The 69,791-nt window shown below is 37.8% G+C and overlaps 8 protein-coding genes across 12 annotated transcripts; 5 read left to right on the forward strand and 3 right to left on the reverse strand.

The window, feature by feature from the left end:
- The first annotated feature begins 1,141 nt into the window (after positions 1-1,141).
- LOC122057491 (pentatricopeptide repeat-containing protein At1g26900, mitochondrial) lies at positions 1,142-3,435 on the forward strand. The gene has a single exon (XM_042619608.1). It carries the CDS (start codon positions 1,250-1,252, stop codon positions 3,005-3,007), a length of 1,758 nt encoding a protein of 585 aa, XP_042475542.1. The 5' UTR covers positions 1,142-1,249; the 3' UTR covers positions 3,008-3,435.
- A 138-nt stretch (positions 3,436-3,573) lies between these two features.
- Positions 3,574-9,479, reverse strand: LOC122057492 (probable receptor-like protein kinase At5g18500). Its single transcript, XM_042619609.1, has 8 exons — positions 8,938-9,479; positions 8,021-8,695; positions 7,811-7,915; positions 7,132-7,254; positions 6,873-7,043; positions 6,580-6,709; positions 4,673-4,885; positions 3,574-4,081 (listed from the first exon to the last, which is right to left on the reverse strand). Exons 2-8 carry the CDS (start codon positions 8,668-8,670, stop codon positions 3,956-3,958), a joined length of 1,518 nt encoding a protein of 505 aa, XP_042475543.1. The 5' UTR covers positions 8,671-8,695; positions 8,938-9,479; the 3' UTR covers positions 3,574-3,955.
- Positions 9,480-14,970: 5,491 nt separating this feature from the next.
- LOC122058087 (serine/threonine-protein kinase haspin homolog) lies at positions 14,971-26,292 on the forward strand. 3 transcript variants are annotated; one of them, XM_042620542.1, is made up of 15 exons: positions 14,974-15,188; positions 15,331-15,445; positions 15,574-15,651; positions 16,545-16,641; positions 17,054-17,565; positions 23,157-23,280; positions 23,440-23,549; positions 23,879-23,990; positions 24,366-24,458; positions 24,543-24,604; positions 24,711-24,841; positions 24,935-25,005; positions 25,094-25,146; positions 25,612-25,678; positions 25,868-26,292. In XM_042620542.1, the coding sequence occupies exons 1-15, from the start codon at positions 15,173-15,175 to the stop codon at positions 26,012-26,014; spliced, it is 1,788 nt and encodes a 595-aa protein (XP_042476476.1). In that variant the 5' UTR covers positions 14,974-15,172; the 3' UTR covers positions 26,015-26,292. The 3 variants fall into 3 exon arrangements, with proteins under 3 accessions (XP_042476477.1, XP_042476476.1, XP_042476479.1); XM_042620545.1 differs by having other exon boundaries at positions 15,170-15,188; positions 15,331-15,449; XM_042620543.1 differs by lacking the exon at positions 24,366-24,458 and having other exon boundaries at positions 14,971-15,188.
- A 992-nt stretch (positions 26,293-27,284) lies between these two features.
- On the forward strand, positions 27,285-30,198 carry LOC122058086 (endochitinase A1-like). The gene is made up of 4 exons (XM_042620541.1): positions 27,285-27,559; positions 27,893-29,401; positions 29,516-29,573; positions 29,672-30,198. Exons 1-4 carry the CDS (start codon positions 27,487-27,489, stop codon positions 29,895-29,897), a joined length of 1,866 nt encoding a protein of 621 aa, XP_042476475.1. The 5' UTR covers positions 27,285-27,486; the 3' UTR covers positions 29,898-30,198.
- Positions 30,199-30,477: 279 nt separating this feature from the next.
- On the reverse strand, positions 30,478-36,801 carry LOC122058088 (nuclear envelope-associated protein 2-like). Of its 2 annotated transcripts, XM_042620546.1 has the most exons (7): positions 36,064-36,793; positions 35,146-35,381; positions 34,926-35,033; positions 33,682-33,723; positions 32,396-32,857; positions 32,183-32,284; positions 30,478-30,979 (listed from the first exon to the last, which is right to left on the reverse strand). In XM_042620546.1, the coding sequence occupies exons 2-7, from the start codon at positions 35,332-35,334 to the stop codon at positions 30,812-30,814; spliced, it is 1,071 nt and encodes a 356-aa protein (XP_042476480.1). In that variant the 5' UTR covers positions 35,335-35,381; positions 36,064-36,793; the 3' UTR covers positions 30,478-30,811. The 2 variants fall into 2 exon arrangements, with proteins under 2 accessions (XP_042476480.1, XP_042476481.1); XM_042620547.1 differs by lacking the exon at positions 33,682-33,723 and having other exon boundaries at positions 36,064-36,801.
- A 6,241-nt stretch (positions 36,802-43,042) lies between these two features.
- On the reverse strand, positions 43,043-49,656 carry LOC122057102 (novel plant SNARE 13-like). Its single transcript, XM_042619108.1, has 10 exons — positions 49,227-49,656; positions 47,326-47,418; positions 46,988-47,081; positions 46,838-46,875; positions 46,061-46,158; positions 44,472-44,551; positions 44,330-44,386; positions 44,124-44,216; positions 43,963-44,037; positions 43,043-43,493 (listed from the first exon to the last, which is right to left on the reverse strand). The coding sequence occupies exons 1-10, from the start codon at positions 49,301-49,303 to the stop codon at positions 43,395-43,397; spliced, it is 804 nt and encodes a 267-aa protein (XP_042475042.1). The 5' UTR covers positions 49,304-49,656; the 3' UTR covers positions 43,043-43,394.
- A 6,526-nt stretch (positions 49,657-56,182) lies between these two features.
- Positions 56,183-56,593, forward strand: LOC122056937 (acidic leucine-rich nuclear phosphoprotein 32 family member E-like). The gene has a single exon (XM_042618902.1). It carries the CDS (start codon positions 56,183-56,185, stop codon positions 56,591-56,593), a length of 411 nt encoding a protein of 136 aa, XP_042474836.1.
- A 2,630-nt stretch (positions 56,594-59,223) lies between these two features.
- Positions 59,224-66,989, forward strand: LOC122058206 (pyruvate dehydrogenase (acetyl-transferring) kinase, mitochondrial-like). Of its 2 annotated transcripts, none has more exons than XM_042620764.1 (6): positions 59,224-59,657; positions 60,729-60,987; positions 61,132-61,312; positions 62,600-62,747; positions 63,304-63,517; positions 66,737-66,989. In XM_042620764.1, the coding sequence occupies exons 1-6, from the start codon at positions 59,409-59,411 to the stop codon at positions 66,793-66,795; spliced, it is 1,110 nt and encodes a 369-aa protein (XP_042476698.1). In that variant the 5' UTR covers positions 59,224-59,408; the 3' UTR covers positions 66,796-66,989. The 2 variants fall into 2 exon arrangements, with proteins under 2 accessions (XP_042476698.1, XP_042476699.1); XM_042620765.1 differs by lacking the exon at positions 59,224-59,657 and adding an exon at positions 60,462-60,584.
- Positions 66,990-69,791: the final 2,802 nt, after the last annotated feature.

A 69,791-nucleotide genomic window follows, 5' to 3' on the forward strand; every position in this document is an offset into this window, starting at 1 on the left:
CTTGACTTAACAAGGTCCATACTTACATATACCAATCCCTCAACTTAAAGAGCTCCTTCATGCAACTCATGCTCCTTATTAAAAGAACTCTTAATACACAACAATGTTTTTACTGCTGAATGTATGGACTTTAGTGTTACGAGGAACTCACAAGAAGTAGAAGCACAAAGAATGCTACAAAGACCATGCAAAGCATGTTCCTTAAGTCGATTGGTTGACTCAAGATTCATACCGATGGCCTTAGGAGATCTTTTTTTAATATTTTAGGCTAATAAGATAAAAATCATAATCAAACAATGATTTTTTTATGTATCAATTTCTCTTTTTATTTATTTATTTATTTATTTTCTTTTGTTGGCTTCCAAACATAGCCTTAGATATCAAAGCTATTTTTGATACATTCACATCTAACCAAAGATCTTGTATAGTTCCAGCTCATGATTTTCTTTCTAACAAAGAAAAAAATCTCATACTCTTTTTGAGAGATTAATTATATCAAAATCATCAATTAGCCACCAAAATTGGATAGGAGAAAAAACTTATTCCTTTCAAGTTTAAAAAATGAAAAATTAAATTAAATTTGATGATTTTTTTCTTATATTTTCAAATAATCAATTTTTTTCAATGATAATTGACTCTCTAAAAGAACCTTTTTTTCATATATTATTTGACTTGTTGATTGATAAAAAATATCTAAAGAAAAAAGAAACCTAAAAGGCAACATGGTCTCTACACCAAGGCTTAGAGAGTGGTGAATTGACCCATAATTCATAATAGCAGAAATCTCACCCTATTTTTGTTCCACATACGCTCCTATTAGACCTCCCATTGGCAAGCCTTGCCGCCTTTCAGGGAACCTTCCCCCAAAATCAAATTATTCATATTACTTTATAAATTTTGGCTCTGACAATTAAACCATGGTTTTGAAAAAAAAAGATTAAATGCTTAGAAAAGAATTAAAAGTGACAGAATAAGACAAATGCACCAAAAAAAAAAAAGGCAGAATAAGACAATCGAACCATTGAAATTGGATACAAATCAGATCAAACCAACAAAGAGGGTCAACTTCCAATCAAACCCGGTTTGACCGTCTATCCCGCCCCAGCTCTTAAAACCAAAATTACAGGGCGCAGAAGTGTAGCAGACGAGCATTCGCCTCGCCATTCGCCGAGAAAGTTGGGAGAAATGCACCACAGAGAAACAACAGAGCGATTAGCGATAACCCAAAATTTGTGCAGCAATTGGGCTAATGATATTAACCTTAATTACAACTTTGGTTTGGAGACAACATTCCAGATTCAGGTCCTTCATTCACTGCCAAAAAAATTTCTCCACCGCATCTTTGGATCATGAAAACCTCATTTCTTCACTGAAATCATGCAATCAAACCTCAGAAGCCTCGCAAATCCATGCCCACATGATCAAGACTGGACTCGACGTCGTCCCCTTCACGGTGAGCAAACTTCTTGCCTCTGCTGCACTCCTCGACATAGGCTATGCCGCCTCAATTTTCAAGCAGATCCAGAATCCCAATCTCTTCATGTTCAATACAATGCTGAGAGGTTACTCGATTTGTGAACATGCCCAACAAGCCCTTTTACTCTTCAATTCCATTAGGGCCCTGGGAATTCCGCTAGATCAGTTTTCCTTTATCTCCATTCTCAAATCTTGTGCTCGCGAATTAGCCCTTCAAATGGGCCTAGGGATTCATGCAGTTGTTGTTCGGTGTGGGTACGAGTTCTTGATCAACGTGAGGAACACACTCCTCCATTTCTACTGTGAATGCGGAAGGGCTAGAGATGCCAATCAGTTGTTCGATGAATTGCCTCAAGTAAGAGATTGGGTCTCTTGGAACGTTTTGATGGATGGTTATCTCCATATGTCTCAACCGACTGTAGTAATGGATTTAGTTGCGCAAATGCATATTGCAGGTTTTCAGGTCAGCACCACGACGGTCTTGAGTGGTTTGTCTGCCTGTGGTGAAGCAAGAGATCTCGGAGGAGGAGAATCTCTCCATGGTGTTTGCATCAAGTGTGGATTTTGTGCTGATAAAAAAGTGGTAGCTGCTACCATAACCATGTACTCAAAAAGTGGAAGCATGGATTCTGCGTGGCAGACATTTCAAGGGCTCAGAGAGAAGGATATTGTTTTATGGAATTGCATCATAGACGGGTACGCTAAAAATGGCTTTCAAGAAGAATCCTTTGCTTTGCTACGCCTGATGAAACTTGATCGAGTGAAACCTAATTCGGCCACACTGGCTGGTTTGCTGGGGGCTTGTGCCTCTAAGGGAGCTTTTACCATGGGTCAATCCATCTATGAATATATACAAGAAGAAAGACTGGAGTTGGATGCTGTTCTTGGTACAGCTCTTATAGATATGTTCTCAAAATGTGGGTTATTAGAGAGATCTGTTGATATTTTTCGGAGGATGAAGAGTAAAGATGTGAAAACTTGGACAGCCATGATTGCAGGTTATGGTTTTCATGGCCAGGGTGAAAACGCCATTCGGCTCTTCATTGAGATGGAGCAGGAGGAAGTAAGGCCTACTGATGTCACCTTCCTGACTTTGTTATGCTCTTGCAGCCATGGAGGCCTGGTGGCTGAGGGGAAGGACTTATTTGAGAGGATGGTTCAAACATATGGGTTGTCTCCAAAGATTGAACATTATGGGTGTATGATAGATCTCTTGGGTCGTGCTGGGTTGCTGGGGGAAGCTTTCAAACTGATCAAGTGCTTGCCTGTTGAGAGGGATGCTACAGCTTGGCGTGCATTACTTGCAGCGTGCCGAATCCATGGTAATGTTGAACTGGGGGAAACTGTGAAGAGAGAATTGATCAAGCTTAATGATGAACACCCTACCGATTCAATTCTTCTGTTGAGCACTTATGCCATGGCAGGGAGGTGGTCTGATGTTGGAAGAATGGGATTTGATGAACCAAAGGTGATTCCAAAAGAAATAGGACGCAGTTCAATTGAGGTGGTGGATATTTTCGGTCTGAGCTAGAGAGAATTGTTGACCTCATATCATTTGGAGCTTTACCAACGTTACTCATGCCTCCTACAAAAATATTTGGGTAGGTGATGCGTGAAGGGCAGGAATGCAAGTCCTTAACCTTAGGCACAACTAGAGGTGACCACCACCCTGCAGCACACAGCTTCTGGGTACCCATGAATCCATGATTAAAGCAACACAAGGAATGCCAGTAGATATGTTTGGTTTCTTACGGGCTGTAGAAGGATCAAAGGGTCCAGGCCTCACCAACTCTTCCTGCTGCTTCGTCCTGTGTAAAGCTCATTGAATTATTTAGTTTTAAGTCGGGTTTTGGAGCTTCTTCTTTCCTTCCCCTATAGTCGTTGTTGTAAGTAGTCACCTTTCTTGTCCTATAGAAATTCAAATCAATGAGAAACTTCCATTTGATGGAATATCCATTAGAATGTAGTACAGGGAACTGTTCCCAATGTGATCTAACTGAAAGACCAACCTTGTATGACACGAAATTCGAGGCATAAACTGCTTTTCCCACTTAGTTCTGGACCTAAACACAATAAAGTGAAAGAGCACGCTAAACCTGCTGCAAAATGACTACTGTTTCCTTCAACACCAACAGAAATGCTTATATGTATATATGTATAACACAAAAATTTCATTTTCACAGGAAAATGATTTTATAAGAATCCTCCATGAGCAAACATCTGTACACACCAATGGTGATTTGGGTTCTTCGTTGTAACATCTAGCACACACAAAACAATCTCCTCTCCAAAATCTACGGGTACGAAGAAAGTCGCCCAAGAGCGAACAACAATCCACTTCCACTGCTGATAATCCAGTAGTCCACGTTTCCCTCTTTGTCTGATCTTACACAAGCAAAGCCCAAGAATGGAAGTGGTCAGAGAATGTATGTATCACCTTCTACATATTCCTTGAATTGTCAGATGTTCACTGCTATAATTACATCCGCTTGTTCCTTCTGCTTTCAGATCTGAATTCCAGGTTGTCACTTCTATCAGTGTCAGAATTCTCTCTCTGTGAATCAACCTCTAAGCTCCCCGCTTGACTCCTTCGTTGTCTCCTATCCTGGGAATTTTCAAAACAAATTGATGATCCAGAGCCACTGGATAGAAGCATAACTCAGAACTCTTACTATGCCTGGCCTTTCTAAGGGTGCAGAGCCAAAACAGGAGGCAATGGAACTTTGAACCGTAAGACAAAAGATTAGTTTTTGGGTTTCCCCGTTTTTGAAATGAGCCACCAAGATAAGTGACAAACAAATTCATTTCAGATTACATATGAACTACCCAAAGAGAAAGAAAGGCAAAAATGTAGAATCAACACAATAACAAAGGACAGTATTGATACATGAATCCCAGATATCCATTTAAATGCAAGTATTATACACGTCTGATACAGGCTTGTTTTCTAAAGGCAGACTTTCATCAGGTCTGACATTTGACAAGCCATGTACCAGAATGGGTGATTTTCAAAATTCTGCCCTTTTGTCATTGGATCATTAAATAGACAGATGTTTTAATATTAGGTGGCAACTCACTTCACTTTCTGAAAATGACTTTGGTAAAGATAAAAGCATTGCAGAAACAATTCCCATATGGTGAAACCACTGCTAAATTCCATGGTTTAGGAATTTGAAATATCACATCAGAAGCATACCTCTCGATGTATAGGATATTCCTCTGACTCGAGCATGCGAACAACTTGGCCCATCTTTGGTCTCTTGTGTGAGTCCGGATCGACACACCTTAAAGCAGTCAAAAGGGCTCTTTTGAGGGCCCTAGTTGATGGCCTTTTCTCAATATTTGGGTCCACTACTTCTTCGGAGCGCCTACTGCCAACCATCATCTTGAGCCAGTCGACCAGATTCACCTGCGAGTGCCACCAAATCACATTCAAAGAGATTGAGACATTGACATTCATGAAATGTTAAATAAACTTGTCAAACCAAAGTGAAACCCTGGTTTTTTTCTTTTTTTTTTTTGGGGGGGGGTGGTGGGGTGGTGGGGAGACAACATTATGAAAGGCTCAAGTCTCCAAATCGAGCTTGCATTCTTCCAGTGTGAACTCAAAAAACCCCATAATGATACAACTAATCCATGAAGGTTCAAAGAAGAGAGCTGTTGGAATATACTAATCCAACAAAGATGCGATGGGATATATATACTGTGGAGTTTAATTTCTTTTTCAACCGGGGGAAAACAAACAGGACCTTAATTCCTTCTAGTTAAGTCTGGTGAGGGATTTAATAAATTATCAACAAAATAAAAATCTTAAGACAGGAATGCTGGACAAGAGCTTTTTCATCAAGAAGAGAAAGAGTTTTGAGTTATTTCAGTTAGTTCCTTCAGCGTGCAATCTTGGTAGGATACACCCTCAAAAAGTTATAAAATAAATCAAAAAGGATTTCTTTTTTAAGGGCTTTGCCACTTCTCTCCCCTGCAATGACCCCACTAATCAGGCCACAAACTTAGAGAATGGGTCATGTGAAGTTCTGGCCAAGAAAACCCACAATGCAGAGAATATATCACCATAGCAGTAATATAACACCCCCCCCCCAATATATACAATTTCTGTATGCCCATAAAGCACAGGGTCCCCATTTCCAACTACATTATCATTGGGTTCTAGTTTATTGGGATAGATTGGGTTAATGGTATGGTGATTTGTCTGATAAAAGCAAATGGGTATTCATCTTACAATATCAATAGGGTGCTGCTCAACTTGTGCCTCTGCAGGTGGACTTCATACAAACCTTACCACAAGCATTCCATTTTGGATTTCACACATCCAAAAGTTCTGATCTGCTCAGCGTTGTCGCTTCAACGGCTCCTGCCTAACAACAAGAAGATCTCATGCAACACCTTAACATCACTCAAATCCTTGCGGCTGCAGAGAAACACAGCAACATCAACAGAAATGGCAGTGATTGATTGTTTGCTTTGGTTTCTCCAACAAAGGAAGTCCACAAATCTCACATGTGGACTGTTTTCTCCAGCAAAGACAAGTCTCATCAGTTCCCAGAGAGGAGTCTCTCAGCTAACAGCAACAGGTTTGACCTAACAGAGGCAGTTCTGGAATTTTCCAAAGTCCAAGGGTTTTGGTTGGATTTTGTAACCAGTGGATATGCATGCAGCTGATAATGGGGCAGTGTCAAACGTGGGAAGCAAGCATGGTTGAAAGTACAATTGTCTGTGTACATGCATGTATAGAAACTGATCTGAGCATTAGCCAGAGGCCGATCAGAAGGAAGCAAAATGCTTTCCTTAGAGAGGTAAACCATCTATTGCTTGTGGTTCAGAAAGTAAATCAATGGGGTTCAAAGTAGCTAATAGTGAACCAGCATTAAAAATGAACTTGGATTCATCATAAATTTCATGAAATAACTGAACTTGTAAAAATGCCTAAAATGCAGAAAAGTCATCAAGATCAAGTGAAATAAAAAATTTCAAATAATTATGATTATTGTTCATAAAATATTCCATAAATCCAATTGCAGAAGCATACATATATGGCTGCTGAACAACAAAATCCTGTAAAACTACCTCCACAGCCTTTTGACATACCTCATGGGCAGGGCGACCATAGTCCACAGGATCTCTTCCAGTAATTGCTTCCAAAAGTAAGACCCCAAAGCTATAAATGTCACTCTTTTCATTCAAAAGGCCCGAATTTGCATACTCTGGAGCCACATATCTAGAAAATTAAAGGAAAATATGTGTGAGAGAGAGAGAGAAATTTGTTCCTCTACTCACAGCATTCACAACTTCTCCATTGAATTTTAAAAACATTGAAATTCATCCAAAAAAATATCAGAAAGAGCTGACAAGCATAATTGCATAAAATATCGACTACATACCCGAATGTCCCCATAACTCGGGTCGTGATATGACTTTTCCCGGCACCCAGTAGCTTAGCCAACCCAAAATCAGATACCTTGGCATTGAAGTCATCATCAATCAATATATTGCTGGACTTGATGTCCCTATGCACCACTTTTGGCTCAATAGCTTCATGCAAATAAGCAAGCCTGTAGCAAAAATGGAGCTATTAAAAAAAAAAAAATTAAATGTAAGGAAATTAATTCCACAAATGCATATATGAATGAATCAACTTACGCTTTAGCAGTGCCAAGGAGAACCTTCATTCGGGCTTCCCAAGTAAGATACCCATGCTGGCGCATAGCTCCATGAAGCCATTGCTCTAAATTCCCATTGTTGACATACTCATAAACCAATAACCTATACAATTTAAAACAAAGTAACCAGAATCATTCCCAGACCAAACACTCACACAGACATATCTGTAGGTGAATTCATTTATTTTGCAGAAAATATTGTTTTGCATTCTTGTCCAAATAGTCTATCAAGTTACAATGAATGTATTGCATGGCGTTCCCTCATATGAGCAGAATTTAGGTACAAAGAGTTCTAGAAAGTTATTCTAGAAAGGCCAAAGTAACATCAGTACATAGTTCATTCTCCTAGGTATTTAACTAAACTAGGAGATGTTGCTATATAATAGTCTTATTGTGGTGGATATGTATCCATGAAATCATAAATGATATTTTAAGACAATAGTAGTATAGTACATACAAAAGCTTCCTGGTCCATGCAGTCACGAAACGGGTTGAAGAAACAAAGGCACTTCATGGACATAAAAATATCCTCGCTACCATATATCATATAACATGCATATACAAATATACATATTGAGGTCGAGAGATGGACAGACAGATCAAAAGGTATACCACGAATGCTGGCCATGTTCCTCAAAAGCATGGAAAAAGTATCATACCTGTGAGTGCCTTCAACACAGTAACCCAGTAGCCGAACTAAATTTTTGTGTCGCACCTGGCCTATAGCTTCCACTTCCACTCCAAATTCCCTCTCTGCTTGGCCTCTATAGGAAAGTATCCAATAAGTTATATTTGCTACGCATGATTTGAAATAAGAAATAAGGAACACAATGCAATTGGGAATACAGAAATATGTTCTTTCAACTTACAGATTGTTTAGGAGTTTCTTCACTGCCACTGGAGTCCCATTTATCAGTTGGCCCTGGTAGACAACTCCATAACCACCCTCGCCAATGACATTTTCCTTTGAAAATCTGTCGGTTGCGAGCTCTAGATCCCTCAGTGTAAACCAGTGGCCCCAACCCAGGTGAGAGAATTCAGGCAGACCAGTTAGAGGTGATGGAGCAGTCATGGGATTCGAAGAAGACTGTCTGTGGACAAAATGTGTTCCAGAATTCCTTTCTTCTCCAGATTGAAATCCAGCACCGTCTTTCTCCACATGATGAAATGAGCCCAATTGACTGCTATTATCTCCATTCTTTGTTTTGGCCACACCCAAATGAACCAAAACCTTATCTGCCTCTTTATCACTGGATTTATCATCAACAGTGGGGATAATCCCTTCATGGTTTGCTACTTGATCTACCCTAATCTCTTTGATTTCCTTTGAAACAGCTGGGATTTGGCTAAGGGGAAGCCTATTGCTGGACCTTCTGGATTTCCTCCGTAAAATAAGACAAAAGGATAGCACGGATAAAATGATTACAATAAATACACCCACACCTATCGCAATTAAAACCCAAACCCTGAGACCAAAAATAACCGTTTTCTTGGTTAGCTCAGCAGTAAGATTTGCCATTTCTCCTTCACCGACGGCGAGAAACCTACAAGACAGAACACAATAAAACTGACATTAGAACTGGTCTGAGCTTCCACTCTTCTCCCTTCGACCAAAACAAACCCAGGAGTTTAAGAAGGTGAACAAAATTTGATTCAATTTGAAGAAATTCTGTTTCTTCAAATTCTTCCCCAAAATAAACAACCAAAGTAACCCATTTCCGATATCCAGTCATAAAATATTTTCCTAAAGCAAACCTGAATGTCAAAAATCAAAGTATTCTCATACCTGCGACGGGATTCACAAGAAAAGGTTCCACGGCCCAGATCTCTGAACCCTCTTCTCCACAACTAATCCCAAGGGCAAATAACTGAACCACCTTAACGCCAGATCTCTAATCATAAAAATGCAGGAACCCACGTTGAGAGAAGCCCAAAGGAAGTCCAAATCAACCTCATTGTGAAAAACACCAGATAAATATGCAATTATGTTGGGTTTCCCATCCAGGTTTTCTGTATTCTGTAGTAATGGGTCTTTGAATCTAAGCTCAAGGGGAGCTTTCTGATACCACACCTCCTCCAACCTGAAAAGGCTAACCCTAACGCCAGATGACAACAATAATACGCTACTTTTGCGGAAGAAGGTATTTGCAGAAAATACTGGGACATGGAATTCAGGGTTCGTAGTGGGTTAGGGTGAGGTGAGGGATAATAAGAAGTTATGGAGTTATCAGCGGTAGGTGACAGACAGAGAGAAAGATGCCTCACGCTTACAAACAGTGAAACGGAAGCATGGAATTGGAAGTTTTCTTGGGTTTTTCTTTAATAAATGTCTCCGTTTTGATCATGACTGGTTATCAGGAATTTATAATTTTGAGAAGAAAAAAAAATAACCATTATAACTATTTGAAGTTCACTGTGAATTTCCTTTTTTTTTTTTCTAGTTTTTCAAATTTGGAATTTGATCTAATCTGAATTATCTTATAGAAGTAGCTAACAATAATAATAGATGTGTGAAACGATGAAGTTAAGACAAATTTGGATCATTGCTGGTGACGACTAAGGAATGTAATCCATAGTAACAATTCTCAACATGGTCGGTAGTCAAAGAAACAGACTGGACACCAAAATCTCTCACCGTCTGAAAAATTCACTAGTGCCCTTATCCTTCCTTTGAATTGCGAAAGTACCCTTTCATAAATTTGCAATATTAAAAAAAAAAAGGGATGAAGGCATGCTGCGAGTTCACGCTCGCATTGTCTACATCAGTATGGAGGCCAACGAGGAGGAGTGCAAGGGTATCAATAGGAGGTGGATATTTTATATTTTACAAGTGTAAGATTGTTATCTGTACCGTTCTTCTAACTTTCAAAATCTTAAATTTGGTAGTTTCAAAACATTTATAATTACGATTGGCTCAATCGATCCAATTAAATTTTTTTAAATGATTGTTAAGATTAATAAAAAATTGATCCCAATAAACCTTACCCCTAGTTTTCATTTAGGGATCAATTGATCTAGACGGGTCAGAGCTAGACTGATTCCGATTTGAATTTGCTAATCCAATCCCAATTTACCTAATTATTTTCTACTGAAGTATTGACTAAACTCAAATGTATAACTTATACTAATCTTTCATTTTTTTTATTTAATCTAATCCATTTTTCATAAATCTATTTATTCAATTACAATCATTTTTTGGAACAAGAGTGTTATCATAGTTTGTTTTTTACTTCATATATAGCTTTTGTGAATGTGACGGAATTGTTTTTAATTCTTTGGATACAATCACTATGTTATGATGAATGTTTACCATTGCAAAAGAAGAAGAAAATGGAATTTCGTTTCAAGATATGAATTGAGAAAGGGTGATGAATTGAACCTTTAAAGTGAGATTATTTTTTTTTTTTCAATTTTTTGAAATGAAATCTTTTCCAAATGTATATGTCATGGTTCTTTATTATGATAGTTACAACTATCTACTATTCACCATTTTAGTCACTTATCTACACAATAGAAGGCATTAGACTTATTGATATGGCAATCTTTACGTATGTGATTCTTTTTTTTTTTTCGTAAAATATTAGATTTATTGAATAAAAACATCATTGAGGGAGGGGAGGATTACAACTATCACAGTACAAAGTAAGATGGGCGAAAGGAGGAGGGGGAGAGTGATTCCAAATAAGAAAAAACCTATGAGAGGAACCAAAAGATGTGAATGCATCGGTTACCGAGTTGGCTTGACGATACACATGATGATACTGCACCTCCTCAAAATTGTTGCTTAGTTGAAGGCAATTCGAAATGACATGTGAAATCCTCCAAGGTATGGAATTGTTGAGTCCTTTAGAGATATTAACTATTAGTAAACAATCACTATCAACGATAATGCGAGTGGTCCTCTTGGCAAGAGCAATTTGAAGAGCAGTGCGTTTAGCAATGACCTTCGCTATAAAAGCATATGTGATGCCCACATACTCAGCAAATCCAACTAGAAAGCTTCCAGTATGGTCTCTAAAGACCCCACCGCTACCATGGTTACGTGGAGCTCCAATAGAAGAACCATTTGGGTTGATTTTAATGGAAGGGTATGGCAATAGAGACCAGGCAACGTGAAAAGTGTCTTAAAGCATATGTGATGCCCACAGATGTGATTCACATGAGTGACAAATGAGATTATTCCATGGGTTGTGCTTTGATTCTATGTGGGCCCTAATCCTTCAAGGTTACCAAGGAAGCTTTGATTTGATTTGATCTAACAATGGATGATCTGATTATTTAAGCAAAATAAATCCGGATTCATCCCTATCTAATTCAATTGACACCAAAAATGCATGTGTAATATATTTTATACATTAATGATATCCATATAGTTATGTTATTTTTCTTCAAGACTTATTGTTTTAAGTTAGGGTTACCAGTTACACCTAAAAAAAAAAAGTTTCCAGGGTTTCAATGAAATGAAGTTAGTCAGGTGGCAAAATTAAATTTATGAAATCCATATGAATAAAAAGATTTGGATTGTTGAAACTTGAAACTTCAATTAAATTTACTATTGTTTTTAATGAAAGATAATTTATTTATAATAAAAAAGTATAAAATATATGGATAGACGACAATGTTTGCTACCTTCCATTTGTTTGGGGTAGAAATCGTCTGAAATTCTTATCTCGTACAATTCCATACAATTCCACCCTAAACGGCTGACACGTGTAAATATTCTATATCTACGGTTCAGATTAATCCACCCTAATACAATGTTAATCAACCATAATACAATCATAATACAATCTGAACCGTAGATATAGAATATTTACACGTGTCAGCCATTTAGGGTGGAATTGCATGGAATTGTACAAGATGGGAATTTCAGACGATTTCTACCCATTTGTTTGATGCAAATATTCCCTGATACCTTTTATAACAAGTCATAACAATTATGATATTTTTATTATTATCATTATTTTGGAGGGGGATAGAAATTATTATAATGATTCATGTACATTGTAATTAGATTATTAAAGGTACCAAAAGAGAGAGAGAGAGAGAGAGAGAGAGAGAGATTCTTTCTATATCATATGAATTTATTAGAGATGGTAGATAGGCAATTGGTAGGGGCAATGACACATTCTCACATCTTCGGCTTGGATGTGATCTCTATTTTAGATGATGGGTAGGGTTTCAAAATTCTTAAGAATGATATCATTCATATGAGATTTACATGGAGTCATATATTCATAATAGGAGAGAGAGAGAGAGTGTTGACTGTGTCAACGTAGGCTCACTCTATTGATTATTATGCAAGAAGGGCATATTACTCTTCCTTTATTGTATATGCTACAATGTGGTTCCAATAAGAAATTGCTGACTCACAATATTTTTGGATAGTTGCATATATTAAGTTGCCTCTTTCCTCCGATAACTTGTAAAAAGAACAATATGATCCAATGGTGGGTTAAGATGTTGTCCGCTACTACTCGAATACAAAATGTTCATTTAAAGGAGGGAGGAGTTATTTGACCAAGCAGCATAGGAGAGCACTAACGGGGTTCAACAAAACAATATCGTTTGTTGAAGAATAACAATATCATTTCATGTTATGAGTAGAAAGATATACATAAAAGTACCAGCATACCCTACCTCAATGATTTAGTAATCAATATTGGACCAAACCCGATAGTAGCTTAATTACAAGTTAATAATGAAAATTTTGATAAGATCAAAATGGATTGAACCGAAAGATATTTTTCCAGCTAGGTTTCAAGTTGTCCTTATAACATATTTTGAACATAATCAACCCATTAACACCCATATTTCCTTGCTATATCTTTAAAAACCCAAGGGAGTAGCGCAGTTGGTGAGCAACGAACTTGGTACGAGTCGTAAACTCAGACGTCTTGAGTTCGACTCCCACTAGGCACACCGCACACCTTGGGCCACTCACACGGGAGTGTTTAGTGCGGATTAGTCAGGCCAAAGGCCTGAATACCCGTCATTAGCGAGAGAAAGAAAGAAAAAAAAACCTATATTTATTCTATTGACTTGTCGTATAAGATATCAATATATATTTTTTGCATGTCAACCTCTCTTTAATTTACAGGAAAAACAAATAATTACAAAATCAAAAGTGTTATGCCTGAGCTATAATTATATTTTTTATTATTATTTATAGGTTGGGGATCGCTATCTAATTCTGTAGCTACTATACCAACATGTGGACCAATTAGTGGAGGTGAATTGACATTCAACCAAGGGACAAAATAGTCTTTCTCCACCATTATATTTTAACGTCGGGGGCAGACAACTGGGTAATGATATTTTTCTCTTTATTTTATTTAATTTTTATGTGAGTAGAGAAAAATAAAATAGTGGAATAATTGTCGGCAATCTTCCTTTTATATGTTTTTTAAACATGTTAATTGCTATCAAGAAAATTTGGGTTGGACCCACCAAGATGAATATATGATTATGTGTTTCAGAAAGGGCCGTTTGGATGTTTAATCTTCACAATGGCTTATTGCGTTTATAACTTTATACTCCAACGACCATTGACTCCATGGAGTCACGGACACAATGATTTGAATATTAGAAGATTAGCGCGATTTCTGGGCCATTTGCAATGATAATAGTTTTGGGTTAGGTCAACTAATTAAATATTATTCGTAATTTTTTCTTTTTAATATCATAATGCTAAAGAAGAAAATGATATAATCAGATAAAATTTAACCAATGGTTCATGTCCGAGAAGAATCTCTAAATAATAACTAAAATAGAACCAATTTTCTAGCTTGCACATGCACTCCTAAGTCTTAGCAGAGCCCACTTGAGAAAGATTGAGACATGTCTGGCTTGTTTATTAAATGTGTTGGGCTGAAGTTCGGCCCCATTTACATTCAATGGCATTGGACCCCTGGTGCTTCTGATCATTGGCTTAACTTGATAGAACTCACCCGCGGGTTCTAACTATCATGAGAGAAACTTTTGAGGGAACTATTTGCAAGGTGGTTTGATTAGTCTTTCACCCCTATACCCAAATCAGACGAATGATTTGCACGTTTGTATCACTGCTAGCCTCCACCAGAGTTTCCTCTGGCTTTGCCCCGCTCAGGCATATAGGTGCTCAATCGATTAATAGTCTTACATGTTTAAAGATTGTTTACTCATTTAGACATGTTTAAAGCCAGCTTAAGGCCCATCTAGGGATAAATGTGATTAGTATATCTGACATATAGTTTATAAATGGCAACATGCCTGACTTATGATGACCAATTAGCCCATCCAAAACTAACCCAGGCGATTGACACCCAATTACTAGAGACTATATTATATATCTTAGGCCCCGTTCGTTTAGAGGGGAGTTTGGGGTGGGAATGTCCGACTACTGGGTCCCACATGTTGTAGGGTTAAAGGCAGAAAAAGTAAAGTTGGAAGAAAGTTAGACTTTTCCACCCCAACCTTATTTGGTTTGCACATAACTGAGAGAGAGAGAGAGAGAGAGAGAGAGAGAGAGAGAGAGAGAGAGAGAGAGAGAGAGAGAGAGAGAGGAATGAAAAAATAGTCATTAATTGCAATAACTTTCCATCCCACACTTTGGAATGGGATGGGGTGAAAGGCACATCAGGAGACTGGAAAGCTCATCTCCCAATGTTGTTTAAAGTATTTCCCACCCTATTATATCCAAAGACATGACTTTACTATGCTTTTGACATTTTGGGAAAATAAGTACAACTTTTTAACCCTTTAAATCTCACATCATCAAAATCACCCTAAACAAACGGGCTGTAGAGAAAAGATTTTGGGACAAGAAAAACCCCATCGGACGGTTCACTTCTTCAGTTCTTCCCTGTTACATTTAAAACGGATTTGATTTGGCCGACTAGAGGTACCGAGTAATATTTAATCATTTTCACATATTCTTCCCTCCAAAAATGCATTCAAATCAAGATTTCTCTGACAATCCCTCTAGATCCTGGTGAAGTCTTACGAGTTTCTCTCGTTCAGTTCTCTCTCTCCCTGTGCGCATGGGCACTCAAAGAGGTAGCAAGAACCCTAATTCATTCTCTTCAATCGTTTCTTTTTGGGATTAACTCATGTTTTTTTTTTTTTGTTCAAAATTAATTTTCCACTGACTCTGCTCCATCCGCCGATTCTATGAGTTATTTGTTTTTTCTTTCTCCAGGAGACAATGGCAACGATTTATGGTCAGAAGTTGCAGCTGGTGAAGTTGGAAAACCTCAAGTTGCCGTAATTTACAGAAGACGAAGAGCCGAAACTTCTGGTGTTGATGCACAAATGTAGGTGTGAACCCTTAAGATTCACATTCGTCTGCACAAAGTTCCTCAAAGTGGTGCTTCTCGGAGTTTTATTTTTTTTGATATTTTTTTTATTTTTTTATTTGATTGTCTTTTGGTTTGAATTGTAGAAGCCGATCATACAAGGAGAATCGGCAGAGTTTGGCGCCAGGAAAAAGAATTAGTTGGAATCGTTCACTTTCGACAAGGTTTGCTCTATTTCCTTCTAACTTTCAATGCATGAGATGAACATTTAATACAGAAAATGACTCCTTTCTTCCTTCGTGTTCTTTGCTTCCGGTATCATAGCATAGCACAATAGATGTCACTTTATGACTAGCTCCATCCAATGGAAACGTACCAGAAGCAATATAACACCATTTGATGTAATGTGTAAGCAGAGCAAGTAATAACATTTACTTACTATTTTATAGGATCCCAACAAGGAGACACCTGAAATTTAGTATTAGGATGGCCTCCATCATCGGTGCACCAGTAACCCCATTTTAAGATGGGTTTTGCATATCATATCATGCTGAGTTTTTCCTTATTCTTTTTTAAGAGATTCTAAGATAACATCACAGATTATATTTCTCAGTATCACCTGAAAAATGTGAAAATATTTTTTTTCTATGATATAGATTGTGTACAATACCTGTTTCAGTCTTTGAAATTGGGACCGTGCCTGTTGTGTAAATGAAAGATACTAGGTATTGCACCCATAAGTACTATGTGTGTTTTCGATATTTTGTTTGTTTGTTTGATTGAAATGATTCTTGTTGCTATCCATTTCTTTTTTTGCATGTCGAGGCTTCTAACATTTATATTTGATTCCTTTATTTGTTTGTAATTGAGCTATGTGGGATTTGAGTTTGTAGATTTTTTAGCCATTTTTTGTTTTGTTTTGTTTTGTTTTGTTATGTTATGCAATTAGCTATTTTTCCATATAAAAACCTCTCCTGTTTCATCAACATCCTTGCATTAGATACTTCTAGTTCCTTCTATTTCAGTACATTGTCGGGTTTGCCTTAACTTGTTTGTCAATGTGCCTATATCTCATGGAACCACAGATTCAATCTTATGAATTACTTTGTGTGAACAGAGGGAGAACTAGCGTTGCCATTTCTGCTGATGTGGATTATAGGGGTCAACTAAAAGAAAAAGAAGCAAAGAAGAAACCTAAACAACCTCCTCATAATGTATGATACTGGCTACTCTGTCCTATTTTTACCTTGAATTTTACTGTCAATCTTTATTTTTATCAACTACAGTTCCTGACTATCTGATATGCAAAAAGAAAAAGTATATTATTTTACAAGATTTGACACCCTGTGCTGATGATTTGTATTTTTAGCTAAATCTGTAACTGAACACCTTCTTTTTGTAATTACTTTTCTCCAAAGTTGTGCCTTGTTTCTTAGGTGAAACGTTGCCCAATTACTTTAGTTTCACTTGCACATTAGCCTAAATCATTGGCCATTATGTTTGATTGAAGTTCTAAATTAAAATTTTCAATGATAAATCTATCAGCACAATTTCATGAAAAGACCAGGACACTGGTGTCAATTGATATGATTCTTTTTTCTACTAAACCTTTTTTATGTTTTGCAGAGAAAGATTCCAAAACCTTCTGACTATGGAAAAGAGCGGGCTTATTTTAAAGAGGTTGACTCCTTTGAGTTGTTAGAGGAGAGTCCCTCACCTAAAAACTTCAGTACATGGTCCATGGGCATCCAAAGTGGTCAGGTTATTATACCAGATGTAGCCACAAGATTAAGAAAATGGCTAATCACAAGGCAGCCAACTCACAGTTGTGGGTCTTCTAGTTCACTGATTAAGATATTGGAAACTCCAGGGGTTCATATAGAGTCAACATGTGGTGATGTTTCCAAGTGTTCAAATGAGAAAACCCCTGTTATGATTTCTGCAAAGAAGAACGATATTGAAGCTCTAGAGACGGGTGATGCCAGTTCTGATGATTTAGGAGAAGCAATTACAAAGCTCACTCTGACATCGGATTCTGCATCGGTAGATGGCAATCACCATGACTCTTTCTCCATGCTGTTAAGGTTTTGCAAGCAGTCTTCTCCTTCAACTCTGTCGGATGTTTTCTCCCTGTATTGGTAAGTTCTATTCTTTATGTTACAATCCCAAATACCTTGTAATCAAACCAAAAGAAAGAGAAAAGAAGAGAAGAAGAAGAGAAGAGAGGAGAGAGGTACAACTGAAGGAGACTCCCACAAGATGAGAAGTGACCTGTGATCTTACCAAAATGGTTTGATCGCAGGTTTTCCCTATATTTAATATTATTTCATAAAGAAGAAAGTACAAGAATACCCCAAATCATAACATAATAACCCTAAACCAATACAATGGGCCGATAGGACAGAATTGTCCCTATCGGTCCACGGAAACTAGCACGTCAGTCTCAACACTCCCCCTCAAGCTGGAGCATACACATCACCCATGCTCAGCTTGGTACAACTATTATGAAAACTATGAGCAAATAGTGACTTAGTGTACGTATCAGCCAATTGATCTGACAAAGGAACAAAAGGGGTCTCAATTAGCTTCTTCAGAACAGCATCACGAACAAAGTGGTTGTCCACCTCTATGTGCTTGGTCCTCTCGTGGAAGACCAGATTGCTAGCAATGTACACCGTAGCTTGGTTGTCACAAGACATCTTCATAGGCTTGGTCACTAGAAATCCCAACTCCAAGAGTAAAGACCGTAGCCACATCAACTCAGCAGTGGTATGAGCCATAGCTCTGTATTCTGCTTTTGCACTAGATCGGGCAATGGTAGTCTGCTTCTTACCATGCCAAGTAACCAAATTACCTCTAACAAATGTACAATAACCCGTAGTAGATCTCCGATCACTAGCAGAATCGGCCCAATCAGCATCAGAATAACCAACTAGTTCTATATGTCGATTAGGACGATAGATCAGCCCCTTTCCAGGAGCACCCTTAAGGTAGTGAAGAACATGGACAACAACGTCTCAATATGCTTTATGAGGAGACTGCATGAATTGACTGAGTACTCTAATAGCATAGGAGATGTCAGGACGTGTCACAGTAAGATATATCAACTTGCTAATCAAACTCCTGTATTTATGCACATCCCGGAGAGGTTCACCATCATCAACACCAAACTTCTGGGGAAGATCCATTGGGATATCAACAGGTCTGGAAGCAAGCATACCAGTATCAGATAAAAGGTCCAGTACGTATTTCCTTTGAGATAGACTGATCCATTTTGTTGCATCGGATCACCTTAATCCCAAGAAAATAATGAAGTTGACCCAAGTCTTTGGTCTGAAAGTGTTGCTGAAGAGAAACTTTCACTTCAGAAATTCCTGCCTTATCATTTCCAGTAAGTATAATATCATCAACATAAACTACCAAGACAACCAGTTTATCACCTCTACAACGAACAAAGATAGAATGATCAGAATAACACTAAGAAAATCCACAAGTAACTATGGTAGCATTGAACTTGTCAAACCATGCCCCAGGAGACTGTTTAAGCCCATAGATAGCCTTATTTAAGCGACACACGACCTTTATTCTCCCCCTGAGTAATATAACCAGGAGGTTGCTCCATATATACCTCTTCCTGTAGATCACCATAAGGCATTCTTGATGTCCAACTGAAACAATGGCCAGTAAAAGTTGACAGCAAGAGAAATAAGCAAACGAATAAAGTTCAATCTAGCAACTGGGGAGAAGGTCTTAAAATAATCAACTCCATATGTCTGAGTAAGCCCCTTAGCAACCAGACGGGTTTTCAACCGCTCAACAAAGCCATCAGAGTGATACTTAACAGTGTACACCCAGCGACACTTCATCAAATCCTTACTAGGAGGTAAATCTACTAGACTCTAGGTACCACGACTCAAGAGAGCACCAATTTCTACATCAGTGGCAGCTTTCCACCCAGGGACACATAGGGCATCATTATGGGTGCGGGGAATAGAGTTAGTAGAAAGTGACAGGGCAAGGCCATGAAAGGTAGAGGGAAGATGAGACAAGGAAACAAAGTTATCAATAGGATACACAACCAGAGATTTTTTAGTGCAAGAACATGGCATGCAATTAATCAAGTGACATGCAGTTAAAACACCATCACACAAAAAATGCTTAGGAACATGCATATGAATCATAATAGCTCAGGCAACTTCGAGGAGGTGTCGGTTCTTACGCTCTGCGACCCCATTTTGCTGTGGGGTATAGGCGCAACTACTTTAGTGTATCATCCCACGGTTGGCATAAAAATCAGAAATATCATTTTGAGCATACTCTAAAGCATTATTAGACCAAAAAATCTTAATGAAAATGCCAACTGAGTTTTTATTTCATTATAGAATTGGTAAAACACAGATAAAAATTCAGATCTGTCCTTTAACATGTAAAGCCATGTAAGGCGAGAATGATCATCCACAAAGGTCACAAAATAACGAAAACCAAATTTATCACTAACTCTGCAAGGACCCCATACATCAGAATGGACTAAAGAGAATAAAGACAGACTACGAGACACTGAGCGAGATGGGAATGACACACGGTGATGCTTACCCAACTCACATGCCTCGCATTCTAACCTACGAACAGACTTAAAACTAGGAAATAAAATTTACAACCTAAACAGAGACAAATATCCTAACCGGCAGTGCCATTGGAAAGGGGTCACATCTCCAATAGCAGTAGCAGCAACAGAAATAGGAGAGCCACAGTTGAGGTAATATAAACCATCCTTTTCACGCCCTCTACCAATCGTCTTCCTCGTGTGAAGGTCCTGAAAAACACAGTTAGAGGGAAAGAAGGTTACTGAGCAATTTAATAAACTAGTTAACTGACTCACAGAGAGAAGACTTAATGGAAATTGAGGAACATATAATACAGAAGATAAAGTAAGGGAGGTAGGTGAAATAGTACCATGGCCTAGAACTGGTGTGGAAGCACCGTTGGCAAGAATAATAGAAGTAGAACTGGTACTAGAAGAAAAGGTCTTAAAAAGTGATGACTTACCAGTCATATGGGTAGAAGCACCTGAATCAATGATCCAAGGGGTAGAGGTAGTGGTAAGAAGGGCTGAGGTACCTGCATGAGCTAGGGTGGCAGCGGATGTAAACCCACCATTGGATGTATTAGAGGATGCCTCGAGAGTGTGCAAGTGCTGGAGCAACTGATTGATGTCATCGCGCAGACTAGTAGAGACATCTCCTGAGGAAGATATCAGTTTAGTGTTAGCGGAAGACACTGTGTCAATACTATCATCTGACACTCTATAATTGGGTAATTGGGTTGCCCACTCTGGTTTGCCATGCTTTGCCCAGCAAGTCTCTATAGTATAGTTGGGCTTCCAGCAATAAGTACACTGGCGAGCTGCATAATCAGATTGCTGTCCACTGGAACCTCGATCAGCCGACCCACGACCACATCCACGGTTGGCAAGGAAGGCAGAATTGTCTTTGGAAGACTGATCTGGTTTAGTTGATGAAGTGATACGCTGCAGTCATGAATAGGTGTCATTCAGGGTAGGAATAGTATCGCCTGCTAGTAGATGGCCCATCACTACCTTCAAATCATTGTTCAAACCAGCCAAAAATTTGGAGACGAAGAACTCATTGCACTGAGCCTTCAATTTGTCAATGTCTATGGTCAAGGGCTGGAAAACATTGAGTTCTTCAACCATTTCCCTGGAAGTACTATAATACTCTGAAAGAGATCTGTCAGATTGGCGAAACTGGAACAACTTCTCATAGTTATCATAGATATGGGTCATGTTCTTTTCCTGAGAGTATGTTTCCTTCAAATCATTCCACACTCCCTTTGCAGTAGAGTGAAACATTACATTGGCAGCAACATCTGGTTCCATACTATTCCACAACCAGATTAAAATCAAGGCATTCTCCTTCATTCATTCATTATACGCCTTGTCAGATGATGGAGGAGGATCAGAAGTAGTATACTAAAGTTTATCCTTGGGCATAAGATAAACCTTCATAGATTGAACCCAAAGTAGGTAATTCGAACTTCCCTTGAGCTTGATAGAGGTAATCTGGACATTGACATTGTCCGAAGCAGAAGCAGTAGATATAGGGGTAGTAGATTTGTTCTCAGCCATGAGAACCAAAAGGAAAGTACAATAAATAAAGTCGTAGAGATAACCAAATCACAAAATCAGACATGAACCACACAACTAGCACAGACAACCTTGCAATAAATCGAGTAGAGGCAACCTTGCAATCCAACGGCTTCAGGTCTTCAATTAGGTACTAGAAAAACACAATCCATATGCAAACTAAATCACTTCATGTGATTTACAACATGCTAGATGCAGCAGTAGGTGGCTGCACACCAAAAGACTTCAGCGCAAAACTGAGTTCAGCAGAGAGGAAACTGAACCACCTCGATTTGATTACAGAGGCTCTGATACCATGTTACAATCCTAGATACCTTGTAATCAAACCAAAAGAAAGAGAAAAGAAGAGAAGAAGAAAAGAGAGAAGAGAGAGGTACAACCGAAGGAGACTCCCAAAAGATGAGAAGTGACCTACGATCTTACCAGAATGGTTTGATCGCTGGTTTTCCCTATACTTAATATTATTTCATAAAGAGGAAAGTACAAGAATACCCCATATCATAACACAATAACCCTAAACCAATATAATGGGCCGATAGGACAGAATTGTCCCTATCGGTCCAGGGAAAGTAGTATCGGGATTAGCGTCAGTCTCAATAATTATTATTATTATTGTTTTTTCCGTTTTGAAAAATCACAAAGGTTTACATATGAAAGCTTAGTCTCAAAATGTTTCAATGGTAGGTTCCCTAGTAAGAGTAAAAGGGGTTTTATAACTTCTAACAATGGCTAAATTTGCTAACCCTTTGCCAGACTTTTCTCCAGCCTATTCAATTACACACCACCAAATAATTAGATGATATCCCTCTATCATAAAGTTAATTTGGTAGTAAACATGCTTATATACCTTGAACTTTGTATATGAATTCTATTTCTTCTCTGAAATGGGAGTTCTTTTAAATGTCTTCATGATAGGCTGAGCAGGACAGGGGGTTTTCATTTGAGCCATGTGAGGGGCTGGATTAATAGAGGATTCAACAAATGTTAAGTTTCAGCTCCACCTCAGATATTATACTCCGTGCATTTTCTTTTCCTTGTAATTTCAACAGTCAAGTGTTGACTTGCCGCATGGCAAAGTTGTTCCGGACCGAAATTTGACACATAAGTTTAGGTAGGGTGGGGCTACCTACCTGTGTTATTTGGTGCTATCTTCTGTGAAATGCAGCAGATATGGTGCCTCATTGCCAGTCCTTCTGACCCTCTCTTGAAAAAATATTGCAGTCGTAGCAGTATTAGTAACCATAGCATTGATTACAATGATGATAATGCTGATGATCACAAGTATGAAAACTTTCTTTGTTATTATCAGGACCCCTTCAGCCAGTATTAATTAGATACAACTTTTAGGCATAAGCCTTTTTGGTTGTCACTATTTCACAGTCCACAGCTTGTGCCCCATGAAGGCACTACAAGAATTCTGTATTTCTTTGTGTGATGTTTCAGATGTATTATCTTCTTCTGTTGAATTCAGTATTGCATTAAATGGGCTTAGCTCTCTTACCTTTGTTATTTTGATAGTGATTCTGCGTTGTCTAATGAAAAACTCAAACTTTTTTCTGCGGGCAGTGACCCCAATAGTATAGTTAAGATTGGTGAGGGAACCTATGGAGAAGCTTTCAAGGCTGGTGCAACTGTTTGCAAAATAGTACCATTTGATGGAGATTTAAGAGTGAATGGCGAAGTGCAAAAGGTATCATCTGTTTTCATCTCTCTTGCTCTTGTGTGTTACTTAACAAATGATAGGGACTTGAACCTTTTCCTTTCATCAAATGTATATATATATATATATATATATTTGTTTTTAATTAAGTCTTTTTGTTCTTCAATCATCAATCTTCTTTTGCTGTAGAGAGCGTCGGAATTGCTCGAGGAGGTGGTACTTTCCCGGACTCTTAATAATTTACGAGGACATCATAGCAATGAATTTAATTCATGTACAAGCTTCATAGAAACAATAGAGTACGTCTTACTGTGTAAATCTCTCCAAGTACTTCCACCATGCTGCTGTCTTTTTACAGTTAGTGATGGTTTATATTCTTGTTGCATTCATAGAGTAACAGATAGTAGGTTCAACCTTCCATACTAATAATTCTGAAGAAGATTCCAACAGCAAGGATAATGCAATGGCATTGCCTTCACCATAGTTTTGCATTGCGAATTTAATTGCTTTTGTGAGGATGGTTCTCACTGCATGGGCTACAACTTAGTGCAAGCCATTGTTTTGGTGGCTCACAAATTATTTGATGTTCCCACATAAAAATAACAACTGTTTTCAATAATCTCTGCAGTTTACGTGTATGCCAAGGTGCCTATGATCCTATGCTGATCAGAGCATGGGAAGAGTGGGATGGGAAGCATGGCTCAGAAAATGACCACCCAAAGGAATTTCCGGAGAACCAGGTTCTTGTTCTTTAATCAGCCAGAGTTTTGAATTTGGACAGATGTTAAACAGTTCAGTAGCTGACCAGTTCTTTGCTCATGAGGCTTGGCAACTTGAATTGGCTATGAGCCAGACAAAATTGGACTGGCTCTGTGAATAATATCTTGACTAAAATTGAATACATCGACAAGGTATTATTACAGTGCTTGAATATCGAAAAAAATTCTACAGAATCATGGTAGCAAAATTTTGAACAGGGTACGCACACCCACCCTTAACCTGCACATCACACTGCACATGCACACTCAGATCATATTGGACCCACAAGGAACCATTTCAAAATGTTAGTAATTCGATCCATCTTCTTTATTTGAACCTAAAGAAATTTCTTTCAGTGTTATGTTGTGTTTGTTCTGGCTCATGGAGGTAAGGATCTTGAAAGCTTTGTACTCTTAAACTTTGATGAAGCACGGAGTTTATTAGTTCAGGTGAACAACTGAATTTCTTTCCTTTTCGATTCCTCCTTGCAAATCTTCAACCAGTAAATGATTGACCACCGAATACTTTTGCAGATTACGGCTGCCTTGGCTGTGGCAGAAGCAGCCTATGAATTTGAACATCGAGATCTGCACTGGTCTAATTCCAATCCTTCAAAAACTTCATGTCTCTAAACAATGCAAGTCCATCGTTTTAAATATAAATCCTTATGCGTGAAAACTTACCTTGATAGAGCTTTGCAGGGGGAACATTCTTTTAACTCGTAAGAATGATGCAAGAGTGCAGTTCACTCTCGAGGGAAAGCCAATGTGGGCTCAAACATTTGGATTGACAGTGTCAATAATTGATTTTACTCTCTCTCGAATAAACACTGGTCAAAATCTACTTCATATCCATTACTTTCATGATAGAATGTCTAACTATGAAAATCATTCAGTGTCTGAAATTAATATTTCTTGTTGTGTAGGGGAGTCTATACTTTTTCTGGATCTATCTTCTGACCCACTACTCTTTGAGGGTCCAAAAGGAGATAGTCAGGTAGGCAGAGGCAGAGATAAACACATAAATTTCTTTGCATTTCGAAGTCACATGAATTTCATTCAAACAATTTTTTAAATGTTGGCAGTCAGAAACCTATCGGAAGATGAAGGAAGTAACAGATGAATGTTGGGAGGGCAGGTAATATGATTGTGCTAAATTATGTTTGTATTAAGTCCATGTTTCATGACATGAATTCTGCATCTCACTTACATAAGGCTTTTTGTTTCCAGGTAAGAAGCATGTGAAAGGAAAATGTTCAGATAAATTCTATGTAAATATGAGATTTTAACTGAAACTTTTCCTTTTACATGCATGTTACCTGACAACAAACAACTCTAAATAACAAGCTTGATGACTTTGGTTCTTGTAGATGTATGATGAATAAATCTAATTGTGTTGTCTCGTTTCAAATGCCTAGTTCCTATTTGTTGAAAACTAAAACAAGTTTGACTATTTGCTTGTTCATTGAAAGGAAACATGATTAAAATTGTCAACTGGAAGTTATTTGGTTTCCTATAAAAATATATTTTTTAAGTCAATTATTATGTTACATGTGAAGATTGTTTTGGATTATGGAAACCTGTTATTGTCTTGAAAAAACAGCTATCCAAAGACAAACGTATTATGGTTGCAGTATTTGGTCGACATTTTGCTGTTGAAGAAATCATACGTGAGTTCAGATCAAAGCACTAGTGGTTCACCTTTTGTTCTGTTTGTATTTTCCATTTTTTTTTTTTGGAGGTTGGGGGGTGGGGGGGGGGGTGGGGGAGGGTATTCTACCATCCTCTATATTTTCTCTCACCAGGGCTGCACCAGGGATGAAAGGTATGTGACTGATTGAATTCTATGCTTGGAACAGAAACGAACTTCGAAAGAGGAAAGGGAATTGCGTTCACTAAAGAAACGGCTGAACTCGTATAGCTCAACCGGGGAAGCAATCACCGATGCGTTCTTTGAGGAGTTGTTTGTTAGTGTTGATGATCAGAAAGAGAAAGGCGGCAACTAGTTTATCTAATTTTTTTTTTTTATGCTTATAAGCAGCTCCTGTGAATATACTTGCTAAGATGAGTATTATGTGTAAAGTAGCAAATAGCAAGAAAAAAAGATTCAGGAGTGTTAAGTTTATAGCCTGATAATATTTATCCATTTTAATGTCTTCTCATCAAGCATGACTGATAGATATATTCAGAGAAAAATCGCATGTGGACATGGGTTACCCCAAAGCCTTCTGATTCCCCATATAACTGAGTTCTCTCTCAATAGTTTAAGCTTTTGGGTTGGATATTTCTTGAGGATGATCAACTATTATTTGTTGAGTTGTTCTTGATGATATTGATGAAATTGTATAGGATCTTGTTGAGATCCAAAAAGCTTTTTTAATTGCTCTGTTCTCATGGGTGTTTTAGGAATTCTTAGTGAAACTTAGATGGCTTGATCAGAGAAATTAAAAGAGTTTTCGATCGCTTTCAACATGTGTTAATGAGCTAAGAAAACAACCAGATACGTCGTAAGCAGTAAAGATGAAAGGTATTCAATTTTTAAAACCCATATCTGATTCGAATAGATAATACCACTTTACTCTCTTCCAGAGTCAGGAAGGAGACACTTTCTGAGTCATGAATGTGTTGCTATTGCTCTTAAAGGTGATATAACAAATCACTTTATCAACTATATGACTCAAGTCCATCTCTTTTGGTTGATCTCTCTTGCTTTCCGCACTGAAACTTGGGCAGACGATGGGCGTTTTTTTGATCTTGAAGGAAGCTCATCCATTGTCTTCGGAAATAAAAGGTAAGCTCATGGCTTATGTCGCTGGGACAACACATACCTCTTCCCATGATCCCATCTTCCCATGTATTAATTTAATATTGAAGGAAAATTCTTTCGGAAATCCGAATAGAAAACCTCCACATATGGCTTAAGAACAACTGCATATATGCAGTGTATGGTCCCAAATCCCAATGGGTATATGTTCTCTCCCAGGTGGATGTAGGCCCTTCAGGCGCAACATCTGTCCATCTCCTAACCCTTAAATTTGTAAAGTTCAAAGTTGGGAATTGGAACTTTTTCTAACCTCGGCAACTACCGGACAGCCCTCATGCACCCATATTAATTTACTACTTATCTTTTTATCCTACCTCACATAAAAGTGTGAGAGAGAGGGAAAAGCTCCCCTTTGATAGATTCTCTTCTGTGCTCCTATGGCCCAATTCCCTATCCTTCTTCACAAAGGAACAACTTTGTTATCATTCCAACGAGGCAGTAACGTTTACTTTTGCCTTCTTTGTCGCGTCTCTTTCCGCTTCTCTCTGCTTTATCTGAAAATACTTTTCCACCGGTCTCACCCTTTTTCTCTTCCCCATTTGGATCCACATGTACTAGTACTTTACAATGCTCGTGTTTAAACAGTCATTGCAGACATCTCAGTAAAAAATCCAGTAGTGTCTCCTTCAGAATCGCTAACTACTTCTCACAGTCATGGCTGGTGGAGCTTGTAGGAGCTTCTTCATCTTCCTTCTGCATTTGCTCGTCCTCACTGTCTGTTCTTCAGGTGAAGTACTACTAACTACGGCTCTCTCTCTCTCTCTCTCTCTCATCTTCCATTCTAATGCCTTCCAAGAAAAATAGCATGCTAAATGTATCTTACTGTAATGTAACCGGAGTATTAGACGAGTTCTATCTTTTACCTTCTGGGTCCTCGGAATCTGGGCTTGAACAGTTTCAGGAGATCAAGCTTGGATGAGAAAATTTCTCCCGGAGTCCTTCATGACTTTTATGACCCACTTTCAAGTTCCATCATTCACCAGTTAAGAATATCAATCTTCATTTGGAAAATGTTGTGTTTACTTCTATTCTCTCACTTGTTTTTGTTTCCCCACTTCAGGAAGTATGGTGGGTTTCTCCTGGGATGCCAGGAGTGGTGTGACTTCATCGGCTATGGAGGCAATGTCCATCCTCAGGAATAATAACAAGACTTACCCTTCTCAGATCAGAGTCTCCATGGCAGATCCTAGTGTTCTGGATTCACTGTCCAACGCAGGATTAGATATAGAGCTTTACTTAAGCGAGACACAGATTAAGAATCTGAGTCAGTCCAAGACTTCCGTAGCCATTTCACTGCTTGAAACGCACCTGGCTGCCATTCTTCCTCGTGTAAACGTTAGAAGCATCGTAGTTGGCTGCAGCCATAACAGTTCAGTAGCTCTAGTTCAGCTACCATCTGTCCTATCCATCTTGAGATCAATCCATTCCGTACTAAGAGGCTTCAACCTGGAGCATCGAGTGAAGGTCTCAGTGACATTCTCGATGTCCTCCTTACAGAATATATGCAAAAGGCAAGCCAGAGATCTGCGTGGGATTGTTGGTTTTATCAAGAAATCCAATTCCTTCATTGTTATAGAGAGCCAGATTCACCAAGAAGTGAGCATGGGGGACCAGTTTGTCCGATTGATGACTGAAACAGCTACCAAAGCAACTACAACTCTTCCTTGCATTGATGCTCCCATGGTTGTGATAATCCATACCTCTGCTGTCCCCAGTGCAGTAGAGCTAGTTGAATTCTCCTCCAAAATCTTGAGGTCTGTAGTGAACACTCGAATCCCAGGCCTTGATGGCTTATTTGCAGAAATTTCTTCAATGAAAGAATCAGAGAGAGAGGAGCTGAAGTGGGAAGAACAGATCTTCCCTTCTTTCCACAGAGAACTCCTAAACAACATCAATGACCAGAGACCCATCTCAGCAGCAAAAACTACCACAGTACATGATACAATCTACCCTCCCCCAGCAATTTACCCTACAACACCAATAACAAATCCCACAACAACACCCGCAGCCACAACCCCTACTACAAATCCCACACCAATCATCACCGTGCCTTCTACGAACCCTGTCACTGTAATGCCAACAAATCCTGCTGCTACCCCTGTCACGGTCCCCTCAACCGCACCAGTGACTACTGTACCTTATACAAATCCTGTAGATCCACCCACTACAACAGGGTCAATCAATAATCCCGTTGTAGCTCCAATGACCCCTCCAGTTACAAACCCAGTTACCGTTTATCCAGTCCCACCTCCCAGTCCCAGCAGCATCCCCATTACAACGCCTGTCACAACACCCCCAGCAAATCCAGTGGCACCTACTCCGGCAACAGGGCAGACCTGGTGTGTGGCTAAGACTGGAGCGTCGGAGAGTGCACTTCAGGCAGCACTGGACTATGCATGTGGCATTGGAGGTGCAGACTGCTCAGCAATTCAACAAACTGGAAGCTGTTACAATCCAAGCACTCTCGAAAACCACGCCTCATATGCATTTAACAGTTACTATCAGAAAAATCCAGTGGCATCAAGCTGTGACTTTGGAGGAACTGCCACGATAGTTAGCACAAATCCAAGTAAGACCATAAAATCTTTCATTTTTTATAAAATTTCTGATTAGGATGTCTGAATGCTAAGGAAAACAAAATTATCCATGTCTTGAAGTAGTTCCCTATTAAAACTTTCAACAGGCACTGGTTCTTGCGTTTATCCATCATCATCACCAGCTGCAGCCACAACAACTTACGGGTGGGTTTTCTGCTGCTGGACTGTATTCCTACATACTAACACTTTTTTTTCCCAAGTGTTTTATAGCAATGATGTGTTTCTGGAATCTTAATTTGCAGCTCTGTTTCACCGCCACCAGTGTCGAATGCCGGCAATTCTGGTTCACCTTTACCACTGTTGAATGCCAGCAATCCTGGTTCAGCTACGACAACCGTTATTGGATCTGAATCCCCTCCTGGTGTCAGTCCTTCAGTGTCCATCTCAGCCCGCTTGCAGCCATTGTTTGGCACCATTGTACTACTGGTAACATCCATCATCACTAGAATCTTAGTAACAGCTGCATAAATTTCCTACTGGGGCATGCACACCAGTGACCAGACCACTGGGCAATGGATTGATACAGCAGCAGTGGACTGCAACTCCAATGGTTCAGGTTATCTGTACAGTACGCATTTTCAAAGAGAAGCACCAGTAGGACACAGGTGCACATCACCATTACCCACCTGGAAGGCTGGAACATCCACTAACCAGCAGAAGCATCACTATGAAGGAATAGAATAGATATAGAGTAATTGCCTGATGTGTTGGTAGACGAATTTCTTGTAAATTTCTTGAGTTAAGAGTTATGTAACAATATAATTTTCAATCTCGAAAGGTCATTAGAGTAGAATCTAGGATCCTCTCTTCCAGGAGAACATTTGTACCAGTATTGGGAACAGGACAGAGCTCAATACTGGCACATCCATGGATGCGGGGCGCCCACATTTAAATGTCTAGGACAGATTCTTATTAGTTAATATCTGAGATACAAATAGAACTACTGATTTGAAGAACAGTTGATGGTACCCCTGCCAGTAGGTAGCAGGAGCTCAGGTTATCATAGGATCGATTTCCTGCTTCTAAGGGGAGTTGGAGGCATTGGAAATTAAATATAATATAACTTTCCTTTCTTAAACAATGCAATGGCACATTTGACAACCAAATGCTGATTTTACCAGGCAATGCAAGACCCTCATCTGGAGAAATAAGTCATAGTGATTTAATAAATCACCATTTTCTACCTATCAAAAGATGAATGACAATAGGAACAAGAAAAATGGGTCTCTGCTGTTGGCCCATAAACTAACCCTAGCAATCACTTTACAAAACAGGAGGGGGGCTAGGTTCAAAACCAATATTCGCTCATCTCCTTGGAAACTAATTTCTACAGCTATACCTCTGTTCTACTTTAAACCAAATGAAATGAACAATATATGATTTTACCGTTTTGCAAACACTACCAGGATCAACATGGACATTGAAACCACAATCTTGAAACCAGAGCTGTCCCAAAAGTTTTGTTTTTCAGTGCCGAACCCTGGTCCCTGTTGCTTCATAACCAACTGATCTCTGAGTTCTTTCAAAGCTTTGTCCCTCCGCTCTCCCATCTAACCACAAACGACAGTAAACAAATACAAATTAAAAATAAGCAAAATCCAGCTGGAATGGAAATTAACATTCTATTAGTCTAATCATTGTCCTCATTTGATAAATATAGCATTAGATAGTGCGACTCACACTAGAACATCAAATCCTTTTAAGGACTTCTTACTTTCCATGCTTAAGCAAAGGTGACACGAACCTTGGAGAACTCAACCCCATAAACCAACTTACAAGGTGAGGGAACCCAAAGGCCATAAAACCACACCTGATCACTTTTGTAACTGATGTGGGATTAACTCTCCATAAGGCTAACATGATTGAAACAGACCACCACGATTCCAAACTGACGGCCTGCTAGGATCCCCACTCCCCAGCCTTACCGTAACCGCTGTGAATGGGATGTTTTATAGGGTGGAGCTACTCTGATAGGACGGATACAAAACATTAAGAAAACTCATCATAAACCGGCTTACAAGGTTAGGGAACCTAAGGCCATATCAGCCTACACAAGATCACTTTCGTAACTGATGTGGAATTAACCCCCATAAGGCTAACAGGATTGCAACAAAGGCTTTTAAAATTGGGTTGGAATCATGAGTCAGCCAATTCAACTCGATATCGACAATCCCAACCCTGATTAACCCCAATTCTTAATAAAATAGTTCCGACAGTTCAGTCAACTCTGTCCAATTGAAATTGGAATCAATAGAGACTGATCTTGTATCCGATATTGAGTTTGAGAACCCAGAATCCAAGGGGCTGTCTGGTGATCCAAACATTTGGTTTTGCAAGAGTTGTATCCAAATCAAAAAGACTATTGTAATTGATACCATAGATTCAAGCATTGCAGACCAAAGCTTGCAACGAAGAACTATTTGTCATCTTCAGGGACAATAAGAGCATAATAATGAGGTATCAATGTTCTTTTCCGCTCTTTAAGTACAATAGTCAGCTTGGTTGTTATCCCAAAGAAGAATAGTGATAAAGGCTACTATCTCAAAGGCATGTTGCAAATTTAATGAGTGTTGACATATGTTGTGGCATAGCAGGTCAATTTAATGTGGACCATTCCCCTTGAGTCCCTCTGAGGGGCAGGTCCGGACATTCAATTTCCATGGACAATCAAGCAAAGTACATAACTGAATGATCCATGTATTTTCAAATAAAAATAGACTGAATAATTCAGGAGTAAGGAAAATATTCTTTACCCTTTGGAGCTTTCTCGTCTGAGAGCGAGCTTCCTGAAGACAGAATTCCAACTTCAGCACCCTTTTCTTCAATTCCTGATCAGCTTTCCGATGTTTCTCTAACTGTGAACAGGTATAATACGAACCATCTACTTTAGAAAAAGGTAAGATAAAATTTTTGAGTAGAAAAGGAATGTTAAAGAAACTTGATCAAGGGACTGCATAGGAACATACCTGTGACTCCAACTCCTTAGTTTTTAATTTCCAGTGAGCGGACATAATCTTGATTTCATCTCTCAATTTGGCTATCTCTTCATCCTTCACAGTTAAAAGCTTATTGATTCTCTCAAAGTTTTTAGGAGAGACCTCATCAAGGATTTTCCTCAGTTCACAATCCTTGCTAGATCCAGCTTTGGCAATCGCTTGCATAATCTCCTGCTCTATTCTTAAAACTTCATCTTTCAGCTGCTTCTGAGAGCCCTCTCTTGCTTGAAGGTCTTTTTGCAGGTGATCCAACTGCTCTCCTAACCTATTAACACGATCCTCATGCTCTTTCAAAGAACTGTTCTTCTCATCAAGTTCCTTTGCCAAGGCCAAACACTGTAACTGAGCTGATTGAGCTGATGCAGCACTTGCATCTGCTGTGGCTTGAGTGTCAGAGAGCTGCAATCGTAGAGCATCTAGCTCCTTCAGGTACTGTGTTAAATGAAGAAAAAGTCAAAGGATGAGTAAAATCAAAAAAGGACTATGACTAGCAATACTGTTAAATTATTTGGCAATGACAACAACCATGACTTGAGTTTAAAAAAAAAAAAAAAAACCAATTGTCACCTTATTATAACCATAAAAGATAAAACATATCCCGTAACCTTCTTAGAGCATATTAATTATTGGAATCAATAAAAGTATAAGAGAATCCCAAAGAATATCACAATAAGTGTTAGAATCTAGGTTTCATACCTTATCAGTATTTTTGGGTTGTCATAGTATGTTAACTACAAGAAAACACCACCAGACGCTGAATTTAGAGGCATTAAAATGTCGTAACAAGGGGATTTCTAGCACATAAAGAAATACATGCTAGTATTTAGGGGATTTCTACCAAAAAGGGAGGGTGCAAGATAGCATTTAGGCATTCCTACAAAAAAAGGGGAATTTAGAACAGGATTTCATCTTAGATGGTCAGATGTATATGGAAATTAAAGTAGGAAATTTTGCATATGTTTCTTTCTAAAAGGAGTTTTTAGGATATTTCCCTTCCCCCTCTTTTTGATTCGGTTAAATTACTATAGGGTCACTTTGAAAATCAATCAAACTGAATAACAAAATCAGAGTGGTATAGAAAGATTCCAAAATCATTACATGCAAAAAATAGATAGTGCTTCAGAACTGTTCCCAGAAGGCTTACTTCAATTTGGAGAGCTAGCCATGTGTTAAGTTAGAAACATGAGACCTTCAAGGTCATCAATAAAGCATTCAAGTACATTAGAGAGAAAAAAAATCCAAAGTTCAGGGCAAACCTCAAGTCTGCAGGATGTAGTTTTGCTAGGATAGGTTGATATCTGAAAAGGCATAAATTATGGTTCTCAGGCGTATGTTATTTTGTTCTTTCAATAGGTGCAAAGGATTATATAAAAAGATCTTTGCACATAGGTTACCAATTATATTAAATTGAATGCAAAAAATAAAATTCTACCAAAAAAAAAAGAATGCAAAAAATAAAAAACATGTATTGGATCTTTTCTTTCTTTCGTTTTTTTTTGGAGAGGGGGTGGTTTAATTATAAAACCAGTATTGGATAAAACATAAGGCATCTACTACATATCAATGGCTCCACCCACCCACCCACCAAACCACAAAAAAAAAAAAAAAAAAAAAAAACCTTTTTTTTCCCTTGGAGGTGGGGAATGGGAATGTCAAATTGAAACCTATAATTTTCTTCTTTATTCAGTGTCAATTATGACTGCCCATCCAACTTTTGAGATGGTTCCAAGAAATGGTGCTAAGCCCATACTTCACTCAAGTAATGGCTTGGGCTCCTTAAGATATTTCTGTGGCATTAGAAGTTACTGGCTGAAAATGAAATATTACAAAAACTAAGCATAATGAACACAGATGAGACAAATTTTATATTCAGTCAGCTAACGATTTCCGATTACTAAGCTTGCGATTACTAAGCTATTCCCAACTTGACTTCAGAAATAATACACAACAAAGCGTAACTTATCCATATTCGAAAAAAATAAAAAGTAACCTGCCCCCTTCCCTCCTAGAAGGAAAATAAAAAGGACCAAAAAAACGCATTTCCAAAAGACAAGGGAAAAGAGAGATTGATTTATGAATTGCATCGATCTTTTTGTTTCAGAGATTGATTTCGAGTATCCAGCACAAAGAGGGAAAAAAAGACTCGATTCATGCCAACAGAATTGCTTAAAACAAAAAAAGGTCAAAAAAAAAAAAAAAAGGGCTGAGAAAGACGACATTTTTTTTTCTTAACAAAAACAGAACAATTTGGGGGCTTAAAAATTCTGCTAAAAAATAAAGAACAGACACCCATACAGGACGTAATATCCTAAACAATAGATGTGGTTAGGACAACCTTACCAAATCGGATCACACTTTCACCAGATGAGCTTGGGTTCAGTACTGATAACTAAGGGTTAATTCAACGGGAACTACTAGAACAACGAGGAAAATCTAAGCGAATAAAACGAAAAGAGTGAAAAATATATATATATATATATATATATGAGAGAAATCTTACCTGCTCTGCTGTAGATGCGGATGCCTGCAACTGTCCGTCCCTCTCTTCCAAGCTTTTCTCCAATCGAACTATTTCCTCTTCCATACTTCTTGCTCTCGTCTCCGCGACCTGCAAAACCACGGCGTCACTTGATACAGATCACAATAGACACAACAAGAGCGCGCGCCCAAAGGGAAAGAGAAACACTGTGGTAGTTAAATCAAAGTACGAACTAACATGCCTGTCTGGTTAGAGTTTCTCGGGCAAATGATTCTTCCTGTGAAGCAAGGCGACTCCGAACATCCTTGAGTTCGGCTGCCAAAGAAACAACGTTTCGCCGAAAGCTCTGTTTCTTTTCACTGAGATCCTTCAACAGAGGATCAAACTCTCGGGCAGAGGATGATGATGATGGCTTCTCGGAGATCGACATAAGCGAGGAAGAGAAAGTTTCCAGTTAATCAGTCGAGTCCAGGAACCCTGAGCCAACAGACGATATAACAATCAGAGATTGCTCTAAATCTTCCAATGATTACCCTTGAACACAATACGTTAACAATTCCATCCTTCGCCTACCCAATATCAAGCCTGACGATTATTCTTCTCCCCCCTGTATTGAAAGCTCTCTTGACTAGCCATCGCATTAAATGGGAGTCATGTGACTCAATGACAACGAAACGGTGATCTTCAAGTGATTACAAGTGGGAATTTTTGGCAATTTTTTCCATAGAAGCTAAGGATTTTTTTCTTGCGATTTTAAGTTCAAGAGAATGATTTGCTTACCCAAAAATTCTCTCTTTTCCTTTTTCTTTCTAGTAAAGAACAAAAATTTCTCCACACCTATCAGCTCACCATCTACATGCAGCCAAGGAAAACTGGTCTTAACAAGGAAACAAAAAAAAACGAAAGGTTAGCCTTTCAAGTGGATTTCAGCCACGCGTTCGTCGTTGTCTTATTACAAGTAGAAATCTTTCGTCTTCAACAAAACCAAAAATCACAGGAAGAAAGTTTCTTACAACGGGAAAACAGCTTCAACAAGCGAGGAAGAATGAAAAAACGGAGTTTACTTTGGCTGGAGAAAGCTTCAAGGGAAACTAATCGAAAACAAAAATTATAAAAAGAAAAGGAAAATCGACTGCTCTTAGAGAGCTGTAATGCTTACCGATTTCTAGTCGTCCTGTCTGAAACTCACTTGCAGTACACCGGAGAAGAACAAAAAAACTAAACTAGTTCCTCCTGTTAGAACTCCTCGACCTTCACGATGAGATGGAATCAAGCTATACACCGCCTCAGTCCTCACCAACCTTTCTATGATCCAACAGTGGAAAGAAAGGCAGTTCAAATTCAAAAACTGGAATCAAACCCTATCACCATCCGCGAAAGACAGGACAAAAAATAAGAGCTTCCAGAACCTCCAGATCGAGCCATTTAAACCACAAAAAAGATGGTGGAAATCAATATCAATACAAACAGACGAATTAATGAGTTGAAAGCAGCGGCTTATCGTCTTCTGAATCGAATTTCCTGAAGAAAAGATGGATCACGTGACAGTCATCAAATTCTGTAAGAGAAGAAAATCAAGTTCCCGCTCGACTTCAAACTTGACGGATTCGAATATCTGATATTGGAAGAAATTGAGACAATACGAACCGAGAATCAAGAAGAAAAAAACTATTTCTGCATCATTGCATGCTTGATTTGAAGCTTTTGTGGAAACAATCACACCAGAAAACCAGGATTTGGCGTTACAGCTCGGCGGAGAGCATCTGATTCCAGCTTCGAGCACTGATTAAATTCCCCATAAATACAGGAAATTAAAAAAAAAAAATGAATAATTAACAGTGAAACAGATCGAGTGGGGAAGTGGGGGTTTGTAAGAATAGAGACAAACATGTATGTGGTTCGAAGCTTCCGAGCCTGAGCTTCGGGAAATTTAGGTTTGAGTTTTTAATGACCTAAGCGCGGGCAATCCAAATTTTCGATTCGAAGTTTAAACTCACGTCACGTGACCCCACCTGTACAGTGTACACTCTCTGCTTCGGCATTAGAGTAAGGGCAGCGATGATAGTGTACACATTTGAGATGATCCCCACCTAGAAAAAGATGGATGCGCAAAAAATATTCCAATCCAAGGCCCAGATATAGGTTGGGCTTATGATCCCTTATTCATCTACAGCGTCAAAGTTAGCAGCGAGCACCAATGGGATCCTATGATGGCAAGGGAGGCCATGAGATCTTTTTCAATAATGGAGAAAGAGGGGTTTAGGGGGTGTTTGGTTCAGTAAATCTTTGGGATGACATTCTTTAGAATGATAATTCTTAGTTTTTTGAGTTGTTTGGTTTCACTAGGATAATCCTCATAAGTGAGCATTCTACTTCCCATGAATGACGATATTACAAAGAATGTGTTCTAAATCTGAGTTTACCTCAACACTTAAACTCATATTTGAGCAATCTTTTTACCACATAATATAAAAGGAGAAAGCGAAAAAACGTTCTCTACAGAAGCCAATATCTCAACTCGTGAGAAACATGTACTTGCCTTAAAGCAACCAAACGATTTTTCAGAAAGAAACATAATTTAGAAGAATGTCTATCAAAAGATTGATATTCATATCCGATACATATACCATTTGATTTACCGAACCAAACACCCCTTTAAATCCTCTACAGTGAGTGACAGTGAGAATTCAATGGTTGGGGGTCCCAATATACACCATAATTGTTAAATCCTCAATGTGCCTTACCTTAGAGGATTTTTATGTCAGGAAAGAGATAAACACATGGCTTGCATCCGGAGGTCTGCCTATAATTTTTTCCTTAAAATAATTCAAAACTATTAGTACCTCGATCTTTTTCAGTGCCTCAATACATCCGAAGTGCATCAAACAGCTAGTAACATCCATACACACACCACCAACACTTTCTAATCATCAAATGCATTGACACACTAGAGAAGTTCTCATTCCAAATTAAAGACGAATAAAGGAAAAAGTTATCAAAGAAAACGTGGTATTATAGGTCAAATCAGTCCCAAATATCCTAGAATTAGCCCCTTAAATCAAATTGGGGCCTAAAACCCTAAAATCAGCCCCTCATATCTATGCCCAGTTATAAAATCCTACAAAACCCTAAAATCGGCCGCTTTGAAGTGGTTGGAATTATGATTGATCACAATTGATTCCAATTTTTTCTATGCTTATCGCTTTCCATTTCATATATGCCCTCTTATTTATGATACTGTTGCGTCTCATTTCATTGGTATACTTCATTACACCGCTAACTCAAGTAATCCGCTCCCAATAAATAAATATGGATTCCCTATGCTGACAAGACATAAAGCCCAATGATGAAGTGTTTTTGTCTCATCTAAGAGAAGAGGTCTTTTTCCCTCATCCACGAAAATATGTACATTTTTAAGTAAGTAGTGGACTAATGATCTGTAATGACAGACCCCAACAACCTTTCTTCCTTTCCATCATATGATCACATCCATATCATAATGCACTAATTATGGATAAAAGTGCCCTAACTAGGGATTGGCCTTCACGCAACGATTTAGGGGATGGTATCGGTATCGGTATCGATAGTGATATCGGTCTCTACTAATACCAATTCAATATCAATCTGGATCGAATTAGATTGGTGGGTATCGATCTATTTTACTCTTGATTTTTATTAAAAGTACTATTTTTTCCATTTTACCCCATAAATGATTCGGATAATCGACCTAGATTTGGGATCGATCTCAATCAATAATGATCTGATATTGCCGATCCTAGACCAATACTTGAAACCATGCCTTCACCTCTATTTACACTTAGCTAGCATAAGGTCAGCAAGATCTATACTTTTTTTTATATTTCCCCTTTTGATTAACGATGAATATCTAGGTCTCTGACCCGATTAGTCTCGCATGTCCATCTTAAGCCAATAACCACCAGCAAAGTCTGACTGTAAAATTACATTATGAACCCAAAACAATAACCAACTTATGAGACTTTGAATGCTTTTATTTATCTATTGAGTTTCTTATATTTTTTTTTTTTTTTTTTTGGGTAAGGAAAATATCCCTACCTAAGAGCTTAAATTTTTTGATTTGATGAATCTTAATGTCGACCAACTTTTCTTTTAATGTCATCTCAAAGAAATAAGTGATAAATTTCAGGAGAGGCTGGTTGGGCCATCAAAGCCTATATTAGTTTCCAAACCTATAGTCGAGTTGACAAACTATTAATTACGTGGGTCAGATATAGGCAATCTCATTGATAAAGAGGTGGAGAAGGACAAGATAGTGACACAAGGGCCACAACTTGAAGGGGAAGAGATTGGGTTGATCCTTCGACAGCTCCTCACATTGAATCCCTAGTTTGCAATTAACATTTGCTTAGCAAATTCTTTGAAGTGCATGCAATAGGATTGAAATCCGAGAGTTAGACCTGTTGGAAGGTAATACCATAAGCCACCTGAGCAAAGGACCATCACCTGTGGAAAACGGTCGATTCAATCAACAATGTCAAAATGACAATACGGAGACAATGTATCAAATGATACTTATTTTTGTTCTGTTCTATTAACTTATACGGCCCCCATTTATATTGTCATAAATGCCCATAGATGCTCCTGACCCCCTTTTTCTTATTATTAGTTTATACTCCTACCATATATATAGTCATGATTCATCAATGCCCATAGATGCTCCTACCCTCCCTCCACCCCCCCCCCCCAAAAAAAAAAGAGAAGCCCATAGATACTCTTTCCCTTTGTCCTTTTTATAATTTTTATTTGGTGACATAGTTAATTCCATGTAGGTGAACGAATTATTGTTGGACAAATATCATGTTATTTTTAAGAAATATATTATTCTAATAATTCAATCAATTTTTTTTAAATCTATTATTATTCGTATGAGCTATAAATTTAGACGTCCTAAGTTCGAATCCCACTAGGCACACCTTGGGCCACTCACATGGGGGTGTTTAGTGATTTTTACTGCTTTCAGTGAAAGTTGAATGATTCTCATTCAACCCCAGTATGACCATGTCCATACGGTTGTAGGGTCAGTATGGGCCCACGGGACTAATCAGGGCAAAGGCCTGGATACCCATCATTAGCAGAAGAAAGGGAGAGTGATAGACACACTGCTCTTGAGTAATGGCTCAATCAATGGAAGTGTTTTGCTACAAGGGACATGGGGGTCATTTTCAAAGAGGTGGGAGAGGGAGAGAGAGAGAGAGAGAGAGAGAGAGTGAGTGACACAGGCTAGGTACCCAGCGTTATTATTATAAGGGTAAAAGACTTGCATATCACCAACTTATATCTAAAGTGTGCCCGCTTACACTCTTTTTAAGACTTAGATTACTATAGCAAATACACTTTAAAATGTCTTATATACCCCCTTTCGCCCCTTTATTTTTAGTGTTTCCCTATAATAATACCCTCCTCCAAGGTTCGAAATTGCACACTAGTGATGTGCAAAACCCTCTCCCTTATTATTATTGATGAGGCAAAATATGTTCCATTTCTCAGCACGGCTGAAGTGTGTATGCAAACCAAAACAGAAGACTGACTCACCACCTCAGTCTCTCCTCGCTCCGAGCAGCCACCTCGGCCTCTCCTCATGCTGAGCAGCCCCCTTGACCTCTTCTCATGCCAATCAGTCACCTCGGCTCGGTCGACCTATCACCTCAGCTCGGCACAGCCAAATAAGGCACCCAGAAACGTGCACATCCACCCCTACATTCAAGGGACGTGATCCCTGATCATGGGAGTAGGACTCTATCCACTACACATCATCAGAGGCGTCCACCCCTCTCACGACTTGCACCTCTGAGATCAACGGGGAATATCCCCAGAACATGCCCTGGAACCCGGAATACTCCCAGAATCACAGAGCCACTCCCCTCAAGGACTCTACGCCTAAACAGGACTCTCCACAAATGCCCTTTCTTCTCTCACCATTAGTAGCCTATAAATACCAAGGTAAACCTCCATCATAGGGGATCAATCACTTCTTTTACTGGAAAAGCTCTCTTGAGCATCTGCTGTGGAAAGATCTGACTTAGGTATCGGAGAGTCTCCTGTCGGGTCAACCCGGCTCTCCCCTGTCATCTCTTCTATGCAGGTTGGCTAAAGCACCAAGATCTGCAGAGAAAATCATCCGGTCAATTTTTGCCGCATCAATTATTATTATTTGTTCTATTTCTACAAATCACATTTAGGAGGAGAAAACATCAAAAGAGTGTCTTCATACAAATACAAGCCTAGCCTAGTTGTGGCAGCCTCGGTTTGAAGAGTAGACGTCTAAGAAAAAGGGTTGTGGGATCAAACCCTATCGTATATAGAGTGTGTGTGTGTGTGTGTGATTGGATAAATGTGTATAAGAGTAGGTAGCCATTGGCCCTACTAACCCTCCAATAAAAATCTTGATCAAGTCAACATTTTTTCTAATTATTGACAATGATGCCCTTTGATGCGTTATCTTACATTCTTACCTCGAGAACAAGATATATATATATAGAGAGAGAGAGAGAGAGAGAGAGCGGAAAGCAGACGCCTACCCCCGCAGGCATTGCGCGTTCCAGGGGATTAGGTGGAACGTTAAAGACTTTGTGAGGACACTTTGATTGAGTTTGACAATTAGAACATGATCCGGGTCAGAGTGAAAAGGAAGGGACCGACAAAGCAACTGACTTGTAGTATGAGAGGTTTCCTTTCCTCTCCTTTAATTAGTTGTAGGCGGCAGACCATATAATATATAGTATATCCATGGCATGGCTAAATTAACGGATCTCACATGCACACGTAGAGTTTTCTCCATCCCCTTTCTTCAACTGTCTTTCTCCTACTACTCAACCGACCTCTCAGATTCCCAGAATTAAAAAATAAAATAAATAAATAAATAAATAAAAAATCTACCCCTCACAATGAATGTGTGACGGTGTGAACACAAGACATGAAAAAATGTCTCCTCTTCAGAGTTGTAGGTATCGATTAGGAATTTAGGATTGACCAGTATTAGGGTTTAAGAACCCATAATGGGGAACAGGAATCATGATTGATTCTATCGTGGATTTTAAATCAGAATAGAATGGGATAAAATGTGTCAAGAAGAGAGAGAATGTGTTAGCATAACTTACATTTCTATTTCAAAAACTTTTCTCCATATAAAATATTCAGACCGCCATTCACCAATTTATATGCATGGTGTGGCTATGCTATACTTTGTTTAAGCAGAATCGACAATCGAATTAGTCCCTGTGGATTCTGATACTGATTCAGCAGAAATCATCCAGAATCAACCCAAACCCAAAAAAACAAGTATGAATCAGTTGATTCTAAGTTTGAAGAAGAAAAACCATGATTGTCGGATACACAAACATAAAAGATTAAAGAGCGTGTATCATAAGTCATAACCTAATTAAGAGCTAACTATCATATTCATATGGGTCCATTAATTTATGGATGATTATTAAGAAGACGAGTATTAACTAGTAACACTACCTTAACGCTTAAGTCTCTTGCATACATCCTTCTTGCATGCACATAACGTCTCTTAGGAGACAAACAGACAAAATTGAAACCATACATGCACAAGAACACACGTTTTTTTTTTTTTTTTTTTCTTTTGTGCAAGGGACCAGGAGCCATGCATCAACACATGAGCACCTACCAATCTGCTTCTTCAAATTCAAGAATTTCTCGTACCAAAAAAAAAAAAAAGTTCAAGAATTTCAGTACTCTATCCTATTTTACTAGTACTTAAAAAGATTTTCATAAAAAAAAAGAACCAAGGCCATTCGCGTTCACTGTAACCCATCGTGACCATAGACTAGAGGGGGAGAAAGATGGGGAGAGATAAAGATCACATCTGGATCATCCCATTGTTCAGTCACTGATGAAAGAAGATTTTGTCAAAAAAATAATAATAATAAAAGAAAAAGAAGATCCAACATAAAAGCTAATCCTATTTGCAGGAGAGCAGCATTATGCGAGGTTCAATAATGTGTCCATTTCTATCAGGGTTTTACCAAATGGGGGATCAGATTGGCCGATCTGGCGGCCAATCCCCTTCCGAAAACTAGGGCTAGCTTGGGCAGCTAGCCACAGAGCAAAGGGGTTGGGAGAGAGAGAGAGAGAGAGAGGCAAAATGCACTTACACACACAAGTTCGACTTTACAAGACAGTTTACAAGCTTCGGCAATAAAGCAGTCTTTGAACACAAGTCATGAAGGATTACATTTGACAGATACAGATATCACTCTTACAACCAACCCAATAGGGTGAAAAGATAAAAATAAAACAGCCTCACGGTATGATTTACACAAAGAATCGTAATCAAGATTATGAACATCTCAGCAAACAAGAATATCGTGCAAAATGAGCGTCTCCCAATAGACAACCATCAATGTAATGTTGCCTCTTTTCTGCACCTCAATTTGATCACAAGCTGGGGCATAAGAATCACTAATCCTCTGCTCTGGGATGACGAAACTAGACTCCCATATCTTGCACAGATAGTAACTTCCTCGCCGGTGCTGGAGGTGCCAACCCAGGGATGGGACTGATGCTTGTATTGTTTGGGTGCACAATCTAAAAGAAACACAATCAGCTTTTAAAAAATAGAAACAGATTCATGGATGAATGAACATGTATGCATAACTTCAAATGTCATGATACTTCTCAAGCACAAGGATGTCAAAAAATATTACAAGAAAATGAAGCAAATATGTACAAGTAATGCAAAGTTGTCATTTCCCATGATGTGTCAAACAACAGGACTTTCTTTGAACATCTTATGAAGATGGTCATGGTTCATGACAGCTTAATTCTTTCAACATTTTTCATTTGTATGTGGAAAATATGCATGATAAGATTTTTAAAACGTGTTCCTTCTGGGAAAAAGAAAAAGGTTGCAGATTTCTTGCCAATAAGAATGAGGATGCAAAGCCAGCATTGGATCGCAAATTTCATGAAATGACAATCATGAAATTTGGTTCTTTGTAAATTTTGTTTTAAAAGAAAGCCAGGGGAAAAATCATGGCTAAATTGAGAAGGATACCTTCACGACAATGATGGCTATCACACCACACACAATAAGAAATAGAAAAGCCATGATGCATTTATCAGTAGCCACCTGAAACAAAGGATTCAGAAGTCAGTTAAGGTATAACAATATTAACAGAATCGAAAATAAGTAGAAGAATAGGGCCAATGGACAACCTGCCTACCAATCTCCTTCACCAGCTGAGTAGCCTTCTTGATCGAGAAGTGAATTGTATCCAGGTCATTTACGATACGACCCATTTGTTCAGTCTGCACAATTTTTATAATAAAAGACCAGATACGAACTTAGCAAGAAGTCTAAAGAGTACGGAGATTAAACCCTTGCAGTACAGAGAGATTAGGGATTAACCATCTGTACTTACTTGTCCTTTCAAGGATACTGCAGTCTGAGTTCCAACTTCAATCGTTTTTTCCACAACCTAAAAAACCATCTTCAGGGTAAGGATTTGCAGGAGTAAAACATTTACATGAGACATACTTCATCTCTAGCTACTTGCTACTCACTATTTTAGAGCGCTCAATAGCCTGATCAGTCTCATCCATTGTCTTTGTTCCAGCATTGATAAGCTCTTGATTGGTCATTGCTACATTACAACCCGAGTCAGTAACAAGGACATCATGGCTAAAAGCATTTGATATCTAAAAGCATTCAAGTTTGAAGAAGTAGCTTATAAGTAAAATCGCCATTCTTTACTGGAAATAGAGTTTGAGAATTTTAACATCCTTTTCCTCATACTATATCATAAAATGCTGCCAGCATCAAAATCTGACATCAAAATAGATGAAACCAAGGATTAAAGTATTGGTATCAGTCCCCGTATTGGTCGGTTTGATTTTAGGATACGTACCGGAGCATATTGTATCATATCAAAGACACGCCCAGAAATGGACATGACACGCATGGTAATACACTTTTGCACATACAAAAAAAAAAACATATAAACACTAAAATGAAGAACACTGTATTGAGAGACAAGTGCATTCAATTGAAATTGTTATAAAGGATGAGGTTTCTTACAAGTAGTAATAGTCTAGTATCAACTATCTGATAAATTTTAAAATTTATGAACAAATTGATGTAATAATTCATGTTTGATGCAATGTTTTAGTTTGTTTTACCTAAATCTACTTAAACATAACAAAAACCAGAAGTAAAACAAAGACTTGCAAAAAAAAAATTCGAGTTTTTTGAATTAACTTGTTTTGTGCTATATTTAGCTTCAATGGATGATTTTTATGTTTCAATCCTTTAAACATCAGTTTGATTGTAGGTTTTGAATCGTTTTCTATGAATGATTCAAAGCCCCAAGTCCAAAAATGAAAGGGAGATCAACTATGCATTTGTGCTTACGATTTGGAAACTTAAGTACAGTCTATACAGCCAGCGAGAAGACCAAGCTTTGTTTGGAAAGTGAAATGGGTTCTATAGATACATATCTTAAGTATCGGTACCATCGGTTGTGTATCGGTGCATATCATATCGATATGTTAGGATACACTTCATTTTAACAACAGTGTATCAAATCGGTATCGACTGATACACTACGGATCGACACTTTAAACCTTGGATGAAACTATGACAGTAATTGTAGGCATGTCCATATCATGTCAATGTTGAAATCAATGTTAGACAAGTTGGACATAACTTCAACTAGTTTCCAGGTGGAATTATGTGGGTCAGAAGTCAGAACAGGGAATAAGGAACCACTACTACTTGTTTAACGTAAGGATGACTATAAAGTTCAAACTTCGAACTGCTTGGTCCACATAAGACCATCTAAGCATGTAATCTGTAACTATTCACTGTTGACCTTTCCCAGATAACATAACTTTGATCTTGCAATTTATTTCTTTCCTCGGCTCGTTAACTTCAGAGATTCCTTTATTTAAAGCATTGACGATTTTTATAACTTTATATAGAAACGACATCACATTAATTGGGTGCTAGCATATGATAACAGGAATAAGTATAATCCATGCTTAGAAAACATGAAGAAGTATAATCTATGCTAACATATTAGGAAACCCTACACCCCCTAAGCCATCAAAAACAGATATACTCCAAATATTGAAGGGAAAAAATTAGATCTTACATGATGCCATTTGAACATTGTCCTCAGCTGCAGGTTCACTAGCTCCTCCACCAATGTCAAAGAGTTCAATCTTTTTATTACCAAGGCTACTCATATACCTGCATTGCCACCAAACTAAATCAGACTCCTTTGATAGAGAACACATTTATTCAAAGAGAAGGCAATGATTAACAAACACCTCATGATTCCCCCCGGTGGGGGGGGGGGGGGGGGGGGGGGGGAAGCGAACAAAGTGTTATTTCTGAAGATGTAAAATTTGTGGAACAAAAATTTTAACACATTATTCTTGGGGCCTGGGGGAAGGGAACCACTCTCTACAGGTGTCAGATTCATTCTGGCTATATAACTCATGATCTCAGGTTGCTTTGAATCTAGTTTATCTCCTGTATTTAACTGCCAGCCCAGGTTGAATGCAATCACCAACCTGATGCACCAACCTCCTCCTAAACCCAGGCCTTGGACTGGAACACAAAACCACTGATGGATGATAATTGAAACATAACTGAAAATGTTTAGAAGTATATACATTGAAAAATATGTTTCTTATTATATAATTAAACAACTCCCCTGAGATTTAAAATTTACAAACAAATGCTTCATATATTTCAGTAGTGCAACTCTCTCAAGTTCCAAATGCAGATGCAATGTCAAAATGTAAGATTATACTTTTCAAAAATTTACCAGTCAAATCAACTACGGCAGCATTAGAAAAGCTCCAGATGAAAAGAATTCAAACTTCTGAAGTGCATAAGAGAGATATGAGTGAAATAAACTTACGTTTTCCTCAATGCCACGTATGAATTCAGCTCTTTGATCTGAAATAACAAAATTTACTCATTTAATTGCAAAGCATACACTGGAGACCAGTTTAGCAATCCAATGACTATATTTCTGAACGGTAAAGTGTAAAAATTTCAAACAACTAACCAGGGATTGTTTTCTCTCATTGAGTTGCTTATTTAATTCAGGAGTATTTCTATTTTCCTCATCTTTAATTTCGCGATCAAACTCCTTAATTAACCTGAAACAAGAAATAAGCATGCAAAAGTATGCAATCCATATATTAGAACAAGATAATACCAAAACTGGAGGCCAACTTCATTTTGCTAAAACCCTACTCTGTAATGTAATACCAACTAAATTTTGCACCCCATATATGCTGAAAGTTAACATGAATATTTTAATGTTTCTAGAGGGTGGGAACTATCAGAATATGTCAGTGAGAATAGAAAGGTAGTAAGCACTCTGCGGTTGATCAGACACACCTTTTACACTCCCTCATCTTTCCTGTGAGTTCCTCCAATTGTTTACTTTGCCTATTGGGATCTTTAATCTTATCCAATTTCTGGAAACCATTTCTGCAAAAATAAAAGAGAGGTTAGAGGCAACATCACATATCACAGTCATAATAAAATGATAATGTAACAGTTATTATTATTAAAGAAATTATTCTAGTATTGTAACGTGTGAAATCATTAAAAAATAAGGTGCAAACTCCAGAGAAAACAATAGAAATCATTTCCTAATGGCCATGACAGGGAAGGGAAATGTAGATGAAGCTCGGAGAACAATCTCACCAGAAAACATCAGAATGGCAGCAGAAAGACTGAAAACATGCATATATGCATGCATACAGACAGAAATATGCAAATGGCAGAAAACTGAAGTGTCTGAAAAAAAAAAAAGTAACAGTTTTTTATCTAGAGATTGAGAAATGTCAAAACTCTGGCTAGGTGACTGAATGACTAGTTGATAAAGAGTATATAGGTTTTCTTTAATTTTTTATTTGTTGAACTGCAAAAGTATCACATATGTTTATTACGTTATATATTTTTTCTTTTTCTTCTCGGGTAATGTAAGAAGAAAACTTATATATGATAGATGCCCTTCAGTCATAAAATCAAGATTTTCATATGTTTAGTTAAGAAATATAACCTATAGATATAGAGATGAATGAAAACCAACTTCACTCTGGGCTCTGGTTCGGTGCAGATTCCGAACTCCCCCTTTCTTCTTGAAGGTGCTGATGCTGTCAAGGGCCTATTCTCCACTGCTTCTCATTGCACTGGAATTATAACCACTTCTTCTTTCATCTGTTCTTTCTTACCTTTTTTCTTTTCCTTTTTCTTTTTGTTTCAATTGAGAACTCCATTGCTGAGCTCTACAACCTACTCTCCATCATTTTACAATGACACCGCTGTTACAGCCTCAATTGGCACATATCCACGTAAATTGCAGCATCAGTCTCATATCCCGTCATTTTTATTCATTACAAACCTCCAAACTGTTAGGATAAGGCTGAGTTGTTGTTTTTGTTGTACTAACCTCGAAACTTTCAATCATCCACCCTCAATAACTCTTAATTACATCGCAGTATTCTTCTATGAATATTTCAGCACCCTTACTTATCATAATCCTTCTAGGACCACCGCCTTCAACATCCTTAAACGACCATATGGTCAACATGAAGCAATATCTCTTAAAAATCGAACTCCCTCAAAAAGATACAAAATTAATCACTTCGAGTTGCTAGTGTATGATCATGTGAATTTCAATATTTCCTACAGATTAGGTCAGAAACAAACTATTTACTGTAATCATTCTCCAGAACTGTACCATGATACTAGGCGGAATAAAAATTTCCCACCACCTGATTGTTTAAACCTTTATCTTGAATTTAAAAAAATATCCACAATCCTGACAGTTCATGCAGCCTTGATGGAGGCTTTGGTTGTACAATTGACAATAAAATTTTCTCTTACAACACCACAGTATTTTTATCCTAGTGTTTTATACAAGGGAGATAAAGAGTATTCTTAGAAAAAAGGTGGGTTGACAATACTTTTCCCCAAAAAAGATGAAAAAGGAAAAAATAGTTCTTGCGTGCCTTGAGGGGAAGAGATGGGCGTTAATGTATAGTCCAAATACACATAATGCTTGTTAGTAAAATTAATACTTCCCAATTTTTCAACTTTCTTCCGGACAGCTCTTACATCGAAAGGATATCAGCCAATACTCCGATTATAACCTTTCCATTTGGGGATGGCGGGGGCTTCAGGGAAGTTATTCAGATTTCAATAGCATAAAGATGTACTTTGGTTGCATGTGTAAAGATGAAATCACTAAATTGAGAAGTAGAAGGAAAATGGAATAAAAGAAATCTTACGCGAGAGCCCGGAAATTGTCGCTAATTTCTCCATCGATCTGCTCCAGCTGCGGGCTCATCTCTAACTCGTACGCCATTATGGCCGGAACTTCAAATCCGGCAACAGACTGCAACTAATTATCCGATTTCTCTTTCTCAATCTCAAACCATCATTTCATTGAACACATAAGAGGAAAAGGAGAAGTCTGAAACCCGAACCCTGAGTCTAACCCTAGACAATGAAGCAGGGAAAGAGACGGGTGGGGAACACAGGAAGTGTTAAATGGAGATCGTTGCAGAGACGTCAAAATTTGGAACTGCTAGACGAAGAATGTCGAAAATTAAATTATCCTTTAAAATATTATGATTCGCCTCAGGGGAAATTTTAAAAATCAAGGGAAACGCCTAACTCGTTCGTTGTTCTTATTAATTCTTTTTTCTTTTTCTCTTTTATGATTTTCAAAATTTCGAATTGGGAAATTTCTTCTGGCAAAAAAATCTTTTTTTGGTGAAAATGGAAATTTTCTTTCTTAAAGAGTCGCACGAATCACGCCATTACAGTTGTACAACAGCTGTAGAGAGCTGTTAGTAGGTCCCATCGTATGAGTCTAAACCAAATCTGACCCTCCATTGTAATATTAACTGGCTTCCTTTTTGTAGTCGGATTGGAATCTATGCAACGGCCCCTTTGCTCTTACCAGCTCCAATGGGGTGACGTAGCGTAGCTCCCACAAAATCATCGATAGGGGTGTCAAAAGTTGGCCACCCCAAAAGTCCAATTTGAACCGAATGGTTGAAGCATGAGATCGGTTTGATCGATTACTAAATGTGTTCTTAAACATCCATCAGTCGATAATATCCAGTGTAAGATAATGGCTTAATGGTCATCCGATCAACACTATACCAAATGTTGTGATCGACTGATAATTGACTATTTAACAATTAGATCCAATCGACTGACCATTTAACAATTAAGCCTTATCGATAACCAATTGACACCCCTAATTATATGTATTCCAATGAATAAGAATTGGGATATGCCATAATCAGTTTGGGTCAGGACTATAATCATAATGATTAGTTAAGCGTTTTCAAATCTGAGAATCCATACCACTTATTAATGGGTGTGTGATTCTGATTCCTAATCAATCTTAGCCCCTTGTCAGAAGATGGAGAGAGATAGACCCAAAACGTGTTGGCATAAACACTGTTCTGTGACATAAAATTTCTCCCTTTAATCGATCTATGGTATAAGACCCCCTTTGATCTATATACTTAGCCAAGCCCATATTTATGCTCAAGAAAAAAAAAAAAAAAAAAACCCCAAGCAGTGAAAATTTTTTTTTTTTTTTCTCTATCTTGTATTCCTTTGTTTTTCTTTTATTTTCCTTTTTTATACCTATTCTATATATTCCTTTGGTGTTGATTTGCATGAACACAAATGATTCTTGCTCTTCTAATCACAAAGAAAAAAAAAAAATATTGCTCTAACAACTTATTGCCAAACTTACTCATTTGCCAAAAAGAAATAAAATATAAGGCATATCTTAATATTAATAATGTCTTATCATTTCATTATAGTCATAAAATATCCTCATATACTTCTTTATTTCATGTGGTTGGGTGGTCTATCCATATCTAGTGGGTGACCGAACACTAATCTATTATAATTATTATTAAAAAAATATATATATGTATATAAAAGCCACCAGGGTTTCATATGTATTCTATAACCTTTTTTTTTTTTTTTTGACTGATGAAACTATGATAATATAAAGGAATCATATTATTCAGAATAGAATAAGAAATTAATCCAACCCAAAATCTACTCGCCACATCAATGGACGTCTTGGAAAAAAAAAAAAATAGGATCAGAACAATTTACATATTCAAATAAGAAAAAAAAAAAGAAGAGAACTTAACTCCAAGAAAGAAAAAAAAACCATTCACATAAGAGAAAATTGTACTTCAGCATCATGAGGAATTTTTTCTCTATTAACATAATGGAGAAAAAAAAAATCCAACGTTTCCCAATTATTCCATTCCAAATTTTTTCTAGTCTAGAAGGATTGTAATTCTTGTGAATTCACAAAAAACAAATATTTTTTTTTCTATTTCTTTTTAAAGAGAAAAAGGTTCTCCAAACTGCCGAGAGGTGTGCCAATACCTATGTTTCAAGACACAAAATTAAGAAGTGAATCGATCAATGCTGATTCCGGTCTGAATCAATCAAAATTGGTTAGAATCGATTGAAAAAACAATCAGATCTGATCATGATCGATTTCAATCCGAATTGATCGATTGGATCAATCCGATTCCAATTTTTTAAACCGTGACCAGCGTTCTCTCTTTATCTCTATCACAAGAAATGATCTAATAAATGTTCTTTCATTGCCGGTTGCTTAAAGAATCCTCTCCCTTTTCTTTATGGTTAAAGGCTGACGATTAAACGTGTCTTTATGAAACTAAACTGAAGGGGTCATCTTACGTGATGGTGTGAACTGCTTTGGATTCCAAATAATCTGTGATGGAGAAATTCGAATCAGAACAACCTGGCTTTGCCTATTTTTCTATTATGCCGCTTTAATGTTTGTGTTTATGTGTGTGAGAAGAACAGAGCAACAGTTATGGAGAAAACGATGGGCATAGATTTTTAAAATACGCCTCGTAGTTGGAATTTTGGAATGGCTTTATCTCATGTCTGTGCTGACCTGACACCGCATGCAAAGTGGGCCTGCTGTGATAAGGATACCTTTCGTCTGCAACCAACCTACCCCGATATCAAACAAACGGTTTGGTAAGGGCCTCAGTTGGTTACTGGTTACAGGTTATTGGTTGTAGAGAGGGCCTGATCCATTTCTGCTTTCACAAGTGTGTGACTGGGTATTAGTTCATGGTATCGAAATGGGTATCAGTGAGTTTTGATATTGATATGATATTGGTACAAGGGAATGCATCAATGTGGAGTAACATGAGGGATAAGGATGTCATTTAATGTGAGGAGGAGAGAGATAGAGAGAAGAGATAGTAATGCCAAAGAGCATTTTTCAATATGAGGAAACTATGTCTCTTCTCTCTCCTCCCTAACCATGTAGACCTCATGGACATAGTTAGCAAATTTGGATTCGGGAATTATTCGGGCGGAGAATTATTCGGAGTAATTCGACTGGTCAATTTAAGGGTTCGGTCAAAAAAGCAGTCAAAAAAGCAGACAAAATAAAAATCGGATTCGGATTCGAGAATTATTCGATTACAAAAATAAAAGTCGGGCAAAAAATTCGGATGTTTTTTTTTTATAATTTATTGTATGTTTTTTATTTATCAAGTAATTAACTTGATATATACACCTAGAAAGAGCAAATTACTGCAGTTCAAATATACAATACAATAAAAAACTAGGAAAAAACTGTCATTGGGTGATGGAAACAATAGTTACAGTAATCCAATTTCTAAAGAAATTGTTCTGTATGAATATAAAAGTTCAAAATCACATCATTCAATCCATGACTCACCTAGTTCCATGATTCCATCATCCATGCTTAAGAGGGAAAAATATTCTAAATAAAGCAAAACATCCACAAAAGGATTGATCTTGAATGAAATTGATCCAACTGAATATGGGCTGTTGAGTTTCTCAGGGCAGTAGTTCGGTTTTACAAATACGGTTGCAACAATAAATTAAGAAGAATAATATTGAAGGGAAGAGGGAGGACGAGGAATATAATGCGAGGGAAGGGAAGAGAAATGACAGAAGGAACTAATCTTTGAGATGAACGTTAGCTCCAAACTAGGGAGAGGGATGGAAAGCAGCAGTGCAGCACTCACATCTGTGAGGTAAACTCAACTCAATTTCATTCAATATTCAAGTCTACCTATCAGTAGGATTACATGCATATAAATAGAAAATAAAACTTCTTACAAAGTAGAAACTGCTGGACAGACTCTTCTTAGATTAGGAAACAACTCAAACAATTCTCCTACGGATATCCAAAAACTCCCATAAAAATTTAAGTGTGAATTACAAGAAATAATCCAAGGTAAATAAATGATATCCCTTATTAACCATCGTGTAACTGTATTCCATGAATAAATGGAATAAACAAATTGACAAAATCCCTAGAACACAAACCCGGAATCCCTCGTCTCCTTTGCAACATTGATCTTGGATTGGGGGTTTTTCCTTATCATTAAAATTTTAGGGTTTAGTGATTTAGGATTTTTCTTCCTCTTCATCTGTCAATCAAGGGCTTGCTTGAATTCAGTAGAGGAGCTGAGTTAATAGAATGGTTTTTTGCTTGTAATGTTTAATGGTCAATGTTGCCACTGTTCAGGAGGAGAATTACTAACCCGTAGCCGCAAGAGTCCGCAGGAAGGAAGGATGTTGTTTAGTGAGGCAGCGAGGATGTTGTTCAGCAAGGCGGCGATCGGCGAGGTAGGAGCCGCAGGACTCAGGAGGTGGGATCGCGGGAGGCGACAAGTGACAAGGCGGCATCGACGATCGACGAGCGGCGAGCGGCGAGCGGCGAGGTGCAGAGTCTGTCTGCAGAGACCGTAAGAAATGGGAGGGGTGTGGTTTTCACTTTTCAGAGAGGGTTAGAGTTAAAGACCGTTCGGTTTTGTTTTGTTTTGTTTTTTTTTTTAAGTGGGTTAATGGTAACCGAATAATTCGGTTTAATCCGGTTCATCACGATCTATTCGCGGTTTATATTCACTTTTGAAAAAAATCATGAATTTTACCCATTTTTATTTTTTATTCGGATTCGGTCAGATTTTTTCATTTAATTCGGAAAAATTCGATTCATCCGAATAATTCGTGAATTATTCGGCCGAATTGCTAACTAGGCTCATGGATAAGTACCACTTGCATGTGTCAACACAGTTAGGCATGAAAATACCCAATGCACCCAAGGGCAGTTAGGTCTTTTCACACAGTTGTGTTTGGGCATGGGTATACACTAAACAGATAGGCTTCTTTTCTCCATATTTTTCTTAGGGAAAAAGAAGCTTAGAATGCAGCGTAGCCTCTATACCTAGATACAGGGAAGGACGAAATGGTCATCCTGCCCCCATGAAAAACAAAATTCCCACTGCTATTAATGCTTCCACGTGTATTTTCATTGATCTTTATGCTGGTGCATGGGCCACGCTGCCTTCTAGGAACCCTCCACTTTTTTCCTTTTACAGTAACAAAGAAAAGGATTAAACCCCAAGAGATTTGAAGATTGTAGGTGGGCCTTCCCAAATTGGACCAAGATTGAGACTAGCATTTCTTGGATCTTAAGAAAAAACCTAAGGCAAGGTTTTTTCTCATGTAATTTAAATTCAGCCAACTACTTCATGGGCTTTTGAATGTTTCATGGTGTGTAAATCTCGAGTTTAAATAATTTTTAGGTTTTAGATTGGACCCTCCAATAAAAGTTAGTTGAGTTTAGTACGAGCTTTTTCCTATGATTTCATGTCACTAAATATAGAGATCGGATCCTTTTCAACTAGCCAATGCCCCAACGCGCATCGTACAACTGAGAAGACCTGAGCACACACCCTTAGGTTCACCCAACCATCTGATACGCGTTGAGCACGTTAGAAAATTGGAGAGGTTCCTGGTGCCCAAATATATCATTAGATTGGGTTTAAGTAGGTGATCTCTAAGGAGCACTTTTGGTATATGTGCTACTTAAAACAATGAACTATTCAATATGGGAATGTAACTCTACAACTCTTAACATATATACTTTTTCTCTAGATCTCAATCAGTTGTGTTGTACCTGAATAGATAACTTAGATTTGTAGGTCCTGTAAAATTAATACCTTCAACCAACGTATGTGGTGGATGAAAATAAAATAATAAAATCTATTTCTATCTTTAATTTTGATAATGCAGAGGCAGTCAATATTGAAATTTCAATCCTAATTGGATCTTCAGAGTACGCGTTGGAGTTAAACACAAGTTTATGGATTTTAATTATTGGGAGTTCTTAGGTTTGGAGATGGGATGGAAACTTACATAATTCAATTCATTCAAGACCTATGAGAGTACTGATTTAAAAGCCCCAAATCCAAGCAAAACCATTGCAATCTCAAGTAACATAACATAATGGATAAAAGATTTGGCATTTATTTTTGTTAATAAAACAAGTAAATGGCGTTTATTTTGCGATCCCAAAATCTTGTAACTACCAAGCAAATGACCTTTATTCTTATCCAAACTTTTTTCTTATTGGTTATTTGAAATTTTAAATGTAAATGGATTTGGCTGAGATAGTTTCCAATTTTCTTTCGTTTCATCTTCAATTCCTACTCCGACTCTAGATGATCAACGAGTGAAAGCACGACCCAAGGTCCATCTACCCAAGGTCCATAATGATGAATAAAACTTATAGACAAAAAATATAGAATAATTTAGAGTTAGTGATATATTTGAAATAGTCACATGAGATAATGATGGCTATAGTTTTCTTTTTAAGTTTGAAAATTTCATTTTCTTTCATCCTTTAATTTTCCTTGCAACAAAACCTAGGGGCCCGTTTGATAACGTAACCAGAAACGTGTTTCTGTGTTTTCTTGTTCTCAGAAACAAAGAAACAGCATCAATACCGTTTGGTAAAAGTGTTCTGTTCCACTTGTTTCTTGAAACATAAATTGAAATTTATAACAATTTATGCTTCAAAAAACTTGAATGACGAAACAAGTTTTACTTGTTTCTCTCGTTTCTCGAAACAAAATTGGGGTACAAACAATCAATCGACCACGGGGAGCTTCACTGCTTCTCCTACGTGAAACGTTGCAGAACCCCCTTCCTCTTGAAACGTTGAAGCTTCACTGCTTCTCCTGCGTACCCGACCACGGGGAGCTCTGCAACTATGGATCCTTCTTCATCTCGTTGGTGGAACACCTTCCTCGTCACCCTCTTCATCACCCTCGCTGCTCGGTGCGGCTACTAGGAGCTCTCGAAGACTGCTACTCAGTGCCACCACAAGATGGAGAAGCTTCGCCAGCGCTACCGCTCAAACAAGAAACATTCGTCTCTCTCTCTTTGGCCTTACTTCAACCTCATGGAACGGATGGAATTTGGGCCATTCCCTATCGGGGTCCTTCCCATTGCAGCCATCGATATGCATCGTAACAGAGACGATGACTATGAAGACGACGATGACGGAGATGAAGACGATGATGATGATGACGACGACGAAGCTAATAAATCTCGAAGCATCAATCACATACTTGGCCGACCACCAATGACCTCACCGTATCCTCAGCAGTGGAATGATGGTGGTCGTGGCGGTGGAGTAGCAAGGCCTCCTGGGGCTTCTAGGTTTTTAAGGAATCCGATGTTTCGCAAGAGAAAATCTTTCGGAATGGATGAAGAGGGAGGGGAGGAGGAAGAGTGAGTTGACCCGATTTCGGAATTGGCTTTGGTGGTTAGAGCATTTGGGGAAGGGTTTGTTCGGATAGAGAATATGAAGATGGAGATGATGAAAGAGACAGAAAAGTATAGAGTGGAGATGGAGAGCAAGGGGACGGAGATGATTATCAAATCCCAGCGACGTATAGTCCAATCCATTGCCAAAGCCCACCGGTTCCAGAAACAAGAATTATCAAACACCTTTCTTACCTGTTTCTGTTTCCAGAAACAACAATTTATGTTTCTGCTGTTTCTGTTATGCTGTTTCTTGAAACAGAAACGACAGAAACGTTATCAAACGGGCCCTAGCCTGCTGTATTGCTTTTTCAACTTTCCCAAGTCACTTGAATAGATAAAATTCAAATTTTGATTTCTATATTCTTGAATTATGTGATTAAGCGCCATTATACCAGATGGCAAATTGTCTTATTTGTAGCATTCATTCATGTCTACTCGCTTCTACGTACACATGCCTTGCATTCTGAATGATTGCCTTTCCTTCAGTCGAACCCTACTCTCACTTAAATAGGACATGAGCCTTGTCAGAACTAGAACCAGTACAAATTGAATCTTGTACACCCTATAAATATAGATGAGTAAAAGGGAGAGCCATACATATTTTTTTTTTTGGTCCATAGAAAGAGAGGGGTTAGCTTAGCATGCGTTGCCCATCTTTGCCATCTTTGCCAAAGGCAAACAGACCCCATGTCATTCAGCGTGGGTAGCCTGCATGGCAAAAGCAGGCACCAGGTATGGTGCAGAGGGACCAACCACTTCTTTTTGTTGCCACGTCGTATTTATTGTCTTTTTAGTTTTCCTACACACTTGTATAGTTGTGTAGATAAAATCCCTTCAGAAGCCTAAGCCAAAACCCATATAATCTAGGCACCTTGGAATAATAAGAAAGAGAAAAATTAAATCAAAGATTGGAATTATACATATGGAGATCGCGGTTTCAGTCATGTAATGATATCACTCAGCAATAATCTTCTGGGAGAGATAGTGAACGACAATGAGAATTCAACGAATGTAGTGCATGTTACGATTTTCTTAATGGTTAGATATTTATTATTAGTCATCAATCACCAACAGAAGATTTGAATCCCAATCAACATTAATATCGATACATGTTATTTAAATTGTTTTGTATTGTTCCAACATGAAGATTGGTCTAAGCAAGCAACTTTTCTAGGATTGGATATTGTTTTGATTTAAACGAAAAAAATCATAAATTTATAAAATGACCAATATGTCTAATACAATACTGATACCATAAACTATGAATAACAGTTTTGCATGTATCAGATCATCACGGTGGATGGTGGTTCAATTGGGAAAGAAAAAAAAAAATTCATCGTGGTTGATCTCACTGATACACCCACTACTGTGACTGATATTGTTAATTTGCATGTATTAATACTACCAACGATACAGAAAACTACTATGTTGTTGCTTGGAGTCTTATCGGTAGATTATATATTTTCAAAAGGGCACAAGTTCGAGTCTCATATCTTCACTTTGCATCCAAACCTATCTTGTAATTTTTCTTGGTAAAAAAACCTATCTTGTGACTGATATCGTCAATTAATAATGTAGTTATTTAGAACCTTGTAACTAAAGTGTAAACTCTCAAGAAATCTCATGTTCTAAGGGCCCGTTTGATAACGTTTCAAGAAACGCGTTTCTGCCATTTCTGTTTCTAGAAACAGCAAAAACGGAGCAAAAAGCGTTTGATAAAACTGTTTCGTTTCACTTATTCTTAGAATTAGAAATATAAATTTTTACTTATTTATTGTTCAAGAAACGATCCAAGCGAAACAAGTTCTTGTTTCGCCATTTCTGGAAACGACTTGTGGCAATTATTTCACTGGTTATCATCGACTTCTAAAAACATGACTTATCAAACACCTTCAATTCTGTTTCTATTTCTAGAAACGAAAATTTATGTTTCTGCCGTTTCTTGAAATAGAAACGACAAAAACATCATCAAACGGGCCCTAAGTCTCCCTGCCCTCCCTATCCCTAACCAATCCACCAGCAAGATTAATAAATTTTATCTCTCTACAGGTCTCACTTTCCTAGATATAACACCAAAGTACATGCATCTTGAAAAGAAATCCCCACTTTCTCATGAATTTACCGAGAGTCAAGGTCTTTGATGGCTCAACTTTATTCTAAATTTGCTGAGATAGTCAAAACAAATCTGGATAAGAAACATTTTTCTTTTTTTAACATGAAAAGCACTCAAAACTGTTGCACTGTTGCACTGTTGCGCACCGTTTCATGACAAAATTGGACAGCGAACGATCAGCGTTGATGACTTGCCGGGGCCCATCCAACAAAGGCTGTTTGGTGTTTATGTCCTTTCGTTGGAGTTTTAGAGAGGGGACCCCCACATTTATCGTTCAAAATTACCACCGTTGGATGCCAACTGTTTTGAAAACAGAAAAAACACGTGTCTTCATCAAGGTCTGTCAATCTGGAATCTGCACATGCCGTACTTCTGCACCACACCAGAAAAGGCAAGCGTCAAAATTCCAACCCTAATAAGTAATTACCATTAAAAAAAAAAAAAAAAAAAAAAATTCTCCCTCTCTCTCTCTCTCTCTCTCTATCAAACATTCCTTCATGGCTTCATCTACACCGGTTGTGTTACTCCATACTCCATAGTTAAAATCTGAATCTCATCTTATTGCTACCATCTATTTCTCTCTCTTCGTCTCCGTTTATCTCGCTCGTCCTGTGTTTGCATGTTCGTTCTTCACATTTTCGGGTGTTGGTGATCTCTCCCTTCGTCAGCCATGGCGGCCAAGAAGTATTATGAATACTTCTCAAAAGCTTTGATTGATGAGGTTCAGAAGTGGGGTGGCATGAAACAGACTGGTGTTGCCTTGAGATACATGACGGAATTTGGGTCCAAACCCACTGAAAAAAACTTACTCATTTCTGCTCAGTTCCTCCATAAAGAGCTACCCATAAGAATTGCAAGAAGAGCCATTGAGCTTGAGACCTTGCCTTATGGTTTATCTGATAAAGCTGCTGTTTTGAAGGTTTTTCACTATTTGATTGGCCTCATTACTTTCTTCTCATTCTCAATTGTGTTTAGTGGATTATTATTGTTGGGTTATAGCTGCAGTAGATTTTTTTGGTGGGGTTTTCTGCATGAATCATCTGTTTATAATGTAGCCTTCCTTTATATGGTTTTAGGATGTTTGATTATTTATGGACATTTTCTTGTTTGTCGTGGATTTTTGTGTGATAGTGGTTATGTGGTTCCGTTCGCCCTTTCTCTTTTTAATTTTCCTTAAATCGCTGGCGACTTTTTTGCTTTGATCTTCTTATGCATGTTGCATGAGACTTTTTTTTTTTCCAAGGCTCCCTCTGGATTCTGCTATTGTCTGTGAGCTTCCAGTGGATGTTGCATGGAACTTTTGGCTGCTGTAAGGGCTTCCTGTTCTGTTAGTTTGTGGGCAGAGTTGTGTGCTGGTTCTGGTGTCATTTTCTGGATTACTTGACTTAGGTTACAATTGGTGCAGCATTTTTCTGATTCCTTGGATGGATAAGTAACCTTGGTGTTTAATCCCAAAAGTCTGTGATTTTAGCTTCCAATTGATACTTTCCTTAGGTTGTTGAGAGATGATTATCTGAATTGGCACATGGGAAATTGAGGCTACTACTTGTCTAGAAATTCTAAATCTTCTAATAGATTCTCCGAGGTTCTGCAGTATTTTTTGAATTTAAGTTTTATTCGGTCCTGTTCTGCATAGTGCAAAGAGGTATAAATGTCTATCTGTTAGATCTTTCTGAACTTCTCTGCAGACATGAATTTTGACACTATAATTGTTTTGGTTTCCCAAACAGGTTACAATTGGGTTCAGCATTTCTGTAGATTCTTAAGATAGATTTGGTTCCTCCAGTGTTTCATGGTGGCTCTGCATGTGATTTTAGATTTCATCTTTCTAATAGCTTTATTACAGGTCTGTTGGCTTTATTCATACCATGTGTTGTTGGGAAATGATCCTTTGAGGATTTTGCAGTAGATTCAATGATTTGGCATAGGTCTGTTAAGACTAAAGGTTTAAAATCATTTCATCTGACTTGTTTCAGTATTTCTATTATAGGTTCGAGATTGGTACTTGGATTCTTTCCGTGATCTTCGAAGCTTTCCGGAGATCAAAGATACAAGTGATGAGTTGGCATTTATGAAGATGATTCAAATGATCAAAGTAAGGCACAACAATGTGGTCCCCATGATGGCTTTGGGCATTCAACAACTGAAGAAAGACTTAAATCCAAAGGTCGTGCCAGAATATCCAGATGAGATTCATCAGTTTCTTGATCGTTTTTACATGTCAAGAATTGGGATCCGCATGCTCATTGGTTAGCTTTTTCTTTGTTAAGTTCCCAATTATGCAAGCATTTGCCTCTCTTGTCTTCTATAATTTTTTGATGTTCTCAAAAAAATTCTATGACATATTTTTATGGACTTTACTGACCAGATTTTGGATTTTGGGTGAAACTCAGGGCAGCATGTCGCACTACACGATCCCAATCCACAACCTGATCGTGTAGGTTACATACATACTAAAATGTCTCCTGTGGAGGTAGCAAGAAGTGCCAGTGAGGATGCCCGTGCTATTTGTTTGCGAGAGTATGGGAGTGCACCTGACATTAACATCTATGGTCATCCTAACTTTACGTTCATGTATGTTCCTTTTTTTTCCATTTGGTTGAAGTTTAGTAAAATTTTTCCGGGGAATGTAGCACTCCTTTTGATGTAGACTTGGTCATTCGATTGGGGTCTAAGATGCGCATGTACCTGGCACATATCCAGGTTTGTTCAATCTTATATTGAGCACATATAACAGAGATCGACCAACGGTGTATGGGGGACTAATGGCCATCGAGTTGCTAACTTTTAGGAGGATGTTTCAGATTCTTTCCAGAATCGAGTTGGCCCATGCCGTGACTGAGAGACCCTGGACTGATATGGTCTCCCATCCCCTTCTCTATTTTTCCGTTTATTTTTCAATCGATCTCTGCATGGAAATTTGTTGGTGGTCTAAAGATTACTCAGGGGCATTCATCTGCTTCTGAAGGAGATGATCGATCTCCTATTCTGTCCTGAAATCGAATATCAACTTTTGGCCATCAATTCTACATCTAATGAAAGCGACTCGACTGAAAGATCTGAGGCATTGGAGCACCTTAATGTCTATTCTGGAATTCTGAGATTTTAACCTATTTTCTGCCATATGTTATGATTGGTTGTTGTGATTTGTTAATTGAATCTGAAATTTATTGATCATGTTTAAGATCCTGCCTGGGGTTAGGTCATTCATGATCCAACCTTACATTACCTTTCCTGGTCTTGTCTTGTCATTCTTTCTCTAGTTTCCGGTTCCTTTTCACATAAATTTATTCAATTATTATTTGGTAAATTCTACCAGAAGTTAAAAATTTAATCTTTCATAGTGGCATAGGGTTTTTGTAGCACAGAGAAAACTATCAAAAGCATGGCAGCATGCTACATGATCTACTAATGAATTTTTTTGGAGCATGGCTTAGCTCTTGACTTTATAAGTTAAAAACAGCAGTTGCAGAAAACATTTTTTTGAATTTGTGGTTGATACTGACTTGGATTGATCCTAGCTGATTTTGAATTGGATTGGGAGTAGGTCATCCAATCCACCAACAGAAGCTGATGATTCTGCCAGTGCATTAGATAATCCATTTTTTATCCACTTTGGAAAGTCTCCAATGATCATTGAATACATGAACTAGGATGCCAACTATTTGGAGTTGCATTAAAAGTCTTTTGATAGATCTGGCAAACTGCATTCTTGTTTTGGTTCTTGGACTTGTGAACAGATGATAGAAATGTTTAATCCATCTAAGTAGACTTAATGAATTTCAATATTTTTTTGAGGATGTAACAGAGCCCTTATCCTTCAATTCTGTAGTACATTTATATTGTTTGCTTCTGTAATAGGTATGTTCCAACACACTTGCATCTTATGGTTTTTGAGTTGGTTAAGAATTCCTTGCGTGCTGTCCAAGAGCGGTTTATGGATTCAGAAAAAGTTGCACCTCCCATCCGAATAATAGTTGCTGATGGAATTGAGGATGTTACAATAAAGGTATCATCTGATACCTGGAAATTATTCTTCTGATATATGTATTTGAGTAGGGAAAAGGCTTGGTGCATTGAATTGTACTTCTCTTGAGTATTGGACAATTTGTTTTGAGGCTTTCTTTCAGGTTAAACATTGAAACACATTTCCAAAACCAGTGTTGTGTTACACCTAGATTTACGTTTTCAGTTCGATGGATATAAACTTTGCAAACTAACAGCTTTCATATACTAATTTTATGGGAAATGACATATAGTAGATAATTATTTTAGTCAATTCTTGGAAGGATTGGTTGTCTGAATTTCAGTCAGCTAAGCCCATAATTTTAGATGAAGGACAAATTCTTACATACATACATATTATATATATATATATATATATATGTTTACAAAACTAGATTCACACAGCCAACCACTGCTAGTTGGGATAAGTTTTAGTTGAGTTGAGTGGAGTGAGTTATATTTCTGTATATTCGAAATGAAAAATAGTTTGGGTCCTAGGAATACCTTTGAAAAATAATTATTTTTATATGCTTAGTAAATTGATTCCCTTCATATTGCAGATCTCAGATGAAGGAGGTGGTATACCAAGAAGTGGCCTTCCCAAGATATTTACATATCTTTATAGTACGGCAAAAAACCCATTGGAAGAGCAATCAGATCTTGTATCAACTGATGGGGTGACAATGGCTGGATATGGATATGGCCTTCCAATAAGTCGCCTCTATGCTCGATACTTTGGAGGCGACCTGCAAATTATTTCAATGGAAGGATATGGTGAATCCAATGTCTTCCTTATCTCTCTTTTATTTTTCATAAAATTAAAACATATGTTGCTATCCTGTCAGTTAGTCAGTGAAAAAAATTAGCAGTTCATATTTCTTTCACTATCTTTTCAATTCAGCAGGTCTTCACTGCATTTGGAAAAGTGAATCTTTGTCTTTTTATTTTAGACAATTCCCTCGCCCTCTTCTGTTAAAACCAGAACCATTTGTATTTTCTTACAGTTTATCTTGTTTTGAAATGCTTTCTCTCCAGTGATTTAACCTTTTAATTTAATTATACCACTTGAGTTCATATTCTCAATCTGTGCTTAATTTTCTTGAAGAGTTATTTTGTGTCAATTATTGATATGAACTGTTGGGCATTCCACAAACATGGAAATAACTGAATGTGGATAGAGCACTAAAATTTAAAAAGAAGTTACTTGATCATTTTATTCTTCTATTGTGGTCACAATATAATCATAGATGTCTAAAAGCCGTGTAATTTTAATTTCAAATGGATATTTCTGAAATTCGTTATCTTCACTGTTCTACTATTGTAGCTGTTGATGTTGAAGGTAAGTAAATCTTCTGAACCTTCTTTCACTTTGTGTACTGCTTGCATTAGGTTCTGCAATTTGTGCGAGTCACTGAAGATGGAATTTGTGTGCAATTTAGCTTCTAAGTAACTTTCGGTGCAATGTAGTGGATGCTTTCCTGCTTTAAGTTTCAACCATTCCTTTGTGTTCCTAAAGCATCAATATTTTTTTTATTAGCTTAAGCCTATTTTAATTTTTTTTCTAAAAATCCAGGGATCTTGATGGTACTGCCATTTGGTCTCTGGCAAGGGAAAAGATTCATTAACAGTTCTACTGCAAAGAAAAAGTGATATATTCCTCTATTGCTTTATGATATATGAGTGACTTAAAACAGGGACTTGAAACAAACACTCCCCCAACCCCCCATCCCCACCCCAACAAAAAATAAAATCTGACATAGGGATTTTGTGATCATTAGAATGCATGAGTCTGACCAAAACCTATATATTCAAGCTTGCTTAAGCTATTTCAATGGTAGCAGATGGGCTGTTATTGCTTAAAACTTTGCAGGATCTCTTTTTCACTATATAGTTTTTGCAGAGATACCCCAAAAGATAGCTATGAAGAATTTCTTTCAAGCTTTCACTTTATATGATGTTTGGTTTAACAGATTTTGGATCTATAAAAAAATGTCTCTAATGGTGACCCACACAATGGAGGATTAGGGCCATATCTTTTAGTTGTTTTCCCTATTGAAAATGCACCAATTTTTTTTGCGAGCCTTGAGGGAGAATTGGACAATTTTCTAAATGCGACTCTAAAGGCCAACTTTTTCTTGATCTAAGGTCTATAGTTGATGTTTAATATGGCATGTATAAATATGCCGGCTGATATTTTGGTATTCTGGCCTGTTGTTTTCAAAAGCTTTTTTCACCAGATTTTTGTGTGTGCGTGTGTGTGATTAAATATATTTAAATTAATCTATGGAATTAATGTTTAAAAATGACTAGTTACCTATGTTATGGCAAGAGAAGGCACCAAATTAGAGTCTCTAAAGTGCTCTTATAGCGATTTCGGTGCTGTATGTTGCTGATAGTGACAACTGATTTGAGATTCTGGCACTTATCGCTAGAAAGAAAAATAATGTAGCTGAAGGGAGTCATTTATATTCAGTGACTGAGTTTATTTATCATTATTATTTTATATAGCATATTTTTGTGCACAATGTGCAAAGAATATCACAATTCTTTTTATAAAAATGCCAAAGTGGGTTGGGGGGGAGGGCTCCTTTATCTTCATTGAATATCTGATGTTTCATTAATGGAAGAATAATTCCCTTGGGATATTTAAATAGTACAAAAACTGATATCAGAGCTAATTTCAGATGTAATATTGATACTTCGATCAGGACTGAAAACTGAAAATAATTTAAATTTTAAATACTTATACCTTGAAATTGCCTATGTTGGAAGTATGCCACTAAATCAGGTTGCATTTTCAAATGTCTAGTGTTTTAGGGGCCTATTTAGTTAACTTGGTCTTACCAAGATATGGTTCACATATTGAATGGTAGTAATTAAGTCGGGCGTCTGAGGAAATAATGCGTGCATTATATGTTATTCCTAGTAGCACCACCATGCATTTGTTTTAAACAACTTGCACATGTCAAAAATCTGCATTCTATTGCAACTATTTTCTCAATGAAATTTGCTAGACTGACATGCTCTCATGCCACATGCAACTTAGAATGGTGCAAATGGGCAATTCTTGACACTTAAAAAAGGGAGAAAGGGAATGATCTTTTCAACTGATTTCTGTTCTCCTCCATTCCCATTAGATGTGGCAATGGCCTGGCAGAACCACCATGGCTATAACCAGCATCTGTCTCTACCCTATACTTTTCTTCTTCTTTTTATTTCGGTCCTTTCTTGAGCAAACACAGGATTATTTCTCAAAGGGATTGATTGTTGATGCCAACACAAATTGGCATAGATTCAGACTCTCATGGAAACTATTGATTGCAAGAGAACCCAACATATTCTGTACCATTACATCTCACTTAGTGTGCACAAATATGGGTACCACCCTGTCAATCACCATCCCTTGCATCTCTCTCTCCCCCTCTTCTACTGTTCTTTCAATTTTGGGTGTTTATTAATTGCATTAGAGGGGCCTCATTAGTTGTTACCTCTCTGGAACTGCTAGACCTACAAAAGAAGGATTCATTGCCAAATCTGCAAATAATAGTGTCTGTTGAAGATGTTCTTGGCTATCACCTTTCCTGCAGATCAATTTCCAGGGCTGTCCCAAAGATATTAAACTTAGCTTGTGGATTTCTTTCTTTCTTTCTTTTTGGTTGGGACTTGGGAGGGTGGGGGAGTAGGGCTGGGGAGAGCAACGAAGCAAAACTCGTAGTGCGAGTGTTGAGTGATTTGGTTGGTACACATGCCCTGCAGTCATTGCATCATGGTGACAGGCTCATAACTGAATTCTGTTCATGTCATTAATTCTTCATTGTTGCTATTGTAGGATGACTGTTATGTTTCAAAAAAATCATCAGTTATGTTAATTCTCAACACAAGTTATCCATGCTACTGAAGTTCATTACATACTAGTTTGCTGTGATCGGTATTTTATTTACTCTTTACCTCTAAAGACATCCTCTTATCAAGATCTGTAATGTTTTTCTACAGGGACTGATGCCTACCTTCATTTGAGTCGTCTGGGAGATACACAAGAACCCCTGCCATGATCCTAGGCCCTGCTTGAATTTCAGAGCTCTTATTCAAGAAATATGAAATGGGAAGGGCCTGCCCTGTCATTGATGTAAGCTGGGTTAGCTTACAGATTATTTTATCCTATATTATGCTGAGTTGCAGCATTCTTGTACATTCTTTTTTCCCATTCCTATTTTATCAGGTACATAATGCTCCATTGATTTAGGCATCTGCGTGTCTGGGATTTCGCCAACTCATAAATTGCATTGGCATGCATCCATCTGTTTATATTTGAGGATCACCTGTTGTCTCAAATGAATTTGGATGTGAGAGATTGGGTAGTGGTGGATGTTATGGATGACCTACAAGATTGGCAATAACTGTGAAATGATTCGTAGTTGTGATTGCTCCCTTGAAGCCTCGTTTGAGGCATAACAATGGGATTCAAAGACCATTCATGCCGTGCAAATTTGAATTGTATAGAAAAGAAAGTATTGGGAATAGCTCATGTAAGAGGAATGTGTTTTTAAGCAAAAGATCTCTGGGTCTTCTTTTCATAAAAAATTGTTGCTGTTTGAGAGGGAAAAAGATGCAAATTTTGGCTTCTAGGCATAAACCAGTACATAGAGTGGTGAATGACCAAATTTTCATATTCATGCTTCCTTGGTTGTTTCTAATATAGAACCTCTTTAGAACAGTTCCTTCAGTTCTGTCCTCTTCCTGGTTCCTCCCTATGGGTCTCAAGATCAATCTGGAATCTGCTAACCAGGGTTCAATGGAGATAAAACTTTGTTTTGTTTGAAGCACTATCCAGGTTGCAAGCATCTAAAGATCAAATAGATCAAATGTGTGTGTGTGGGGGGGGGGGGGGTCTGATAAACCATTGAGTCATGGACTCTGTTTTATGCAGACATTCTAAATATAGCAAAGAATAAAGTACTCTGAAGAATCAAAAATGAATGAATTGTTGAGAGTTTAAGAGGTATTTGGTAGTTTACTTGCCTAATCCCTGCAGTTATGTCATGGGTTCTTGAATTCTCTTTGTAGGCCAGAAGAGTTAGTTGAAACAGAATTCATTAGTCACACACTGTTTGTTTGCCACCCTGAGGAAAGGAGTCATCTCCTTTGAAAACTTAAACCCCAAGAGCACTATTAATTTTGGGAAATTGAAACCCATGGTGTCGGCATGCAGATTCTTTTACACGCCCTGTCACATTCACTCATAGATCCCTTATTCTTTCGGAAAAAAATCCTCTGTTTTTCTCATCCTTGTTTTTCCTTATTTTGTTACCTCCAGAACACGACACGTGAACAACTTTAAGATCAACGCATCGGATGTAATAATCATCATCCAATCTTGACCGTTGATGTTAAAATTGTCCACGTGTCGTATTCTGCATGTAGCAAAACAAGGAAAAATAAGGATGAAAAAAACAGAGGATTTTCATCCCTTTCTTTCTCCACATTAAATGTCCCCTATTTGACGGTTCATCACCGACGTAGATTCTTCTACACGCCCTCTCACATTCACTCATGGACCCCACACTTTATATAATTCCTCTATCTGACGATTCATTACCGACCGACGTAGATTCTTCTCTATGCCCTCATTAATTCATGGAGCCCACACTCCCTCTCCATATTAAATGCCCCTTATCTGACGATTCCTCTCAACGTAGGTTCTTTTCCATTCTCTATCACATTCACTCATGGAACCCACACACTTCCTCCATATAAAATGCCCTTTGAAAAAGAAAAAAAGGGAAGAGGCAGTAATAGCTTTAGGTTTATTAAGAGGATAAGAGTGATGAGGAAGATCCTTATTGGAATCTCTTTCCTTTCACGTATGTGTTTTAGGTTTAAATATTTAAAATTTGTATAGATAGCGAACCTACGTCTATCTTCTTCTGAAAACGCATTATCTTACCCAAAGTTACTATTGGATAAATGATTCTTGTATGGGGCATAATGTTTGCTAACGCCTTGTAAAATAATCTATCTACCCCATATTAGTTGAACTGATAGAAGATACTCATTGGGTGTTTTCTATTTGCACATAACCTCTGCCATGGAGTAGGAAACACTTTCCCTTTTTTATTATATTTTCACACAAGAAAGAAAGAAGGGCATAAACCTATAAACTAAGATTATTTATAGACTCCATTAAGTTTGCCACTTGCATGTATGCCACTATGGCTTTGTATTACTTTGTGATGCAGTTCAGCCAGACTTACGATTTTAGGTATAGTATTAATCAATTTATATCAATAATGGTCATGACCAATATCGGTATGATATTGTGACAGATCGATGATATTAATTAAAAAATTATATATATATATATATATATTAATTTCTGAATTTTAATCCAATTTAAACCTATTATTCCGATATTGATGCCCATTTTGTGCATCAAAACTCTAGTCAAACCCAAATTTAATTGTTTCAAATTTCTAGTCTATTTTCAATATTTTTGTCATAGTTTGACCTTTTTTTTTTTTTTTTTTTTTTTCTCATCTCATTCAAATTTTAACCGTTTTAACAGACTATCAAACAAAATCTTTTTACCATTCTCATTTTAACTAATTATAGCCAGAGAGTCAGACCTGACCCCCTTAGCACGGTCTGATCCGGTCAGCAGCCTAAGTTTCAAGGTCCCCCATCCATCAACCCATGCGACAATGACATGAGGTCTTTTGATCCCTATGCCGGGGTATTTTCATCAACACGCAAGACCATCCACGTCTTCCAATTAAAAGAAAATGGGAAAAAAAAAGGAGACCCTCCGCGTCATCGGCACTTAAACTTTTTCTTTGAAGTGGACCACTAGGCTCTCTAGGTCCACTAATATGTTCTTTCCTCCCTCCTTCCTAAGATTTAAAGAACAACCAATAATGGTCTTCTCCGAAAGGGTCTTGCCTTGGACTCAACCAAAGTCTGTCCGTGAATCGAGTTAGTAGGTTCGACCGGGTTCGATCAATTAGTAATTATATCTTGATCAGTTCGTTTATAGCCAAATTATAACCCAATT

The sequence above is a fragment of the Macadamia integrifolia genome, chromosome 12 (assembly GCF_013358625.1).
Source record: "Macadamia integrifolia cultivar HAES 741 chromosome 12, SCU_Mint_v3, whole genome shotgun sequence".
NCBI classification, from domain to species: Eukaryota; Viridiplantae; Streptophyta; class Magnoliopsida; order Proteales; family Proteaceae; genus Macadamia; species Macadamia integrifolia.

Bases quoted from the DNA above. Each gene is read 5' to 3' on its own strand.
- LOC122058086 (XM_042620541.1), top strand. From the start codon at position 27,487: ATGGCTGGTGGAGCTTGTAGGAGCTTCTTCATCTTCCTTCTGCATTTG. The intron at 29,402-29,515 runs GTAAGACCATAA...AACTTTCAACAG, and splicing joins GATAGTTAGCACAAATCCAA to GCACTGGTTCTTGCGTTTAT. The intron at 29,574-29,671 runs GTGGGTTTTCTG...CTTAATTTGCAG, and splicing joins GCAGCCACAACAACTTACGG to CTCTGTTTCACCGCCACCAG.
- LOC122058087 (XM_042620542.1), top strand. The intron at 15,446-15,573 runs GTAGGTGTGAAC...TTTGAATTGTAG, and splicing joins TCTGGTGTTGATGCACAAAT to AAGCCGATCATACAAGGAGA. The intron at 25,679-25,867 runs GTGAGTTCAGAT...TGCTTGGAACAG, and splicing joins TGCTGTTGAAGAAATCATAC to AAACGAACTTCGAAAGAGGA.
- LOC122058206 (XM_042620764.1), top strand. From the start codon at position 59,409: ATGGCGGCCAAGAAGTATTATGAATACTTCTCAAAAGCTTTGATTGAT. The intron at 59,658-60,728 runs GTTTTTCACTAT...TTTCTATTATAG, and splicing joins ATAAAGCTGCTGTTTTGAAG to GTTCGAGATTGGTACTTGGA. The intron at 63,518-66,736 runs GTGAATCCAATG...GTTTTTCTACAG, and splicing joins TATTTCAATGGAAGGATATG to GGACTGATGCCTACCTTCAT.
- LOC122058088 (XM_042620546.1), bottom strand. From the start codon at position 35,334: ATGTCGATCTCCGAGAAGCCATCATCATCATCCTCTGCCCGAGAGTTT. The intron at 35,034-35,145 runs GCATGTTAGTTC...GTGGTTTTGCAG, and splicing joins GAGAAACTCTAACCAGACAG to GTCGCGGAGACGAGAGCAAG. The intron at 30,980-32,182 runs GTAAAGAATATT...GTTTGTGGTTAG, and splicing joins AGACGAGAAAGCTCCAAAGG to ATGGGAGAGCGGAGGGACAA.
- LOC122056937 (XM_042618902.1), top strand. From the start codon at position 56,183: ATGGAGAAGCTTCGCCAGCGCTACCGCTCAAACAAGAAACATTCGTCT.
- LOC122057492 (XM_042619609.1), bottom strand. From the start codon at position 8,670: ATGGCAAATCTTACTGCTGAGCTAACCAAGAAAACGGTTATTTTTGGT. The intron at 7,255-7,810 runs GTATGATACTTT...TAAATTGTATAG, and splicing joins TGTGTTGAAGGCACTCACAG to GTTATTGGTTTATGAGTATG. The intron at 7,044-7,131 runs GTAAGTTGATTC...TTTTTGCTACAG, and splicing joins CTCCTTGGCACTGCTAAAGC to GCTTGCTTATTTGCATGAAG.
- LOC122057102 (XM_042619108.1), bottom strand. From the start codon at position 49,303: ATGGCGTACGAGTTAGAGATGAGCCCGCAGCTGGAGCAGATCGATGGA. The intron at 47,082-47,325 runs GTGTGTCTGATC...TTCTTGTTTCAG, and splicing joins AAGATGAGGGAGTGTAAAAG to GTTAATTAAGGAGTTTGATC. The intron at 46,159-46,837 runs GTAAGTTTATTT...GTGGCAATGCAG, and splicing joins TACGTGGCATTGAGGAAAAC to GTATATGAGTAGCCTTGGTA.
- LOC122057491 (XM_042619608.1), top strand. From the start codon at position 1,250: ATGATATTAACCTTAATTACAACTTTGGTTTGGAGACAACATTCCAGA.